The sequence below is a fragment of the Pelmatolapia mariae genome, linkage group LG3_W, assembly GCF_036321145.2.
Source record: "Pelmatolapia mariae isolate MD_Pm_ZW linkage group LG3_W, Pm_UMD_F_2, whole genome shotgun sequence".
In the NCBI taxonomy this organism is placed as follows: Eukaryota; Metazoa; Chordata; class Actinopteri; order Cichliformes; family Cichlidae; genus Pelmatolapia; species Pelmatolapia mariae.
Window position 1 is genome coordinate 33,607,261 of NC_086229.1, and position 72,089 is coordinate 33,679,349.

The 72,089-nt window shown below is 41.1% G+C and overlaps 1 protein-coding gene across 1 annotated transcript; it reads left to right on the forward strand.

Moving 5' to 3' along the window:
• The first annotated feature begins 926 nt into the window (after window positions 1-926).
• On the forward strand, window positions 927-33,636 carry LOC134622187 (alpha-2-macroglobulin-like). The gene is made up of 36 exons (XM_063467990.1): window positions 927-1,006; window positions 1,086-1,266; window positions 1,365-1,518; window positions 3,470-3,522; window positions 3,614-3,634; window positions 4,183-4,348; window positions 4,424-4,508; window positions 4,607-4,754; window positions 9,688-9,805; window positions 9,899-10,008; window positions 10,105-10,272; window positions 10,510-10,737; window positions 12,035-12,098; window positions 12,193-12,338; window positions 12,665-12,814; window positions 13,540-13,683; window positions 13,790-13,904; window positions 14,002-14,125; window positions 14,446-14,671; window positions 15,193-15,319; window positions 16,274-16,395; window positions 16,493-16,544; window positions 16,811-16,894; window positions 19,938-20,114; window positions 20,365-20,440; window positions 21,341-21,497; window positions 22,021-22,095; window positions 25,787-25,949; window positions 26,024-26,211; window positions 26,698-26,910; window positions 27,406-27,530; window positions 27,641-27,731; window positions 33,033-33,101; window positions 33,182-33,287; window positions 33,428-33,472; window positions 33,585-33,636. The coding sequence occupies exons 1-35, from the start codon at window positions 927-929 to the stop codon at window positions 33,463-33,465; spliced, it is 4,344 nt and encodes a 1,447-aa protein (XP_063324060.1). The 3' UTR covers window positions 33,466-33,472; window positions 33,585-33,636.
• Window positions 33,637-72,089: the final 38,453 nt, after the last annotated feature.

Sequence of the window (72,089 nt, forward strand, 5' to 3'; positions counted from 1 at the left end):
GTGAGCTCATATCATAAATACATGTATCATAATAAATATCTAATAATATCATAACAGCAGCAGATATTCAGTATATCAGTACAGACTTCAGTCCTTCATGGGTTCAGTGCTGTTAACTGTTTTTTCTGTTATTTTCTGGATTTGTTAATAAGGATGAACACATCTGTATGTGTGTTTAAACATGCCCCACTGCAGCACATTAGTAAGACACAACAAACAAAAATCCTTTTCCCGTAAAGGCAAATCAAACAGGACAAATAGAATAACATGGGGTAACACTGCTGCGTGCGGAGGGTCAGGGATAATGACTCATTCTCAGCAGTTTTATGTCTCAGTTTAAAAATGAGAAAACATATCCATCCACAGCAGCAGTGTGACTGTCACTGCAGTTATTTCAGTGGGCTGAAGTTTGATCTGTGGTCTTTACTAAAGTGCAACAAATAGCTGTTTAACATGTTTCATTTTGAATTCAGACAGAAACATTGTTATATTTGTCTTTTAAGCAAATATAGCAGTCTGTGACATCACTGATGAATCCATCAGTTGTGTTTGAGCCTGTTATCACTACACAAACGTTTTTTTAGTCTTTCCTGAAAAATAACGTCACAAGCATGGTAGTCAGACATCCCACGCTGGGTAAAGGTCAGTGTTGGTGGCTACACTTACTCTAAATCCCAGTGATTTTAGAGAATATCAGTGGTTACACACTACAGTGGGATAGCCCAGCACTGACGGTAGGAAAATGCACATTATTAAGTAAAAGAGGCACATTAGGATTGGGATTTTGTAAATGTGTAAGTGATTGACTTTGTGGAGATCAGAGTACATGAGTGCGTTTCAAACACGTGGTTGTTACAGTGTATGTGGGTGGGGACGATCAGCCTATATTTAGCAGAAGTTGACACTGAGAATTTTCACAACCAGTCATGGACCGTCTCTGGATCCTGAGCTGCACTCTGTGTGTCCTCCTGAGCTGGATGCATGTGGATCAAGCAGTGGCTGAACCGTGAGTTTGTCTTCAGCGTGTTTTTGTCTGTGTGAGTTGTTCACTGCAGTAACTGCTGTATGTGCGATGCTGTATGCAGCCAGTACCTGGTGGCCATTCCTGCAGTTATTGAAGCTGGAGCTGAGGCCAAATTCTGTGCAACTCTCCGACAGCCCAGTGGGACTCTGGTCATGACTGTCACTTTGAAGTCCCGAGAGAAGAACACGACCTTATTCACACATACCTCAAATGAGCCCTTTCAAACCTGTGTTCAGTTTAAGGTCCACAACCAGCACTTTCACACACAAAGTGTGTTTGTTAGTTTTTATTGTAAGCATTATTGGCTTTAATGACTATTTACAATATCCCACTGTTTCAGGCTCCTTTGGTACAAAAGGAGGTGCAAATTTTTCAGGTGGAGGTACGAGGAGACACATTTTACTCCAAACAAGTCAGAAAAGTGATGATCCAAGCGTATGATCCCTTCACATTCATCCAAACAGACAAACCCATCTACCTCCCTGGACAAAAAGGTAACAATGTGTTGTTATGTTATTCATAACATGTAGTTCATCCCCTATCAAATCATCATGAGCCAGCTGCTCCACCATCTCCAATTTGCATAAAAAGTTTTATGGTCCAAAATTTGGACACACATACAGTGATTGATGTGAAATGTTTGCTTTATATAGCAAATGTTTTTCAAGATATTTAATATAACATTTAATACAGTCCATCGACCGAGATGTTTGTTCGCACTTTGAAACCCGACTCCATCTTTGAACATAATTACCGTATTTTCCAGACTATAAGGCGCACTTAAAATCCTTTATTTTTCTCAAAAATCGACATTGTGCCTTATGTATGAATTCTGGTTGTGTTTACTGACCACGAACAGATTTTACGTGGTACACAGCGCTCAAAAATCTGTCAAAATTTTTTTTTAGTACGCCTTTGGTAAGGTACGAAGCCGCACTGCTTGATGGATTCTCGGAGCATTATGGCTACAAGAGTCAGAAGCCTCACGGACTCAGCGTAATCTGGGTCCTAAACGCCGTCTGCTTCAGGTCCTAAAGTCAAACGAACACTGCGGCATCACTGAGAGTTAAAAACTGTCTAAATTCTTTCCTCTTTAATAAAATGATCAGTGTTGCTGCTTTACCAGGTGTAACAATATCCAGGCATCCATGAAAACAGAATTTATTAAATTTAACAGAGTTAGAAGTTAGCAGGAAGTTAGCTCGCTGGTTTTTGCTAGCTACCTAAACATGATATAGCATGTTCTGACTGAGAGATTTCTGGATAAAAATAAAATGTACAGCTCTGCTATCACTTCCAACATAAATGAAGACAGAAAACTAAACAGCAGTGATGTGTGTAGGGTTACTGAAGTTGGGCTAGCTGGTATATAATGATGTGCTATGTGATCGCTAGCGACACAACTATGTTAGCATAACATAAACACAGTGAAGCTGGAGGATGAACGCTAACTTTTTTCCGCTCAATAAAAGTTTCCGATGGTTTTTGACAAATGCAATCACATGGAAAAATGCTTTAAATGGACCAAACTTCAGTCAGGAGAACAACTGAGATAATCCATCCACAATACCAGGTTAGTCATTATTATAAGATAAGATAACGTTTATTAGTCCCACACGTCGGAAATTGGTTTTGTTACAGCAGAAAGTGGACAGTGCAAAGTTACATAGCAAAAATTATAAGGCGTTTAATGCGCCCTAGAATTGTGCACATCGTCAGTGTGCCTTATAGTCCGAAAAATATGGTATTTTTAAAAAAAACAAAATGAAAAAAAATCCCACAAGTTTCATATTTGAGCTCACACTAATGATGAACTTCACATTGCAAAAGACAGCTACTGACAGCGAATGGTATGCAGTTATTTCACAGTAATGAGAAATAAAACATGCAGAATACTCAGAGTGCACAACTTCCCCCAAAGGGCAAAGGCCATATTATATTTTCCATTTTGAGACCTGTTGCTGTGATGGAGAATTAGACAGTAATTCAGCTTAACTTTGTAAACGGGGACAGATAGCACAAAATGAATCATGTCTGAGTAATACCTCTTAGTTTATTTCAGAGTCAAATTCTTTTTATGTGACAGTTTAACGGTTTTAATTTTTAAAACTTCATAATAAAATAAATATGTTTAAACATGGCTTTGGAATTCAAAGTAAAAAAAAATGTGAGGGAAGAATATGGAGGGCTTTGGGTGCCAAAATGTATTAAGCACATAATTAGATAATAAATTAAATGTGTCATTAATTAAAATATAAATTAGCAATATCAGTTCAATTTCAATAAATTAGATATATATGATTAATACATGTCAGTCCATTATCTGAGATCTGTCTTGGCTTTCTGTGTAGGGTGACCAATCAGATCTGTTTTTGATAAGTTGCAGTGACTTTGTTTTAAAGTATAAAGAGAGAAACAGAGGTAACCTCTCCATTTTTCTCAAAGTGAATTTCAGAGTCGTTACGATGGATAATAAAATGCGACCTGCCAATCAGCTGGTGAGTTTTTGAACAATATTATTAATAATGCTGTTTGGAATTTTGGGAACAGTTTCTTAACTCCACCTGTCTTTCTCCCCTTTTCTTTCAGTATGATGTCATTGAACTTCAGGTAAGAGGGCGTGTCTAGAAAAGGCTTTTACTTCTCTTGTAAATGCATCAACACAACACTGAACATATGCAGTCAGACAGACTTGAAGGTTTCCTGCTCACTGCTTGCATACACACTGCTTCTGCAGTATTACTCCAAGTTACTGACAGTGCAAGGTTTAAAAATTGGACAAATTGGGTTGCATGTATGTAATACACAGCGTGCAGGGGCCTATTCTGTCACTTGATGCCCAACATGTAAAAATAAAATGACAGGGATTAAATCAAAATAATAATTTTGATTTAATTAATCCACAAACACAGCCAGAGCTTCCCTGTCATTACAGCTTAGGTTTCTTAATGTCACTTAATTTTTAAACATTTATAAACAGTGCTTCACATCTAGAAGGGGACAAAGCTGGCTACAAATGAGGACAGGACATTTTTAAGTCCCTCTAAATTTATATTGTCCAGTTTTAGCTCTAATGTTGTTGAAAAAGAAAATATAGAATCTAGTTGGTACTGTATTTACACCTGTGTAGTAGCTGTCACTGTCATTTGATTTAACAGGATCCAAATAGTAACAGGATTGGACAGTGGCTAAATGAAACATCCAATAGCAGAATACTGCAGCTTTCTTACTCCTTGGACACTGAGGCCCGTGAGGGACCGTACCAGATCATTGTGTCAATGGGTGAGACGAAAATATCTCACAACTTCAAAGTGGAGAAGTATGGTAAGTCAGTCTTATTTATTTTTAAATTCTTTGTTGTAATGGAGTGAAAATGCTGACATTCATATTTTCCCCCAGTTTTACCCAAATTTGATGTGACAGTAAATATATCTGAAGAAGTGAGTATTGGGCAGGAAGACATTGAAGCTGAAGTGTGTGCAAAGTAAGGAAAAGTTCTTTCTGGACAAATTATGTGTTGTTGAAAATCTGGAGTTTGGAGAGCAAATGACTCATAATGTTTAATTATTTTTCTTTGAACAGGTACACGTATGGACAGCCTGTACCAGGACGTGTTACAGTTAATGTGTGCAGACCTATTGATAGGTACTTTTCCCGTGGTGTATCGGTGCACAGTGAGGATGATTTGGCGCTATTGCAGATTGCGCCCTGCCACACAGAGACAAAGCAGGTACAGTTATGGCTTTATTTCTCTCTAACCTTTTTTCCCTGATACTTTGGGTACATTCAGGCCCCTGCATTAGCATTACAGCATACAGGTTGCCTGCTCTACCCAGCTAAACTGGCGCCGTATGTTCTCTTCACTTTTTTTCCCTACATTTTATCATCCCGTACTTGTTTCATCCACGAATTGGAATTTTTAGTGATGTCTCATCCTTCTTGGATGGTTATTGTTGTGCCTAAAAGGCTGCATAGGTTGTGTTGGTGTTTCTAATATCTGCTAGATGATTAGCATTACTGGTAAGGCTAAGGCAAGTGGTGTGTCGCATTATGTCTGTCACACAAAAGAACTTCAAAATACTCTGATCAGACAGTGACACCTAAACAAGCTGAATGAATATACACACATCCAAAGATTCAGCTCCTGTTTTAAGTTTGAACAATTTAGACTGATTTACTGAGTTACTGCTCAGTGTTGGGAAGGTTAAAATGTATTCCACTACAGATTACAGAATACATGCCTCAAAATGTATTTTGTAATGTATTCCGTTACGTTACTCAATGAGAGCAACGTATTCTGAATACTTTGGATTACTTAATAACCTATCATTCTTTTTACTACTACACGAATGAACTTTTTCTGTGTGTTTTATTACTATTACTGAAGGCTACTCGCCATACCAATACCAACTAGATTTTTAAATCTTAATATAAAACGAGTAACAGTAGCTGGACATTAGGTAAGGCTGCACTTTTTGCAGCGAGCTCATATAGAAAACTATCCCGCGCTTTTATAAAACAGGTCCGACAGTAGTGGACCTCTGGCTAATACGTCGGGTTAGTGTCAGGTTCTTAGCTGAAAACTAGCTTTACTTTGTTGTCTGGGTCAACTTTGCTTGCGAGAGACAGAGAGAAGCGTTGAAAGGCTGCTCCAACAGAACTTATTGTTTTGGAGGAAAACACGAACACAGAGTACAGTCGAGTCTCAATACAGTGGCTTGCTAAAGTATTCGGCCCCCTTGGACTTTTCTACATTTTGTTGCATTACAGCCACAAACATGAATCAACTTTATTGGAATTCCACGTGAAAGACCAATACAAAGTGGTGTACATGTGAGAAGTGGAACGAAAATCATACATGATTCCAAACATTTGTTACAAATAAATAACTGCAAAGTGGGGTGTGCGTAATTATTCTGCCCCCTTTGGTCTGAGTGCAGTCAGTTGCCCATAGACATTGCCTGATGAGTGCTAATGACTAAATAGAGTGCACCTGTGTGTAATCTAATGTCAGTACAAATACAGCTGCTCTGTGACGGCCTCAGAGGTTGTCTAAGAGAATATTGGGAGCAACAACATCATGAAGTCCAAAGAACACACCAGACAGGTCAGGGATAAAGTTATTGAGAAATTTAAAGCAGGCTTAGGCTACAAAAAGATTTCCCAAGCCTTGAACATCCCACGGAGCACTGTTCAAGCGATCAGTCAGAAATGGAAGGAGTATGGCACAACTGTAAACCTTTTTTTTTTTTTGTCCCATTTGGTTCTTTAGCCGTCAGAATTGTTGTCTGAAGACCAACAAGGATACCAAATGGATTTATTTTGCCAAATGGATCATCATGGCATTGCCGTATTGGTCCATTTGATCAACCTTTATTGTTATTATTTATTTTATTTGCAGTTGTTACAGATGGGACAGACATGACTGGGGGATAGGATAGGGAGAAAGAAAGAGAGGAAGGAAAAGAAAAACAGAAGGGAAAAGAGAAAGTGAGAAAGGGCACTTACAAAGACAAAGAAAAAAGAATCTCCTGGATCACCTGTTGAGAGAAAAAGAAGAGAAAACAAGCAAAAAAAAAAACCAAAGCAACATACTAAACACAACACCATCACGTTAATCTAGCTGTAAACCTACCAAGACAAGGCCGTCCACCTAAACTCACAGGCCGAACAAGGAGAGCGCTGATCAGAAATGCAGCCAAGAGGCCCATGGTGACTCTGGACGAGCTGCAGAGATCTACAGCTCAGGTGGGGAAATCTGTCCATAGGACAACTATTAGTTGTGCACTGCACAAAGTTGGCCTTTATGGAGGAGTGGCAGGAAGAAAGCCATTGTTAACAGAAAACCATAAGATGTCCCGTTTGCAGTTTGCCACAAGCCATGTGGGGGACACAGCAAACATGTGGAAGAAGGTGCTCTGGTCAGATGAGACCAAAATGGAACTTTTTGGCCAAAATGCAAAACGCTATGAATGGCGGAAAACTAACACTGCACAACACTCTGAACACACCATCCCCACTGTCAAATATGGTGGTGGCAGCATCATGCTCTGGGGGTGCTTCTCTTCACCAGGGACAGGGAAGCTGGTCAGAGTTGATGGGAAGATGGATGGAGCCAAATACAGGGAAATCTTGGAAGAAAACCTCTTGGAGTCTGCAAAAGACTTGAGACTGGGGCGGAGGTTCACCTTCCAGCAGGACAACGACCCTAAACATAAAGCCAGGGCAACAATGGAATGGTTTAAAACAAAACATATCCATGTGTTAGAATGGCCCAGTCAAAGTCCAGATCTAAATCCAATCGAGAATCTGTGGCAAGATCTGAAAACTGCTGTTCACAAACGCTGTCCATCTAATCTGACTGAGCTGGAGCTGTTTTGCAAAGAAGAATGGGCAAGGATTTCAGTCTGTAGATGTCCAAAGCTGGTAGAGACATACCCTAAAAGACTGGCAGCTGGAATTGCAGCAAAAGGTGGTTCTACAAAGTATTGACTCAGGGGCTGAATAATTACGCACACCCCACTTTTCAGTTATTAATTGTAAAAACTGTTTGGAATCATGTATGATTTTTGTTCCACTTCTCACGTGTACACCACTTTGTATTGGTCTTTCACGTGGAATTCCAATAAAATTGATTCATGTTTGTGGCTGTAATGTGACAAAATGTGGAAAAGTTCAAGGGGGCCGAATACTTTTGCGAGCCACTGTAGCTTACTTACAGCTGGGCTCGTCAGGCACTCTTTTTGGCTGCAGTGGTTATTATTATATTTACATGCTTCCATCTCCCGTTTCTGGTCGGTAACAACTCGTACTTTTCGGCTCTCCTTTTTCTCCCTCTCTCACTCTCACAGACACACAAATGGGTATGGCAGTCCATTCTCCCCACTGACTACACTGGCCATGAGGCTACATTCCTCAGGGCTATGCCTGTAACACTCTGCCTATTGCCTTCACATTAAATAGTTTTTTGAATATTAATTTTAAAAAATATTTCTTCACTCAAAGCCGTAAGAAGGGGTGACATGGCCTAACATATGAAGCAGGAAAAGGCCGCCATGTAATCCATTTATTTCAACAAAGTTACTGTATTCTGAATACCAACTTTTTAAGCTTTAACTTGACAGAATGACATGACATGTATTCCGTTACTCCCCAACACTGTTACTGGTACAGTACAGTGTTGTTTTGTCTGTTTGCGTTATGAACATAGTATTTTAGTAGTTTCCAGGCCACATTATGGCATCATAATACAGTGCAAAGATATTGAGCCACCCCTAGTTTGTTTATATGTTGCAGGTACTGAAACACGCAAACACAAATGGAAATGCAGCTTGAACTCTCTCAGGCAAGCTTTGATGAGTTGGTGTTTGTTTTAGATTCAAAGAAGGAAATGGGAGTAAAAGATGTGTTTTTGCAACAGGCTGCTCGACAATAGGATAAAGTTCAAACTGGTTCTTTGCTAAGTTGTCTGTTATGTATAGAAACAATAATCCCTTGAGGCAGGTGTCCTTGTTGTGCTTTGATGGTTCATAGGTCAACATCAAGTGCCTGATCCAAATAAAGGAATGAAAAAACGTTCTCTAAGAATGATCAGGTACGGGGACTGAACTGGAAATGACTGTAAAAGCTGCCAAAGTCTCAACACAAACTGCTCAAGCCCTTTTTAAAAAATACCAAGAAAGTTTGGTTAGTTGGAAGCCAACAAACAAACACACAAAAAGGTGGTTGGGTGAAGAGTTTTTCACAGTACTCTATAACATATATATGGTAGTACTGAGATTTTAAGGATGTAAATGAGATGCTGTTGTGAAATTTAAACGACACAGTGGTTTTGTAAGGTGATACCATCATACTGCTTTACAGGCCCAGTTCCAAAGGATGTTTGGGATGTTGTGGAGTACAGAGCAGTTTTTGTCGTTTTAAATGAGCTTTTGCCCAGAAAAGAATGCAGCGTTTCCAGTTCGCATTCACATTTGACTTCTTCTTTGCGCGATGGAGCTTTAACCTGCGTTTGTGGGTGGCACGGTGAACTTTGTGCACAGATATTGATTTGTGGAAGTGTTCCTGAGGCCATGCAGTGATCTGAGTGGCAGAATGACGACAGTTTTTCATGCATTGCTGCCCGAGGGCCTGGAGACTGCAGCCATCTGATAGTGGATTTCAGCCTTATCCTTTGCATGTTTTGATGACATTATGCACTGCAGATGATGAGATATTCCCCGTCTTGATAATTTTTCATTAATGAAATTATTATGTTATTGTTCTATAATTTGTAGACACAGTCTTTTGCAGATTTGTAAACCTCCACCCATCTGTATTTCTGAGAAACTCTGCCTCTATGATGATCTTTTTATACACGTTTATCTAAATGATCTGTTGCCAGGTAACATAATCAGTTGCAAAATGTTCCCTCAGCTGTGTTAGTTTAATACAACTGACCCCTCCAGACTTTTGTCCCCCCACTATACATTTTTGAAGCATATTGCTTTCATCAAATTCAAAATAAGCTCATATTTTTCATGATTCTTTAAAATCTCATAGCCTGAACTTTTAATATATTTTATAGATTCGACTGTGAATGAGATTTGATTATAATTTTGGTTTATTCTAGTAAGATTGTATCGCACACAGTAGTCATTTTCTTTCTTTATTGTTCTTTACAGGCAGACAAGACTGGCTGTGCAACGTTTTCCTTCAACATGTCAATTTTTACTAAAATGGACCAAAAGGTGCTTCAACATGTTCTGGATATCAGAGCCAAAGTGGAAGAAAAGGGAACAGGCAAGGTTTTTTATTCCTTTAAAATGACATATTAATATATATTTAACCAAAAAGGCATTCACAGTATTATAACATGAAAGTTTTTACATTCAGGTATTTCACTCCCTCAAGAGAAGAGAATCAGGATTTCTTATGTCCTTGGAAAAGTGTCTTTCATTAACATGCCCAAGGTTTGGGAACGGGGATCTAATGTGGAAGGAAAAGTGAGCCTAACATGTTGTTTTCTGCTTAGTTTATGGTACAAAGCACATTTAAATTGTTTGTATTGTCCATTGATAGAGCATTGTGTGTTTCAACAGGTCAGAGTAGTGTACCACAATAATACACCAGTTTGTGACGCACCGGTCTACCTGTTCACGGGACAAATGTGGCGAGCACGCTCACTACAAAATCTGACAACTGACAGCAACGGTGTGGCCTCATTTTCTTTCAGCACTGATAACTTTGACCAGGATATCCAACTCCATGTGAGCTGACACACTGAAACAATGTGTAATTTAATGCAGCCATCACAGCAGCCTGAAGCCACAACTGGTTTCTGATAGGCTGCAAATGTCCAAATACCTCCCACAGTAATAAGCTGCAATCCTGAAACAGTTTATGACTCATCTTCCTCCACCTTTGCCTTGCATATAAAAACGGTCTCATTGTCCAATGTTATTTTTAGATCAGTTTTTAAATTTTTGTTTCTTATCCCCAACTAGGCAAGCCTGACACCAACACTGGGCTACCCAAGATATAGAACTGCATACTATGACAGGGGATTTCACACATTATCCATGTCCCAGCCGTCTTCTCCTGATATTAAAACAATCAGCTCTCTAGAGGTACAGACGAACGATAAAGCAGTGCCCTGTGATGCAGAAGAAGACATATCAGTAAACTACACTATAGTGGGAGAGTCTCCAGGGTCTGTGGATGTCATTTATCTGGTGAGTTATCTCTGGGTTTACTACAAAGTTGAACATGACCAGACTTTTTGTGTGTTTGCTAAAAACCTACTGTTGTAAAACCCATCATGACTGAAGAAGACACTCTCAGTCCATCGTGAGAATATAGGAGCCTCAGCATAAATACTGATCCAGCCCAAACTATATGCTTTAGCAAAAAGGACATTTGAAGACTAATCTTAAAAGTAGAAATAGTGTTTGTCTCCTGAATCCAAACTGGAAGCTGGTTCCACAGACTTCCTGTGTGGTCCCTTTGCTTTGTCCCTTATCATTTTCTGTCTACGTAGTAATTAGCCTCAGTGTTTAGTCCTTTGTTCATGATATCCTTAGTTTTCTCTCTGCTAAGTATTTAAATTCTTAGGCCGTCTTAGTTTTAGTCATCTGGGTTCTGCTCTCAGTTAAAGTTGTTTGTATTCTAGCCCTCATTATAGTTATTATGCTTTGGAAATATATCAACTTTTAAACACTTTTACCTGAAAACAGGGGGAAAGAATCACGAGAGTGATTGTGACTTGCATCTGTCATGCACTCGTTTATTGCAGTGAGGAGAACAAGCCCCCAGTGGAGAATAGAGACACTACTAATCGATCCCAGAAAAGGCTTACTAGCCGATCAGTGATGTATAGATTGCAGTTCTCTTAAGTAACATGAAAGCCATTAATATAACACGAAAAATAATAACCTCTTAACCATTTTCTTACCATATTTACATTATTTTTGTCCTTATATCAACTGATATGAATTAGTATTAACTAAACAGTTTTATATGCAGTAATCCTTCAACCTGTCACACATTGCACAAACATCACATAGGGACTACAGGTCAGAAGAGGTAGAACAATGGAAATACACAATACAAGAGGAGAGACGAGGAGAAAAAAAGACCCACCCAGACTGAGCCGTTAAAGGGAGATCGGTTTGAGAACAGAAAAAACACCTCAGCACATGAATGTTCAAATCTCACAACATAAAAGACATCAGAGGCATTATTAAGAAGAAAATCTTGATCCTAATGTTCTTTCTAACTTCAGGCCAATTTCTAAACTCTCTTTTATGTCCAAAATTTTGGAAAAAGTTGTTTTCCTGTATATATCGTACTTACTACTGTTTGTTTTAATGTACCTTTTACATTTTACATTTATATTTATTATTGTATTTTTGCACCAAGGGAGTGGCACTCCAATTTTGATGTACCCTGTACAATGACAATAAAGGCTATTCTATTCTATTCTATTCTATTCTATTCTATTCTTGTTTTTAAATGATTTCTGTCTTCCAGGTGTTGTCCAGAGGAGCTGTCACCATGCAAGGACAAAAACAGGTTGAAGTGCAAGATAGATCGGGTAAAATTCCCATATTTCCACAAATGCCACAGCCAAGCATTGACGTTGGTCTGTTTTGTTGATCTGTGGATGTATGTTTGGACCTGTGTTTCAGTGAATGAGGGCCAGGTGTCCTTTAAAGTCAGAGTGTCTCCTGAGATGGCTCCAGAGTTCCAGGTTGTGGCTTATGCCGTCCTGCCAAGTGAGGATGTAATTGCCCACAGTGCTGACTTCTCTACTGACAAATGCTTCAGCAACAAGGTGAGTGTAATTCTAGGGGTGTGCTGTGTGCTTGGTGTCATTTGTCTGCAGCCATGCTCTGGTGTTCAAATCGTTCCACAGCTGTTTCTACTCTACCTGAGGACTCAAATTGCTCCTTTATACCACCTCATTTGCACGCTCACACCCATTTATATAAGCACCTATCTAACACTGACACAGTGTTCATACAGTGTCCAATGTAGTGTGCAGCCATCCCATAGGACTCATGGTTTGTCACTCACCACAGTGAAGCAGCACATTTAGCCAGCAGTGAGTGGGGAGTTATCACAGTCACTAAACTTGTGCAAGTGTTTTGTGTGTGTCAGGTGTCAGTGGAGTTTTCACCGTCTTCAGCCGTCCCAGGTGAAGAGACCAACATGGAGGTGACGGCCCTGCCACGTTCTCTGTGTGGTGTGAGCGCCATCGACAAGAGCGTTCTCATCAAGGAGCCTGGGAAGACTCTGGATGCAGATAAGGTAACTGCTGATATTAACACCAGTGAGATGGACACATCCCTTATTTCCAGAGCCCGTAGTGTCGTGAGTTACCAACAGCTCACGCCTTCGCTCTGGTACTGATAAGTACTCTTTGGGCAGTCGTACATTCAACTGTTTTAAACAGTCAAATGCTGAGTTTGTCTTGAAGCATACTGGTATAGAAATAATACAAGGTTACATATGCATGTGTCTGTGATGACAGTCTTGTAAGTGTATCACCTGCCAGTCAGTGTCTACTTTATTGAAAAGACTTTAACTTTACATCAAAACTCCTCAAATACATTAGTGTTTGTTGATGTTGAACATGCAGCAAAACCTGGAAAAAGTGAGACTTAAAGGAGGTAAAGGAGCTACAGAGACAGCTTCAAATGGAGAAGACTTACTGTAGCCATATAAAGTCACAAAGAACGAACAGTTTATAAAGAAATTGTACAACTTTCTTAACATCCCTCAACTACAACACCTCATATCTGTGGAGGCTTGCTGCTAACTTGATCATTTTTATTTATTTATTTTTAAGAACCCTTCTTAGGTAAACTAGCAGTTCAGTTGAAACTAATCGGTTCTAGTATTTACACCAGTACTTCATTTAAGAGTTTAACAAATATGTGGACCAAATGTGACATTGATCATGATAGATCAGTCAAAACTTCAAAGGACTAAAAATGTTTGGAGGTTTTGCTGAACTGCACTTTTCTTTTCAGATATTTGACTTGTTCCCACTCAAGAAATCGTCAGGTATCCCATATGAGGTTGAAGATGCTACAGAATGCCTTAATGTGAGACCAAAAAGATATGTTTTGCCATACCCCAGTCAAGGGCAAAATGATGCTTATGCAGTTTTCCAGGTAAAATACATGTATACCTGTGAGTCCGTCAAACATAATGTAAATGCAATAGATTTTGTTGTTGCACCAGTTTTTGCTGATCTTTGTGTGCTGCTGAAATATCTAGAAAGTCGGACTGAAGATGGCAACAAACTTGTTTATTCGATTGCCTTCATGCGTCAAGTTCAAAGGAAAAGTCTACCATGATGGCTCAACCGAAAATTATCACGTCTACGACTACGGTGAATCATTTACTTGTTTGCATTTTGTTTTTGATACAAATTTTCTTTGTATTTACCAAAAAGAAAACCGGTAATTATTTTCCTTTTTTTTCTTTAGATGTGGTTTCGAATCTTATTGGTACTTCTGGTCCTGGTCTGGGATCAGTTCCTGAAGCTGCCCCAATAGAGACAGTTCGCTCTTTCTTCCCTGAGACTTGGATCTGGGATCTGGTGGAAGTTGGGTAAGTATCTCTTGTGAAGAGATCAGATGCATATTACATTTTAAAAAAGTTTATACGATCACATTTAGAAACCCATGTGAACTTTCTGCTGTGTCTTTGCACACATGAAAAACAAAAATAGAATAATTGTCAGTTTTTTCTTAAGCATGTTTTGATGCTTCAGGCTGATGTTTTGTCATATTTAAAGTTGTGCTTTATTTTTGGGTATTATTATTTAACTTTCTTTAGCAATGCGGAGCTCTTTTACTTTGTCAATTCAACATATACAAGAAATCCACACTGCAGTTATAGAATATGTTTGTGTGTATCTGCTACTTCAGAGACGATGGAAAAAGGGGCGTGTCCCTGACTGTCCCAGACACCATCACCACCTGGGAGACGGAGGCTTTCTGTTTGTCCTCTCAGGGTTTTGGTTTGGCTCCTCGTAAAGAAATGAAAGTCTTCCAACCTTTCTTCCTTGAACTCACCATGCCCTACTCCATCATCCGGGGGGAGCACTTTGAACTGAAGGCGACTGTCTTTAACTACCTGACCAGCTGCATCATGGTAATGAATGTTTAAAGTGTTTAAATACATTTCTGTTCATAGCCAAGGAAAACCATACTGAAAAAATTACTGTCTAAGCAAAAATTATATCATAGTTATTAAAATACAACAGAAAATATTTTTTTCTTTGGCAATATAACCATGCAGGATGCAGGCCGTTCTTGAAGGGCCCCTGCTCACCAACACCTACAAGCTCACCTGCAAATACTGACAACAGGATCGCCCAATCAAATGTCTTTACACTACCAACCCTCCTCTAGCTTTCTTTGTGCGCTCATGCACCTTGTAGAACAGAGTTTAGTGTGGAAGCTGTAAGAAAACAGATGGAGGGAAACGATTAGGAAGGGAGTGATTAAAGTATCCAAGTAAAATGAAGGTCTACTTTGATCATGAGTTCATAACATCAGGCTTGTGCATTCGTTTAGATGCTTAAAAATGTGTTCACATTTGAACTCAGGTTTAAATGTAGCCATGAGATTGTTGAGCTAGTTTAAAATATATTGTCTGTGTTCCTCGTACAGGTTACTGTCACTCCTGGGCCGTCCTCAGATTACACCCTCACGCCTCTCTCTGGTGACCTGTACACATCCTGTTTGTGTGCCAACGAGCGTAAGACCCTCAGCTGGACCATGATCCCAACAGCCTTAGGTGAGAATCAGGCTTTGGTCCTCCACACTGCCAGGAAACCGCTGTGTGGCAGACTGAGTACGACCCAAGTGCAGGACCCAGAGCAGGAAGTGAACTCTCAGGAAGTGACTTAAAAGCAGCTTCAAGAAAAAAGAATCCACATAAGATGGCTAAATAGAATAAATGGAGATTAAAACAATAAAGAGCAATTATAAAAAAACACTATGTGGGAACTACTGCTGAAATATAAGTTATAATAAAATTAGACAATCTGAGACCCAATAAGCTATATTCATGGAATTTAGAATGCTGTATGTGCATTAGACAACAGTGAGTGTGCAGTGTAGAGCTAGGACATGTAGACAGTCAAATCCAGCTGCAAATCGAGGTAAACCAAGAATATAACCCCTGTGTTTAGAAGGCTAAACGTGGGGGTTGTAGGGAGTGGGGCAGAACGTCTATACCTCCAGTCTGAGGGGAGCAGCTGCCTCCATCCTCATGCTTTACTTAATGCAGCTGTCTTAGCCAATTATAAGTCATTTTGAAACCTTCCTTTCAATTCTCATTAATTATTTACATTATGCATGCTTCCCTTGGACAGTATGATTAGAAAAGACTGTTTGCAGTTGCATTACCATGTAAATAATTTCTTCTTAATCTTAATTAGATCTTATGATTTGCAGTACTTTGGCCTCCAGCAGGACTCAGCAGCAACCCTGACATCATTTTGGACTGTTTTTTTTTCAGCTCATGGTTTTCATGCCTGATGCAGTAAAATTTCCAATTATAATTTATCTTACCTTCGATTTAGATCCAACATTAAATCTAGAGATCTAGATTTAGATCTAGTGTGATCACAGTTAACTGTCTCCTTTTGTCCCAACACATTTCCTTCTAGTTTCTACAAAATCTGTAAAATAACCTCAGGAATTTTAATGGAGAGATAAAGAAGGTGACCTGTGCTGCTGTTTTTAGGGGCTGTGAATGTGACTGTGTCTGCTGAGGCCGTAGCGTCCCATGTGTCATGTGATAATGAGGTTGTGAGCGTACCAGACAGAGGTCGCATCGACGTGGTCACCAAATCTCTCATAGTGAAGGTCAGTGTCATAAATACAAGACCAGAAAAACATTTTTACTCATAAAATTTAAATTGTTACTCTTTTTAAAGATAATTTTGCACGTCCTCTTCCTCAGGCTGAGGGAACTGAGATGACAAAGACGTACAACTGGCTTCTTTGTCCAAAAGGTCAGTGTGATGTCCATCAGCAACACCAGTTACATAATGTAAATAAACAAATGACCTAAATGCTCAAAGTTAGCAGTGGAGTGCATTGTGTAAATAAAATGTTATTTTTAAAGTAATAATGTTAATAAAAATGTGCCAAATTTTCACCTGTTACTTTCACAGAATGTAACGATATGTGCTGAAGATCAGGCCACCTGGTGACTTTGAACAGTAACTCTGTTGCAGTCGTGACTTCCTGATTGGACTTTTGTTGTGTCTGTACACAGGAAGCCCGCTGACAGAGGAAGCAGAGATACATCTGCCTGAGAATGTGATAGAAGGATCTGCCCGCACTTCTGTATCAGTCCTGGGTAAACCTCATGATTTCATCTCAATTTTGATTCAGCCAAATAAAAATATGGCAAGTTAAAGCTTTGTTAAAAAGGTAAATTACTAAAACAACAGAAAATAAAAGGGACCTCATCTTCAAGTAAAAGTAAAAACCGTATTCAGCTTTTATAAGATGATTTCATTTATAAATAGAAAAAAGTGACCCACATCTTCCTGGCCTTATGTGAAAAATAAATGGACCCCAAAAACAAAAGGCTGGTTTTGCCATTCTTTGCAGGAAGAACTGCAGTCTAGCTTTTGTCATAAGTGTCTTTTGAAACGCTGTGGAGGAGTTTTGGCCCAGTCACACCAGAGGGTTTTCCAGCGTAATCGTTCTGGTCATGCAGAATCATGTCAGTAGGATTTAAGTCCAGATTTTGACTCGGCCACTTTCTGGCGTTCTGGATCATTTTCCATCATAACCCTCTGGGGTCGACGGACGCGCCGGCACGTCAAAATCACATGACCAATTTAAGACGACACAGCTACAAGATAGTGATGGGAATTCCGGCTCTTTTTGGAGAACCGGCTCTTTCGGCTCGGCTCACTAAAAAGAGCCGGGTCTTTCAGCTCTCAACCGGCTCTTCAGGTTGTTTTGTTGCTTTATTTTATTTATTATCTACAGCAACATAAAATTATGCACAAAAGAAATTACTAATGTAAAAAAAACGTGAATTTATTTATATGTTTATATATAAATATATACGGTGGCCCCTAGAGACAAAGCACGTAAAGTCCAAAACACGCACAAACTCCGAAGCACTTGCAAACTCAAAAACACATTGCTAGCATTAACTGACCTTCCAGAGCTACCTAGATCACTTAGATTTCACAATTGAAAACATATGTGTGTTGTTTGTGTATTTATACACAATCACTCATATATATTCCAATAATTCAAAAAAATGTTCATTTACCTGTTACTACCACACACCACATCTGGTCGTTGGTACTTCCTGGCTTGTGTAGCCACTAGGTAACAAAAGCTCAACACTGCGCCGAGCATCCTGGACCACTTCTGTTGTGATTTGTAAGTGTTTTGGAGTTTGTACGTATTTTGTCTGTAGGGGCCACCGTAAACATACTTTTATTTATTCGCTCCACATAAAATGTAATAAATAAATCATATAATACAAAAAAACTATTTACATTTCAATTTATAACTATTTAAATTTTCAGCTTTTTCCTTTTAAACAAATTTAAAGTGAAAGAACACAAAACACTGCAAAACACATGTCAGCCAATCAAAAAATGATATGGCAACATGTGGCACTTGGTTGTTTAGGGAGAAGGGGAAGTTTTAGTAGTGACGGAAAGCGGGCGAGCGAGAGAAAGAGAGAGAGCGAATTTTCATATGTGAGACATTAGTGACGTTTAGCGTGTTTGGAGGCTATAGTTAGTGTGTTGTGTAGTTATTGTTTTGTATTGTGTGTCAGTTATAGTGCTGAATGTCACATTTGCTCCAAAAAAGCGGTTTAAGCCTGTGCTGTTCTCCTCTGTCTTATACTGAACACAAACGATTTTTTTGGACTGGCACAAATAATTTGTGTGCCTTCTTATTTGATGCAGCACACCTGATTGTTCTGTAAATAGATTTAAATGGTTATATAAAAAACGCCTGATGCCTTTTCTGTATTTCTAGGTAAATAGTACCATATAATTTTGTTGTTTGCAAAACCTGTGCATAATTTTTAGAAATGCACAACTCATATTTGCATTTCAAGTTATGAAAATGATTTGTTAAACATGTTTGTGGGTTTTACAGTAAAAGATATAACTTTTTTCTACTTTTTTCTGAATTTAGATCAATTGTTCTAATATAGTATGCCAAAATGAAAAAATAACTCAAATTTCAGATATTTGAAGTTGTGCTGAAAGTAACGATACCAAACAAGGCAAGATAAACAGTTTTTAAAGGTGAGATATAGAGGTAAAATCAAAAGTAGTCAAAACGGCCAATTATACCCTGACCCCAGAGGGTTAATTGCCCAAGTTTGAGATTCAAGGCTCAAACTGATAGCTGGACATTCTCCTGGTAGAGAGTTCTTCCCTCCAGGTCGTGGCGTGCTACTGAAACAGCAGAGGCATGATTTAACACTGGCCACCAGCTGCCTTAACCAGACTCCTCCGTCGCTAACCACCTGAACCCAATGCCCCACCCCTCCCCTGCAGCTGAGCCACAGACACCCCTACGCCTCATAGCCCCAGAGCTTCACACTGCTACCACCACAGTTAGTATGATGTTCTTTCTATGATGCGTCACTTTTAAGCCAAATGCAACAAAACTCAAAACTTTTTCTCCTCAGTCCACATAATATTCTTCCAAATATCTTGTGGAGCATGGAGATGTTTTTTGGCAAATGTGAGATGAGCTTTTGTGTTCTTTTTGGTCAGCAGTGGTTTTGTCCATGAATGCTGTTTTTGCCCCGTCTCCTTTGTATTGTTGAATCGTTAACTCTGACCTTTACAGAGGAAGGCAAGGCCTTCAGTTCTGGGTGTTGTTGGGATTCGTTGGACTTTTTCAGTGAGTCGTCGATGTGCTAATGGAGTAATTTTGGCCACATCTTTTCTAGTTTCCTCAGTTTGTGGATAATGGGTTCCAACATGCTGCACTGGCGCTCCAAAGCTGTAGAAATTGTTTTTAACCCTGTCCAAACTGATAGATCTCAAGAGTTCTCGCCTATTTTTGAATTTCTTTTGGTCATGGCAATGACGTGTTTCTTTTTGACATCTTTTAGCCTGCTTCCATTTGTCAAACAGATGGTACTTGAGTGATTTCTTGATCCAGCAGGTCTGGCCTTAATCAGGTCTGGGTCTGGTTGGTGAAATGAAACTCAGTCTTCTCAGAAATATTTGGTTAATCACAGTCAATCTACGATTTTCAGTTTGGATGTCTTTTCGCTCAGCAAATGAAATCATCGTTTAAAATTGCATATTGAAATTATTCAGGTTATCTTTGCCCAATAATACAAAGTTGTTTCACGCTAGTTTTGTTAGTTTTAGTGAATCAGTGTTTTTGATCAGGTGACATCCTCGGCCGGGCTCTGAAGAACCTGGATGGATTGCTGCAGATGCCGTATGGATGTGGGGAGCAGAACATGGCTCTCCTGGCCCCCAACATCTACATCCTCCACTACCTGAAAGGCACACAGCAGCTCACCACAGCCATCATGGAAAAAGCTACTAACTTCCTCACCAGTGGCAAGTTTTCATTGTTTCCTCTAAGAAGGAAATCATTTGAATCACTTCAACACACACGGTTCAAGAAACAAGCCGACATGAGGCAGAACATTAGCCACAGTTTTTGGTCAAATGTGTCATTTTCCTCATCTGTCAGCAAGAGTCGTAGAATTTCCCAAATCTTGATGTACACATGCAGATCCATAAACAAATGGAGTCCAATCATCACCATAGCAACAATGTCTCGATCATTGTGTCCCTGTTGTTACAGGATACCAAAGACAGCTCAACTACAAAAGTGCTGATGGTGCTTACACCACATTTGGAACAGGACCAGGAAACACTTGGTGAGAACATCACTGATCAAACATGTCATAAACCAGAGAGGTTACACTAGTTTTTAAATATCCCACCAAACAGAAGACGTTTCTTGAAGTTTGACTACCATTAATAACATAAACATGTCTGCCTCTAATACTTAAAATAATTCTACATTTAATCCTTTGAATAAGCTAAAAACTTTTGGTTAATACTGTGTAATTTAGTAGGTAGGAAGGAGCATTAGAGCCACATAATCAATAAATGTTATTGATCATTATTAGAATAAAGTCAAATTTTAAAGATTAAAGTTGTAATTCTACTTAAAAAAAAGTCTAAATACTATTTCAGTAATAAAGTCTTAATACTGTTTTGTGAAAAAAGTCAAATTCAAATCTAAGAAAACAGTTAAAATGATTACAGTTGTTGTTTCAAACAACTGCTATACCCTGTAGAAAATGCCTTGTGTAGATGTAGTGAAATAAATCAGTCTTCCTGTGATGCAGCATAGATCCTCTTTATTCCACGAGCGTGTAACCATTGGTATCCTTGCATCTGCACATTAGCAGTGTTTCCTTTTATACAAATCTAACCACATGCAGATTTCTGCACCACTTTCTGGTTTTCAGTGTACTTATACTTACTGCCACACGGTTTTATTTGCTACAAGTGACATCAGTTCCTTCCTTGTTACTAAAACTGAGTCTGAAGTACGATTTCACTAATTCAGAGGGTAAAGCAACCGTGGCAGTTTGTCCTGAAATAACTCGCCCACATTTTGGCTTTTTTCTCAAAATACATTTTCAAATTAAATTTTGAAATTTCAACTTTGTTTTCAAAATGATCAGTATTTCTTTCTCTTAATGTGACCTCACAGTCAAACATTTCCATCGTTGTAAGACGTGTAAGTGTTGTTTTCTTTTTGTCAGGCTGACTGCGTTTGTGGTAAGAAGTTTTGCCAAAGCTCAGTCTTTCGTCTATATTGATCCCAGAAAGATCGAAGAGTCTAAGTCCTGGCTGCAACATAAACAACAAGAAAATGGCTGTTTTGAAAAGTCTGGGAAACTCTTCCACAATGGAATGAAGGTAACCTGCAGTTCTTTGCTGTTAGACTGTGGAAACAGCCTCCAGTGTGGATACACTGTAATAGCTCACACCAGTACATTCTATTATAATATTTAAGAAATCATTCCCATACATCTTGCTCCATTCACACCAGCACTGCCTTCTATGTAGCATTCACACACATATATATACAAAATACAAAGTATGCACCAGAGACCAACTTGGGATCTTGCCAACAAATATTTTGCATGCAGGCTGGAGCAGCTGGGAATCAAACCATCAGCCTTCCGATTAGTAGATGATTACACAAACTGTTTATATAGTTGGGGAAACCCGAGGTGAAGAAACATCCATCTCACTGGAAATACAATGTCCAGATGAACAAAATCAACTTCCTGTTCAACTCTTTAGCTGGATGTTTGAACATGCATTAAGACATTCATGATACTAAAACCACATGCAGCTAAAAATCATTTTCATGACTTCATTTCCCTGAATGTTGGTGCATTGATGATAAAGTGTCTATGATGTCTTCTGTTGACAGGGTGGTGTATCTGATGAAGTGACTCTCAGTGCGTACGTTACAGCTGCCTTCTTGGAAATGAATACATCCCAACATGTGAGTAGACTCAAAGAATATCAAGGTATTTAACAAAAAAAGGAGTAGAGTTTGTGCTGCTGAGCCATGGAGTTAGGTTCAACCAGCAGTCCCTACACATAAGCAGGTCTCACTACCATCCAACATCACCAGATGACACAGCTCACGTTTGCTATTTCTATTGGCATTCTTATATGGAGCATGCATCAAGTTACCGTTACCGTCATGCTCCACATCTTCCTGAGCTCTTCTCTGAACCCTTAGTATTTCTCGAGCTTCTGTTGTCGTTCGGAAACGCTACATCAATCATGGCGTTTCTGTATAGTATGTCGGCAACTTGGTTATGGCTTTCCATGTATGCCTTGCCTGCTAGCATCTTGCACCCGGCTGGTATGCTTGTTGTTCCTGTGCTGCCATGATTAGTGCCTCTGTGCTGTCTTTCAGTCCAGCTTTGTCCAGCCACTGGTAGGATTTCTGGGTATCATCTACTTCCTCTATCTGCCGGTGGTAAATACCGTGCAGGGGCCTGTCCTTCCATGATGGTTCCTTGCCTTCCTCCTCTTTCTTGAGTTTCTGCTGCCTGAGGTATTCACTGAGCACTCGGTCAGTTGGGGCCATCTTCCTCGTACTTGTGGATATTCGTTGTTCATTATGGAATGTGATGCTGACACTCACCAGTCCCCAGCCTCCTTTTGCCAGCTTATTATCCCAGCAGGGTACCTGATGACGGGCAGGGCATAGGTTTTGATAGGCCGGATCCTGTGACACCTCAGGATTTGCCTGACCCTCTGCAGGTACTTGGTGGTTGCAGCTTTCCCAGCAGCCTCTTTGGGGTTCCTATTTGCCTGTTAGATCCCCAAGTACTTGTAGCTGTCCTCTATGTCTGCAATATTGCCTTCTGGTAGTTCAATTCCCTCAGTTCTGACTCTTTGTTATCATTACTACATTTCTCCGGTCCAAATGACATTCCAATGTCGCTGCTGTATATCCGGGTGGTGTGGATCAGTGAATGTCTCGTTCACTCTTGGCATACAGCTTGATGTCATCCATGTACAGGAGATGGCTGACAACATTAACAATAACTCATTCTGTAGTCAGTATCCATAGGGACAGAGCGTCTCCTTGGTAGATGGTGATTGTGCTATGGGCTTGAAGTTGGCCTCTAGTGTTGTATGCCACATCCCCATTGGGTTTTTCATGAAGGCTCCTAGAGTCCTGTTGATCTTGTACAGGTCTAGGCATTCCAGGATCCAGCTGTGGGGCATTGATTCATAGGCCTTCTTGTAATCAATCCAGGCAGTCTCGGCTGATTGTTACAAGTAGCTGGTGTTTTGCACCTCTTGTATTCTTGCCAATGAGTGGGGCACAGGAACATGTGTCTGTTCATCTTAGCCGCTATGATGCCTGACAGGAGCTTCCATGTGGTACTGAGGCATGTTATTGGTTGGTAGTTGGATGGGACCGATCCCTTCAAGACTGTCCATCCTAGTTGGATGGGACCGATCCCTTCAGGACTGTCTGCCCTACAGTTAGCCATTCTGGATGTCTCTCGTCAACTAACAGCTGGCTCATTTGTGCTGCCAGACGCTCGTGGAGTGCAGTCAGCTTCTTCCACTAGTAGGTGTGAGCCACACTAGTGTATGGCAAGGTGCTGGCAAAGGCTGTTAGTCATTGCTTGGCAGTTTCCATGGACAGCTTGCTATACTTCTTCTTGGGCACCGTCTTTGTCACACCTTTCTGCAGCTCCGATAGTTGGATAACCTCCCTCCTTGATCTTAGCCTCTAGTCTCCTTCTCCTTGTGGCTGTTCAACCTGTAGCCAAGCATCTCTCTGATCACTGCTGCTGTTGTGTAGATCAGCTTGTTAGTCTCGATAATTGTGGCTGTATGTATCGCATTTACATCATCTAGCAGATCTTCACATCTTGGTAACCAAATCAAATCAAATCACTTTTATTGTCACGTCACATGTGCAGGTACACTGGTACAGTACATGCAGTCCAGCTATGGGGGATCCAGATTTCAAGTTTTGCCATTATCTTATCTTTCAGGTCAGTTCCTCTCACACTATAGCACTTGGGTACCCGAGTACAAATCTCGGGTGGAGGTGATGACATTTCCCCACGGACCTGTCGTCCTGGCTCCCCGTTGCCGTAGCATTTGTGTTGTACCTCGTAAATCTCTAACTGTGAAAGCAATACCCTTCTTTCAAATGTTGGAACACTGAGCTATTAGTTGTTTCGCCATTAATGTGGATGCTAGGTATCGAAGATTCCATAGGTCCCTCATCCTATTCATTTAACTCTTTCTGCCAGGGTTAGTTGTATAGTAGCATTCCAACAACGCCCTATTTTCATCTCTTGCCCACCAATGACTTCTTGTTCCAATAGTTGATCCGGGCGACATCCGAGCCGGTATGCATATATACATACATACACAAAAGTGTATAAACCAACAATAAAATATACAATCTAATACATATATTACATATACCCCAAAAAGATGATTCTGTTCATCTGCATGTTTTCAGTGGGAGAAACGTTTCGTCACTCAGCCAAGTGACTTCTTCAGTTCTTCATTTCCCCAATCTTACAAACAGTACATTTGCATAATGACTGAAACCAGCCCACTGAGGGAACAATGGGCTGGGAGGTCAGTTCCTTAATCATAATTATGCAAATTTTCATGACCATTGATCAACAACCACTGACCAAAACCCACTGATCAAAGACCACTGATCAATGTCCATGAGTACCATTCACAGAGAGTTGGGGAATGGCTGCAATCACAGCATTGTAAGCATTGTAGGCCCCCTCCTCGATTCAGAGATGGTCTTTTCTTTTTCACGTAAATGGCCTCCTTGACCCCACACTCAAACCAGCGTTCCTCCCTGTCCAGGATGTGTACATCCTCATCATTGAAAGAGTGTCCACTGGCCTGTAGGTGTAAATAGACTGCAGAGTCCTGGTCTGACGAGGTAGCTCTTCTGTGTTGTGCCATCCTCTTAGCCAGAGGTTGTTCGATTTCCCCGATGTATAGATCCTGGTAATCCTCCTGGATCTTAACAGCGTACACTATGTTACTCTGTTTGTGTCAGGGTGGACCAGTTTTTGCCGCAGTGTGTTTTGGGGTTTAAAAGCCACAGAGACGTAGTGTTTAGAAAAAGAAATGCTTCTCAGCTGTTCTGATACTTCTGACACGTACGGGATCACTACAGGTTTTCACTTAGGCAGCAGTTGTCCTTCTCTCCTGGATCAGCTGGAGCTTAGGTTTACGGTACACATCAGCTTTTAAATGTCCCCCAGTACTGATGGAAATCTCACAGTCTAAGGCTGACCTGACACTTTCCATATCCTCCCCAGTGAACGTGATGTGTCGTTCCACCGAGTTAATGTGAATTGTGGAACGTCCTGAGATTTGATTTCCACCCAGGTGTCATCCACATACCTGAACTCTCACCAGGAAGAACTTGTATCACCACCCAACCTGTACAGTGTCTTTTCAATATGTTCTTTATGTTGTAAATACTACTAGAAGATTGATCTGTACTTTCCTCTGATTGCTGTGCTTTCCCACATCTGCCACTTTCTATTATCACGCTGATGTTTTGAGTGACTAAATCAGGAAAACTGCCTCCTATTCTTCTCTTACTGGGTTTAATGTAAGAAGATTTCTGTTTTTCCATTGAAGTTCTTTGTTTTGATCATTTAAAGGATCCTGTGATGAAGAAGAGCCTGGCTTGTCTCAAGCAGTCTCTCAGTGACCTGAGCAACACCTACACTACAGCTCTGCTGGCCTATGTGTTCACTCTGGCAGGAGACGTGGAGACCCGAGCTCACCTTCTGCAGCACTTAGACACAGTTGCAGTGAGGGAAGGTCAGTCATCCTTTAGCAGGACATCATTCAGGCTTTATTAGCATCACTGTGACTGTTATTGTGTGTGTTTGTAGGAGGTTTCCTCTACTGGTCTCAGACAGCAGCAGAAACATCAGCCTCCCTGTCAGTGGAGATCAGTTCTTATGTGCTGTTGGCCAAACTCAGCGCCTCCCCGACTGCTGAGGATCTGGGATATGTCTCTGGTATTATCAGGTGGCTGACTGGGCAGCAGAACTATTACGGAGGCTTCTCCTCCACTCAGGTACTACACCACCCGAACAGCATGAAGCTCATCTTTGAGTTAATATAGTCTTAGACAGAATCAGAGACAGAAGAAATAATACTGAAGCTTTCATTTTTCTATCAGATATGTAAAACAGATTTGTTTTAGCCAGGCAGGGATGTTTTTATTCTTTAGTTAGAATATGACATTTAAGTTTTGTCTAAAAATTTATTGTGTTAACAGAATAGCAATGTCACCTCAGACTTCTGCACACTAACTACACGTAACAGCCTGTAAATAACAGATCACCTGCAAGTTTATACCTGTAATTTCTATACTTTGATGATTCTCAGTTAAAGATATTTTAACCTGTTTAACGTTTATTTAACCAGGAAGTGAAATTTAGAAAACTTGAGATTAAGGATCTCTTTTGTGAGAGTTTTAACTTAATGTCTATTCCACTTAAGCCCATGTAATATGGAGACATATGCTGTGTGTGTTAACCACAATGCATCCATCCTGTAGGACACGGTGGTGGCTCTTCAGGCTCTGGCTCTCTACTCCACTCTGGTGTTCAGTCCTGAAGGTTGGAGCACAGTGACAGTTCAGGCTCCCAGCAGTCAGCTGACATTTGATGTAAATCAGAGCAACAAACTGCTCTACCAGGAGGAGGCGCTGCAGGACGTGTCAGGAAAATACAGCCTGGAGGTGAAGGGCACTGCATGTGCTTCAGTGCAGGTCAGTGACAGCATCATGTGACAAGCTCCTGGTTGATGTCAGAGAAAGGCTTTCTTCTTTTTCTTTTTACTTATAAAACTTTAGAGAGCATTAGCATTTCCACATGTAATAAAGCTAATCTTGCACATTATTTTCATACACAATAAAGACATTAGACCTGGCAGTAATAACTGTAGAGAGTACAATGCTATTTCAAACTAAATTAGAGAACTGAGCAAAAATAAATGAACTTTCTGTCTGTATCAGAATCAGGGAAACTATTTATACCAGAGGGAAATTGAGTTGTCATAGCAGCAAATATACAACAAACATGAAGCACTCGTATAAAATGAGTGTAGATATAACAGAGATACTCATATTAAGATGAATATAGACATATAGGTATGAATATAAAAGTATGTGTGCAAATATGTGTCATGGTGTAGAGCAGTGACAGCAGGGTGCATTGAGGTGTGATTAGTTCTGTTCCACACGTGACCCAAGTGTGTTTCCCAGATTTCTGCCACCTACAACATCCCAACACCTGCTGATGTCACCACTCTCAGTGTGAAAGTCCAACTAGAGGTCGACACCACCAGTGAATCTGCTAGACCCAAATTCACTGTGCAAATACAATCGCTGTAAGTATGTGACAGGTTAGAGGAGTGCTCTTTAGCCGTGTGGAGGAACTGCTGGTAGATGAAAAGCAAGTGTGCACACAGGTCAGTATAATCACACTGTTCAAACACAGGTACAGTGGAAAGGAGAAAACTACAAACATGGTGATCCTGGACATCAAAATGCTCTCTGGATTTTCCCCAGACCCCGAGTCTTTGAAGAGTGTGAGTAATTAGACAGATTCTACCAACACGTGTGTCTCATGTGATAATTGTGATGTGTCATGGTCCTGGGCCACGTTGGCCCAGTATTCTTAGTTTTCATGTGTTTTTGTACTTTTGTTCTTTCATTATGCCATGGTTCCTAGGTTCTGCCAAAATGTTCCTTATTTGATTACCCCCTGTGTGCCCTTCTGTGTATCTGTGAGCCCTCGTCTCTCCTTGTGTTTTATTCCATGTTTTCCCCAGCCCGTTATGTCTGTGCTCTCTCTCCTCCTGTCTGAACCTCTGTACTTCCTGTTTTACTTTGTCAGTCTCCCGTCAGTGTTGCGTTTACTCCTGCCTCGTCTTGTTATGATTATCAGTGTCACCTGTGTTCCTCGTGTGCTCCCACTCCCCTCGTTAACCCTCTGTGTATTTAGGTCTGCGTCTCCCTCAGTTCTGTGTCGCGTTCTCCCTCTTGGCTGTGTTTTCCCTATGTGTCTCTAGTTATCCATGTCCCAGTTTAGATTTGTTATATTTTTCGTGCTAGCCTGCAATAAAGCAGTGTTTTGAGTTCACTTTTGGTCTTGGTGAGTTTTGCGTTTGGGTCCTTCTCCTGCCTCCACACAGCCGGTTCATGACAGTAGAACGCGACCAGAAAATGGACCCAGCAGCTCACAATCCCTCCGCTGAGCTCCGCGAGGATTTAATTTACACGGTGGAGTATCACTGTCAGGAGTGGGCAGCGCTGCCAGGGGCAGAATATCGGGAGACCGTAGCCATCCGTCTACAGAGGATGGTGTCCGGACTCCCATGGCTGTTCGGCGCGCTACATCCCCACATCCAGGACTTCCTCGTCTCCACCATACGCATCCGCCCGGAGCTGCCGCTCCAGTATGAAGAGCCGGAGGACGTTCAGCCCGGTCCGCTGGAGGATTCGCGGCCTGGCTCGTCTCCTCCCCCTTCTCGGCGAAAACGGCGTTCACGCCGCCGTCGCTCCCGTACAGCCAAGCAGGCTGCACCCGTGGGAGAGAGTGACTGTGCTTCACACACTCAGCCCAAGTTTTCTGATCCCGGACTTCACGACTTATGCACTACTGTGAGTAACTCTGTTTTGCCCGCCATTGTGTTACCTGAATCGGATAACTCCGCCACTTTGTGTTTGAACTCTAGAGACACGGTACAGCGAGGCACCTCCGTGTCAGATAATTCACCAGTTGCTCTCACTAGTAATCTTTGTGTTTCTGAGCCCTCAGAGTTTTGTAATGCTCGCAGTGTTTCCTCTGAGTTAGCCAATATGAATGTTTCACCTGTGAAGTTAGCTGAACCTAAGACTGTTATTCCACACCAGACTCACCTACATACTGCTACCAGCGTTGTAGTCCCGCAGAACTGTTTTACTCGGCCTGTACATTCTGTGGTTTTCCAGTCTGAGCTCAGCCACACACCACCACCACCACCACCATCAGCTCTAGATGCAACAGTGCATGCTGTGGAGCACAAACCATCCGAGACTGAGTGTTCCCTAGGTGATGCTCCTTCCAGTGACTGTCTCATGTTCCAGCCCGTTTTGTCTTTAGACATTTCTGATATTTCTCAGCCAACTTCTCAACCAGCCACTGCTCTCTCAGCTCCTCCAGGAGTTACTGTGAATGAGGCCTGTGTTGTTGAGCAAGCCAATTTAACGTGTACTCCTAGTGTTCTGCCTGAGCCAGGTGACACAGAGGCTATTAGCCATTCCTCTGCTATGAACAGTTTAATCTTTAGACCAGCTCTTGTATCTGTGACTCCCAGTGTTCCTCCATCGATTTCTCAGGCTGTGGTTTTTTCTGTACCAGAACTTGACAGTGCTAACTCGGACGCTACCTGTGTAACCTCACCTTCTCCCGTGCCTGCTAAGCCTGACTCTGTTTGTGTTTTTCCTTGTGGACTCCTTAAAACTGTGCATTCAATGCCTGCTAAAGTTAAGAGCCGTAAGGTTTTGTCTGCTATACATTCACTGGCAAAAGAATTTGGTTTGAGCACTGCAGAGCTGGTTGCACAGGTTAACTTTTCTGTTCCCCGGTCGTGTCAGTTTAACTCTGTGCGCCATGCTTTTCGGCCAAGTTTCATGGACTCTGTGTGTACTACGTCTCAGGCTACATCCTGTACAACTGTGTGTAGTGTTATCTCACATCCAGGTTACCCAAACACTGCTTGTGTGAATTCTCCAGTACCTGTGAATGTTTCTGAACTCACTCTTTTGAAGACTGCTAACGATAAGATGGACAGCTTAAGAACAGCAGAGTTGCTGAAATCAGCCTGCCATAAGTGTCTGATTGCTAGTGCAGTGTTCAGCACCATTAACCTCATTTACCCAGTGACTGTAACTGTTCCTGTGCGTCGCTCTCCACCTCCAGTTCCTGTACCCAGGGCAGCTCGGGCCCAGCTTTCCCTTGCACCTGTATCAGTTCCTCGGGTGAGGGTGGCTGAGGTCCAGCTGGTCCCTGCTTCTGTCCCCAGCCTGGCAGAGGCTCCGCTCATCCCGGCACCCGTACCTGCTCCTCGGGTGGGGTTGATGGACACCCAGCCATTGCCTGCACCTGTTCCGGTTCCCCGGGTGAGGTCAGCTGTGACCCTGCCGACTCCTGCACCCGTCTCAGTTCCTCGGGTGGGAGTAGCAGAGGTCCAGCTATTTCCTGCACCTACACCGGCACCCAGGGTAAAGGCAGCCAGAGCCCAGCTCGTCCCTGCACCCGTCTCTGTTTCTCGGGTGGGGATGACTGGTGTTCGGCCAGGCCCAGTACCCGTTCCTGTTCCCCAGAGGAGAACAGCCAAAAGTCAGTTATCAGCTCAATCATTATCCGCTCTGTCATTAACTCTGTCACCAGCTCAGTTAGTAGCTCTGCAACCCGTTCAGTTACTGCCATCCTCTGCTAGAAGCTCTTGTGAGCCCACTCAGCCAGCTGAGGACTGCGTGGTGCTGACACTTCTTGGACAGACTGTTTGCACTGCACAGCCCCAGCCGTTGCATCCCAAGCCGACTGCGTGCCCTGTGCAGCTACAGTTAGCGTCCGCTGAGCCAGAGGTCTCCGCACCTGCTGGCTCTGCATCTCTTCTCGCTGGCGGTTCAGGAGAACCGCTCCAGCCATCCCTCGTCTCCGCTGGCGGCTCAGGTCAGCCCGGCCAGCACTTCCTCGTCTCCGCTGGCGGCTCAGGTCAGCCCGGCCAGCACTTCCTCGTCTCCGCTGGCGGCTCAGGTCAGCCCGGCCAGCACTTCCTCGTCTCCGCTGGCGGCTCAGGTCAGCCCGGCCAGCACTTCCTCGTCTCCGCTGGCGGCTCAGGTCAGCCCGGCCAGCACCTCCTCGTCTCCGCTGGGGGTTCAGGAGAACCTCTCCGGCCACTTCTCGTCTCCGCTGGCGGCTCAGGTCAGCCCGGCCAGCACCTCCTCGTCTCCGCTGGGGGTTCAGGAGAACCTCTCCGGCCACTTCTCGTCTCCGCTGGCGGCTCTGGTCAGCCCGGCCAGCACCTCCTCGTCTCCGCTGGCGGCTCTGGTCAGCCCGGCCAGCACCTCCTCGTCTCCGCTGGCGGCTCAGGTCAGCCCGGCCAGCACCTCCTCGTCTCCGCTGGCGGCTCAGGTCAGCCCGGCCAGCACCTCCTCGTCTCCGCTGGCGGCTCAGGTCAGCCCGGCCAGCACCTCCTCGTCTCCGCTGGAGGGTCCAAGTCGCCTTCGCCCGCGCCTGTTCCGGCCTCCGCATCTGCTTCGCCCGCGCCTGTTCCGGCCTCCGCATCTGCTTCGCCCGCGCCTGGTCCGGCCTCCGCATCTGCTTCGCCCGCGCCTGGTCCGGCCTCTACATCGGCTCCAGCTTCGCCGTCGCCTGGTCCAGCCGCGGCCTCTGCTTCAGCTCCGCCTGGTCCAGCCGCGGCCTCTGCTTCAGCTCCGCCTACGCCGTCGCCCGTGGCTGCCACGCCATCGTCTGGTCCGGTTCCATCGTCTGGTCCGGTTCCATCGTCGCCCGTGGCTGCCACGCCACCGTCTGGTCCGGTTCCATCGTCTGGTCCGGTTCCATCGTCGCCCGTGGCTGCCACGCCACCGTCTGGTCCGGTTCCATCGTCGCCCGTGGCTGCCACGCCACCATCTGGTCCTGTGCCCACCAAGCCTCGACCAGTACGCCCGATGCTTGAGAGCCGCCGCCGTCTTCCACGCGGCCGGCCTCCGGACCCGCTCTGCTGCCGCCGCCGTCTTCCACGCGGCCGGCCTCCGGACCCGCTCTGCTGCCGCCGCCGTCTTCCACGCGGCCGGCCTCCGGACCCGCTCTGCTGCCGCCGCCGTCTTCCACGCGGCCGGCCTCCGGACCCGCTCTGCTGCCGCCGCCGTCTTCCACGCGGCCGGCCTCCGGACCCGCTCTGCTGCCGCCGCCGTCTTCCACGCGGCCGGCCTCCGGACCCGTTCTGCTACCACTGCCACTTTTCACGTGGCCGGCCTCCGGAACAGCCGAACTGTGAACTCTTCTGCCGTCGCCTCCTGGGTTGACCTTCTGCCCTTTTTGGACTTTGCTTCCCTGTTTTGACCTGTTTTGTGTATTTGTGGACTCAGTTTTGGTCCCCTGCTCCTTGTTTTGTTTGGTTTTCGTTCCCTCCGTCCTGGTCCCCCGCCTCCCGCCCTGGGTGGGTTGTTTTGTTTTTTCTTGTCTTTTGGTTCTTGGGTTTGGGCTGTCGGGAGCCAGCCCTTGAGGGGGGGGTGATGTCATGGTCCTGGGCCACGTTGGCCCAGTATTCTTAGTTTTCATGTGTTTTTGTACTTTTGTTCTTTCATTATGCCATGGTTCCTAGGTTCTGCCAAAATGTTCCTTATTTGATTACCCCCTGTGTGCCCTTCTGTGTATCTGTGAGCCCTCGTCTCTCCTTGTGTTTTATTCCATGTTTTCCCCAGCCCGTTATGTCTGTGCTCTCTCTCCTCCTGTCTGAACCTCTGTACTTCCTGTTTTACTTTGTCAGTCTCCCGTCAGTGTTGCGTTTACTCCTGCCTCGTCTTGTTATGATTATCAGTGTCACCTGTGTTCCTCGTGTGCTCCCACTCCCCTCGTTAACCCTCTGTGTATTTAGGTCTGCGTCTCCCTCAGTTCTGTGTCGCGTTCTCCCTCTTGGCTGTGTTTTCCCTATGTGTCTCTAGTTATCCATGTCCCAGTTTAGATTTGTTATATTTTTCGTGCTAGCCTGCAATAAAGCAGTGTTTTGAGTTCACTTTTGGTCTTGGTGAGTTTTGCGTTTGGGTCCTTCTCCTGCCTCCACACAGCCGGTTCATGACATGATGATAATAATAAAAATGATGTCATCTCCTCACAGCTCAAACGTGGCTCCCTGGTGAGTCGTGTTGAACAAAAGGAGGATCATGTTCTGGTGTACTTAGAGGAGGTAAGTGAAAGTCACTGTGGGGACACCAGATGATGATCTTTGGTACAAACTGTGTCTGCGATTGTTTCTGTCTCGTCCAGTTATCAAAGGACACACCCATCAACCACAGCTTAGACATCATCCAGGAGCTCCCAGTGGACAACCTGAAGCCAGCCGTGGTCAAGATCTATGACTACTACCAACCAGGTCCAAGTCTAGCTAAGCTTTACTCCAACAGCTTCACTTCAGAGGATCCATCAGACTGAACAGTTCATACAAGCTGATGTTTCCATCAGTGGGACACAGAGAAATGACACTTTCATGTTTTTCTACCATGTTTCTGTCAGGTGACCAGGCTGAGACCCAATACATGTTTGTGTCGTGAGCTGCAGGTAAGAAGCTGTAATAACACACAAGTACACCTTTCACACACGTTCATGTTCACAGCATCAATGAAAAGGACCAACTTTGAACTTTTACTAACTTTTATTCTTCGTCTCACAGTTTGAAGAAGGTGTGGCTGGTCCTGAGGTTTCAACCTGCATTTGAATAAAGATACTTTTTCTGCTCACATGTGTGTGTGCGTGTGTGTTAACAGCTCCAGTATTATTAATGCTTCTTTAATAACATGCTTTATTTTTAAATAATAGGCAGAATGGAAAATATAGTGCTGTGAATGCACCCCTGAGACTGGCCTTATGCCACATTTCTGTCTTTGTGCAGGTTTAGGCAAAAACAAAATGGTGCAAGTGGGCAAAACATTAAAAAAAGCAAAACGTGCTCTTGGGAGACGTTCAGTGTCTGTGGAATCCAACAAAGCAGCGGCTCTTTGGCTTGTGTACTTCATGTACTTCATGTACTTCATGTACTTGTGTGTTTGTGACAGTGGAACAACATCACAGCTGTTTCCTCCCCAAAGACTGGACACCTTTAACAGTGTACAGGATACAGCAGCCAACCATAAATGTTAACTGTACATGAAACTGTAAAAGTACACAATGTCATTCAAATAACATCTAATGGTACATGTACATTTATACACAAGTAAATGTCTGTTCCTAACAGGCTGTGTTAACAAATTAGTCTCTGTCTGTAAAACATTTCAATCATTTTACAGTTTTATTAAACTGTGTGCATGTTTCATACTTCACTGTGTTACATAGAAAAATACAAAGATCAGTTTGAGAGAGCTTGTTGGAACAAATGTGTCATACGTCACACGCAGCGCACACTACTGATGTGTCGGTCGCGAACGAAACGGCTCTTATAGCCGGCTCTATGAAGTGAACGAGGCAAGCCATGTTTTTTTTTCTCTCTCTCGCCCTCTCTCTCTCTCTCGCACTTTTTTCCCGCTTCACTCCGCACGCGACCCTTGTGCTTTGCGCTGGGAAGAAGGGGGAGGGGCGGTAGTTACACTCGCACAGGAACAGAGCGGGAGGGAGAGAGAGAGAAAGAGAGCCAGGAACAACAACGTCACATTAGAAAGGTATAGTAATCATCCACAACTATTTTCAGTCGCTGATGATAAAGGATTCAGAAAGTTTATTCATGCAGGTCCATTTGACAGGGAATGCATCTTCTTTTTGTTTTCATATTTTATTTTATATTTAATTGTGTTGTGGTTTGCAGTGTTTTGGGTTGTTTCACTTTAAATTTGTTTAAAAGGAACAAGCTGAAAATTTAGATAGTTAAAAGTTGAAATGTGAATAGTTGGTTTTTGTATTATATCATTTATTTATTACATTTTATGTGGAGTGAATAAATAAAAGTATATTTACGGTGACCCTTAGAGACAAAGCAGCACGTACAAACTCCAAAACACGTAAAAACTCAGAAGCACGTACAAAACACAACAGAAGTGCTCCAGGATGCTAGGCACAGTGTTGAGCTTTTGTTACCTAGAGGCTACACAAGCCAGGAAGTACCAACGACCGGTGTGTGGTATTAAGAGATAAATTAACTCTTTTTTTATTATTTGAATATATATGAGTGCTTGTGTATAAATACACAAACAAAAGACATATGCTTTCAATTGTGTAATTTAAGTGATCTAGGTAGCTCTGTTTTGGTTTTCCCATCATCACTTACCCCACGCAATAAACAAGGACATGTACAAACAGTGATAGATATACAATGGGTGATCAACTTTATCAGTTTCATATTCTTCCAAAAGCAGTTTTCGAAACATCTTTATGAACTGACTAATGCTTGAACATTGCTGTATGTCCACAGTAAAACTGTTCCACAGTAACACAAAAGGTTTTAACCTTTGTCCGTGCTTTAAGAGTCTTCAGATTTAATTTTCCCCTTAATTCATAGTCCCCTTCTATGTCAAAAAAACATCCTCTGTACATTTCCTGGTAAAATATTTTATCTGGCTTTGTACATAATTTTTGCAGTTTTATATTTTATAAGATGCATAAACTTCAGAATTTTGTAATTTCAAGAACATGATGTTAGTGTGGTCTCTAAATCCTGTTTTAGTAATCATCCTGATTGCTTTTTTCTGAATTTTACATAATGGTTGAAGTGAAGTTTTGTATGTATTTCCCCAGATTTCCACACAGTATTCCAAATATGGCAATATAAGTGAACAGTAAAGTACCCGGAGTGATTTGGAAGACAAAAAATGTTTAGCTTCACTCAGTACAGAGATGCTTCTTGACAGTTTAGCTTGTATATGCTTTATGTGAGGTTTCCAGCAGATTTTGTTATAATAACTTGCTCTACTTCAACATTATTTATTAACAATTTTTCTCCAGCATCTTTTTTTACAATTTCCAAATAACATAAATGTAGTTTTTTTTCAAATTTAGTGATAACGTGTTTCTGTCAAACCATGTTTTCAGTTTAATCGTTCAATCAAACTGTAATATATCAGATGTTTTACATATATCATTGATGTGCAGGATAAACAGCTTTGGTCCCAATACTGACCCCTGTGGAACTCCACAAACAATGTCCAGGCACTCTGATTGATATTCACCAATCTTCACAAATTGTTGCCTGTCTCTCAAATAACTCCTTACCCAGTCTAGCACCACTCCTCTAATGCCATAGTACTCCAGTTTATCAAGTAATATTTCATGATTAATTGTGTCAAAAGCTTTTTTAGGTCAATGAAAACACCAACTGTGCATTGTCTTTGATCTATATTGTTGGTCATATTTTCAATTAGTTCCATTAATGCCATAGATGTTGATCTATTTGGTCTGAAAACATACTGACTGTCCATTATTATTTTATGTTTATTTTAAATCTGTCAAGTCTATAAATGAAAACTTTTTCCAGTATTTTTGAAAATTGTGAAAGTAGGTAGGTAGGAAAGGTAGACCTTACAGTAATACATATAGTAATACATACAGAGAAAAACAATCAACAATCAAATGATTATCAAATCATTCAGAACTATAGGAATCAGTTCTGTTTCAGACACATCAGGACCTCACAGGGACTGACTGATACAGGCAGTCAGACTTAAAAGACACAGACACCTCTGGGATGTTTTAAACAAACTTTTATTAAACACAGGTCCTTCCTTTAATACATATATATGGATCCTTTAAAGTCATTAACATGTTTGCAGAAGAATGAAAACAGCTAAAACTAATACTTAAAGTAGAACCTTTCTCCACCATGATCAATACTGACTAATGGGGATTCAGGAATAACTGATGAAGCCTCAGCAGGCTCTGAAAGAGGAGCAGAGTGAAGTATGAAGGACGTCCATCAGACTGAGTGTGTCCTCAGCTTCCTGTTCAGAGACAAACATCACTGATGTCAGCTGTTCACCTGTAATCTTTATTTAGATACACCTGTGTGTAAATGTTACCTGCTCTCACTGATGAGTAAACAGCATATGGATCAGCTGACTGCTCTGAAACAAACATACACACACACAGGATTAGAGTATCGCACACCTGTATGTGTGTTTCACATGTTTATATCTTCCAGGTTAGCTCAGTGGTGCTCCTCGCTCCACCTACAGGCCTCTGCAGGAATTATGGTGTACAACACACACATACACACACACCTCTGAGTCAGTGCTGATTATTATGTATCCCAAAGTAAAAGCCAGAGAAGTGCAACCAAGGTGGCCATCAAACAGGTCGCTGTAACTTTCTAATAACTCTAACAGTTTTTCTGTCTCTTAGCTTCTGCAGCCTTGTCATGGACAGAGAGCTGCTGAGTGTCATTGTTCCACACTCAAAATCAGCTTCCACAAAGCCATTTTCTCAGAGTTCATCATGACATGGTGGGTTATCATCCATAATTACAGTTCTTGTTAGGACATGTATTGTTAGTGAAGTGCGACTCATAAAGTCCATCCCAAGAACCAAGGAGGATGACAGGTCCTGCACTATCACGAACCGCTGATAGACACGCTTGCCCATGAATCCAATGGTTAACCAGGTTATTCTTAATGGACTGCAGTTAGTGCCACTGGCCAGTCTTATGGGTGGAGAATCCCACAGATTCTTTAATGACTCATTTTGGTTTTTTTTTCAGGTAACAGGTCTGCATTTTCTGCTGAAAGAGATGCATCTTTATCTAGTGTGGCATCCAGAGCTGCCCCATTGAAGTTTACTTTAACTCTGAGAGGGGTGTTCAATGGTGATTGCGAAGCTCCATCTTCAACGTGATTGAGCACAGGTGGCACACTTGGGTTTGACATAGGCAATGAGAGCTGAGTTATTGGCTGGGGGGAGGGTTGCCCCTGTGAAACACTCTCACCCCCTGAGGTTTCCCTGCCTCCTGCCAGCTGGTCTCGTCTCACTGACAACGTCAGTTTCATCTGGATCTGCAGGCTGAGCAACTGGATGGTGATCAGGAGGCAGCGTTTGGGGAAGCTCCGGAGCCGACCTGGGAGAGTGTCGAGCTCCCTGAAAATCAGTGGAACAGTTAGCGTACGTGCGAGATGTAACACCAGGCATGGCACATTTAAAACAACTCTCTCAGCTCCGTTTTTCAGCTGAAATTGGGAAGGCTGTGAAAGGCTGGTGCCGAGAACAAAATGCAGCTCATGGGCACGCAACAATAGGTCAATTACTGACCTTACAGGCATCCTGCACACCACTACTCTGTACTTCTCCACTGCATGTTTACAGATGAGTTTTGCTCCTGTTCAGATGGTAGGCTCCTCAGTCTCCTGAATTCACTGAGCATATGGGCAACAAACTTTGGCAGAGTTTCTTTGGGATGCTGGAAACGGTCCATGATGCCTTTCAAAATGTGCTCCTGGTTGTCAGCAGGCAAAAACATAGTTCTGAAAAGTTCACAAAACTTAGCCCAAGTCGATACATGAGGACTGAGCACACTAAACCACTTCCTTGGTTCCTTAGCTAGGAAGTGTGGTAGTTCTTTGAGGATTTGGGCGTCTGTTAAGTCCAAGGAGGTTTTATAAGCATTAACTGACTGTAGCCATTCTTCTGGGTGAAGACTGCCATCATTAGCGAACACAGTGGGCTCTAATTTAGCTTGGTGCAGTGCTGCAGCAAGGACTCTGGTTGTGTTAATTAGCTCCAGAGAATCTGACTGGGATTGGGACAGGGTGCTGGCGGGCTGCGTGGGGCCAGGTGCTGAGATAGATTGCTCCGTTTCCCTGGTCGGTAGGCCTGGCACATATGGAGTAGAGGAGGCCCGAGGAAAAGGGTGAGTAATCTGGGCAGCTGGTACTTTTGGGACTGGTCCTTTTTGTTGAGTCCACTGCTCCAAAATATTCCTCTGGAGGTCCAAAGATTCATGAAGGCACTGCTGAAGCATATCAACCTCTGCTTGTAGACTTTGCACTTTATGCCCAAGGTCAGCAGTACTATGTCTGGCAGTAAGTCGGTTTGAGTAAGCATAATACACACTTATCAAGACCCAAATCTATATAAGGTAACAGCTGTGCTGAAATCAAATTTAGTTCTGATCACACAAAAATATCCAAAGCATTTGAATTCTTAATTTTAGCAGGAAATGTTTCATCTCACTTTGAAACACGGAGGTAGAAGAAGTAAACACCCCAAACCAAAAATGTTTAGCTGCAAAATACATCTAAACTTATGAATAACTATGTATGAGTAGCACCTTTTCTGGTCAAATTCACTTAAAACAGCTTCCTAATGAGAACTGTTAAGCCAGTGAGAATCAATAATGAATTAGTTTGAAATATACACTATAATAATGATCCGGTGATCCACCCGACGTCCACGTCTAGGCCAGCCTAGTCTGTTTCCGTGAAGTATGGCAGACATCCACTTTGTCGCTATGTACCTTTTAATGTATCAATCATCAGCTGCTCGAAGATACTGCACACTGAGGTCCAAGAGAAGATGTACATTTTGTAATGTTGGGTTGTGTTCAGTGGTTGAGAGGAGGTGGCAGAAACCTTAGCAGGATAGTAGGAAGAACACACAATCACACTGGTACTGGGAATTCCACAGCGTATCCTTTAATGCACATTCTCTTCAACAACCGTACAAGGCCCAGTTGCTGCTGCTTATCAAACATGACACACAGTGTTCATGCAAAAGTTTCTGGAGAGGTAAAACATATAAAGTCCCTCTCTCTTCATGCACTTGTGTGCAAGCACATTGTTCCTATAATCACAGAGAGGGCAGTGGCGCATACTAATGACATCATAAACCCTTGACTTAGGTTGCATTAAAGAGACACCACACCACTGTGACTGTTACACATGATTGAGAATTATACCAGGGAGTCAAGTACTTCTGATTTGAGGCACTATTTTTCAAAGTATCCAGAGTCGTACGTAGTGAGGAGGTAAAATTATTAACAAGATAATCGACCGCTGTTGGAGTAGCGTTCAGATAGCTGCTCTGCTCTATGTTGGTACAGGGCATTGGAGATGATAACAGTGGGTGGATTATATTCTTAAACTTAGTTACAGCGCTTTCAGAAAGACATCTACTTTGATAAAGTCTACTCCCCACTGCTGTGTAATCAATTATTGTAAATGTAAATGTTATCAGGAAATGATCAGACAGCAGAGGGTTTTCAGGAAACACTGTAAAATGTTCAGTTTCTATGCCATATGTTAAAACAAGATCTAGAGTGTGATTAAAGTGGTGGGTGGGTTCTTTTACATTTTGAGAGAAGCCAATTGAGTCTAATAACAGATTAAATGCAATTTTGAGGCTGTCATTTTTAGCATCTACATGGATGTTAAAATCACCCACAATAATTATTTTATCTGAGCTGAGCACTAAATCAGATAAAAAGTCTGAGAAATCAGAGAGAAACTCTGTGTAAGGCCCAGGTGGACGATAGATGATAACAAGTAAGACTGGTTTCTGAGTTTTACAGCTGGGGTGGACAAGGCTAAGCATCAGGCTTTCAAATGAATTAAAACTCTGTCTGGGTCTTTCGTTAATTAATAGGCTGGTGTGAAAAATTGCTGCCACACCGCCCCCTCGGCCTGTGCTTCGAGGTTTCTGGTAGTTAGAATGACTCGGGGGTGTTGATTCATTTAAACTAACATAATCATCCTGCTGCAACCAGGTTTCTGTAAGGCAGAGTAAATCGATTTGTTGATCAATTATTAAGTCATGTACTAACAGAGACTTGGAGGAGAGAGACCTAATATTTAATAATCCACATTTCACTGTTTTACTCTTTGGTTCAGATGTGGATACTGTATTGTTCTTTCTTTTTGATTTTTTATGTTTAAGTCGTTTTTTGCTGGTTTTTGGTTTGTTTTTAGTCTGTTTGAGAGCTGACACAGTCTCTATGCGGATGGGGTTTTGGGGGCATAACAGGAGGAAAGGAGCTGCAGAGAACAGGGGAGGGGACCAGAGGAAACTACAGAGTCTGACACTGTTTGACAAAGTTACACACGATTCAATATTGATTTTAGTGACCTCCGATTGACGTAACTGTCATTACTGCCGACGTGAATTATGATCTTACTGTATTTACGTTTACCCTTAGCCAGCAGTTTTAAATTTTCCTGAATGTCGCCTGCTCTGGCCCCTGGAAGACAATTGACTATGGTTGCTGGTGTCTCAAACTTCACGTGTCAGAACAGAATCACCAATTGCCAGAGTTTGACCCCCGGCGGGTGTGTCGCAGAGTGGTGAAAAATGGTTAGACACATGAACAGGTTGGTGGTGTACCTGGAGCTTCTGTTTAAGACTATGACATGAGTTACGCAAAAACACCACTGTGTGTTAGAAATGGAACAGGAAGTGATACTCTACCGCAGAGAGAGCGAACACCAAATTAAAGCACCACCCAAAGGTCACCTCAGAAAACAACAATGCAATCCAATGCAATTTGCATACACGCCCAACAGAGGAGTGGAAGATGTGCTTTTGACTCTACTAAATCTGATTCTCAAACATCTAGAGAGCAAAGGGACATTTGCAAGACTTCTTTTAATACAATACAGCCCCATATTTTAATTCAAAGACTTTTAGAACAGTTTGAAATCAGGAACAACCTGGTTAGCTGGATTTTAGATTTTTTTAACTGACAGGTGACAAAGAGTGAGAATAAATGGGGTTCTGTCTGACCCAGTGCTCTCCTCCACAGGTTCTCTCCAGGGGTGTCTTAACACCCTTATTATTATTCAGAAAATAGAGCAAGTGCAATCATATAAATAACTTGGGACCATAATCAATGAAAAACTGAACTTTGATGAAAATTGCAAATTGGTCTGTGTGGCGGAGGTGTGGTCCCGGGCGCGGCTGCAGGGGAAGAGTGGCGCAGTGAGCTCAATGGGGCGGTGCTGGAGAGGCAGGTGAGAACAGCTGATGGCGTTTGGACTGATGACATTTTTCCTGCCTTTTTAGTGAGACGGGAGAGGAGCGGAGGAGAGGCCGGGACTCAGCTGAGACCGGAGCTGTCAGACTGTGTGCTGTCACAACAAACCCGAATCTATAAATAAACGTGGCCGCTGGCGCAAAGTACTCTGCGTGTGTGTACGTGTGTGGAGTGTATTTCACAGTCTCTAAAAAGGCTCTCCAGCACCTTTACTGTCTCAGGAAACCTGTTCATTTCCACATTGACTGCAAAATTTGAACTTTATTTCATCATTCTTTGATTCTGTGGCTTTATCACTTCTTACAATTGGTTCCTATCCTCTACGGGGTGAATTTTAGCTTCTTTCGTCAGGACGGAGGTTTCTAGTTCCAAGATGCAGGACAAAGCGTTATAAAAACAGCTTTGTCCCTGTTGCTGTCAATGAACTCAATAAATAATTGTTTTGATTTGATTCATTTTGTTTAATTACTGAATATGTGTTTATCAGGTTTTACTATGTCTGTGTTTGTAAAGCAATACCAGATGCTATCATTTTTCTGTTACACAAATTTACCTACAGGTATAAATAAAGTAACCTTAACCCTCACCCAACCGGTTGCAGCAGATGGCCCCGCCCCTCCCTGAGCCTGGTTCTGCCAGAGGTTTCTTCCTGTTAGAAGGGAGTTTTTCCTTCCCACTGTCGCCAAAGTGCTTGTTCATAGGGGGTCGTATAATTGTTGGGTTTTTCTTTGTATGTGTTATTGTTGTCTGCCTTACAATATAAAGTGCCTTGAGGTGACTGTTGTTGTGATTTGGCGCTGCATAAATAAAACTGAATTGAATTGAGTGAGTGCCATGCTGTGCCAGTGTAGTGGTTACTATGGTTACCTGTTCTCTTGCCAGCTTTTTTCTTGCTTTTGATGACCACCTGACCATAGGCAACATCCTCAGGACCTGAAGACAGAGAGATGGATGGAGTGACTGCAGACAGAGTTCAATCACAGCTGACTGACTAATACATCTACAACAGGCTGCTCTGTGACGATTTTCAGTCCTCCAGGTCATGATTTGTTTTTAACTTTTACAATTTCCCTTTTGTTTTTTAAAGAGTTGAATTCTTTGATCAGGCTCAATTTACTTTTTGCAGTTGTTCAATATCTCCTTGAAAATCCTTCAGCTAATCCAAAAATTAATTCTGGGTCTTGTGTATACAGAGGATCGGATATCGGTGAACTGCGAAAGGAGCCTAAGAAGAATATGACTAGCAGCTTACTTAAGAAGACAATTGTATGTCTACGTGTGTTTGTACATGTGCATGTGTTTGTGAAAAACCCTCCATAACTGGCGGCTTTGCTCATTCATGAAGCACCCACCCCCGTCTCCCCCTAGTGTGTATGTTTTAATTAGGTTTTAATGTTTCATCTTTTTTTTATCAAGTATGTATTCTGGTATTCGGTCTGAATTCATACAAAGTGGAATTAATTACATGTCGGATCCATTAGGCATATTACTATTTGACCTACTTGTTTTTCAGACTGTGATCTGAATGGTAAATTTAAGCGTTAGGAGCAGCTTTGTTGGATTTTTAACTTTGAACAGAGGGCGGGGCTTACGACACCAACTGTCAGCCATCTATAATCCAGTTTTGACATTCCTTTACCAGAGTCCTTAATGCCCACTCACATCTTGGGTCATCAATTGACCTCAGTAAATCACATGATAGGGTGGGGCAATTTCTCACAGTCAGTTCACACAAAACCTTGGCTGACTGTACCGACGCTTGTTCTCACCCCTTGGCTCATTTGATTAGACAGAGGATCTAAATTAAATTTAAAGCGCCTTGAGGCAACTTTTGTTGTGATTTGGCGCTATATAAATAAAATTGAATTGAATTGAATTAATCAAATCTGGGACTCTCCACCAGTGTTGGTCAAGTAACTTGAAAAAAGTAATCAGTAACTAATTACTGATTACGTCCCCCAAAAAGTAATCCCGTTACTTTACTAATTACTTATTTTCAAAAAGTAATTAGTTACTTAGTTACTTTTTAAAAACACGATTTACACCTGAATAGGTGATAAAGCGATAGATCTTTCAGCCCAATTCTAGTTTTTCTGAATAATCCATCATACAAAATGTAATCAAATGAAAAAGTCTCTTTTTAAAACTTTAAACTTTAAATCTTTTAACTTTATGCATCAAGCAAAAATTTAATTATATGCAACATTCTCTGACTGGAAGAAATTTGTTTAACATTTAAACCTATTTTCTGCACATTCCAGCATATAAAATAAAATTGTTTTTTGTGTTTACACTCACTCTTTCAAATAGATGCAAGTAAAACACAGCAGAAAATAAATAAAATCAAAGACTCAGCGGTCCTGTTGCTCTATTTTCACCTGTAAAGCAGGCATATGTTTGCCCTGGTGCAGGTGTGCCGCAGCGGACAGTGGAAGAATCCGCAAGTTTCTATGTGAATTTCCCATTACAGTCGTAGCGCACTCGGCGCTTGCTTGGAAGTTTGGGGGGGGGGGGGGGGGGGGGGTTTGCTGTAAAAACAAGTTTTCTTCCGGTGCAGTGAGCAGCAGACGCTAATGTTTATGTCACCTTTTATGGAATCAAACTCAAAGTAAGGTCAGTACTTTCACGCTTTAAACGCTGCACGCTCATACCCTCTCCCGCACTCGATATATTATCCATTGTTGATCTGCACACAGCTGTTGCCACGAACGTCGCACTCACTTACGTCATTGTCATGAGACATTCTCGCAAAAAAAATCCCGGTTTTAGTAACCCAGTAACTCAGCGTGCTTACGGAAAAGTAACAGTAATCTAATTACCTTATTTGCAATAGTAATCCCTTACTTTACTCGTTACTTGAAAAAAGTAATTGGATTACAGTAACGCATTACTGACCATCTCTACTCTCCACCAATTGTTCTTAGAACTGAAGAAGCTTCTCAGATTAAATGTCTCCATGTAAATTAAAGGGTTGCTTTCTTTCTAAATTCCTTAGATTACCATGACCTGGGTGACTGACAACCTACACAGACATCTTGGTAAAAATAGAGTGTGAAACTTTTCTTAAATCAGCTTTTCACTTGTTTTCACAGTGTAGTCTTTTTCTCAAGTAAATATCCATTTATCAATAAACATTTGTTTATTACCACCACCTTTTGGGTTTGTGAGCTACTCTCCTTCTTTTCTTTAACATGGCAATTATCTGTATTATCATTTCTGTAAAAAATGCTGTTTTTATGGGGATTATATGACACATCTTTTGTGGTCACTATGATCCATGGTAATTAACAAAGATGAAGGAAAAAGAGGACGCTTGAACCCAGGTTATGTCTATTTTCATAATAAGTGACAGCACAGACATCTGTTAATGAGAGAACAATTTTTTTCATCATGAAGATTGTGATGTGAAGCACCTGCAGAACACTAAAGTTTCACTTCAATAATTCTCCTGGGAGAAAGATGTGTTCACACATGTTTTTTAACAGAAACATTTTAAAGCATGCTTAATCATTCAGGTAAGAAAATCCCAAACGGTTGATTCTGTTCATCTGAACGTTTTCAGTGGGAGAAAAGTTTCATCACTCATCCAAGTGACTTCTTCAGTCTCAGCTGACTGCAGGTTTCCCCAATCTTATAAACAGTACATTTGCATAATGACTGAAACTAGCACCACTGAATGAACAATGGACTGTGAGCTCAGTTTAGGATCATTAATATGCAAATTGTGAATGGCAATCATGGTCACTGATTGTGACAGAGAGTTGGGGAATGGCTGCAATCACAGCATTGTAAGATGGTGAATGTACTCTCAGTGGCAAGGGAACAGTATGAGGACAGCACAAGAGCACATGGGAGAAGGATGCAACACATAATGGCAATGCCCATTGGCCAGATAAGATAAGATAAGATAAGTTGGCCTTTATTAGTCCCACAGGTGGGAAATTTGTTTTGTTACAGCAAAAGTGCAAAGTTATGTAGCAGAAATTAGAAAACACTGGAATGCAATAAAATACAATAAAATAAAATAAATAAAATAAAATACTATATACAATAGAATAAAATAGAATAGAATAATATATACAATAGAATAAAATAGAAATACAAATAGTATATACAACTGAGTAGGAAAATACAAACACACAACTTCGTCAGAAGAAGAATTGCACATATAGCAGTCTTATTGCACATGTGTGGGTTTGTGTGTTTGATCAGCTGCAAAAGTCTTTATTGTAGAATCTAATAAGATAGAATGTCGGACCATTGCTACACGCCATACAAGCAGGGCTACAAAGCTGTTTCACACCCAGCTTTTGGAAATTCTGACCACAACGCCATCTTACTCATTCTTCAGTATAACAAAACATACGTAGGGCTGAGGTAGTCAGGTGAAATGCTAGTCTGTCTAATCAGAAGCTACGCTACAGGACGCGCCCAATGACATAGACTGGGACATGTTCCGGGCACAGTCGACATCAACAAGTTTACGGAAGTAGCAGTAAGCTTCGTGAACATGCTAGCGGATGGGGTCATCCCCACTGCGAGAGTCGTGCTGTGCAGTGAACGCCAGGACTGCCACCTTCAACGCCAATCTCGCCATGGACTATGCACAATCATGGATTATAAAGTCAGGGACACTGCGCCAATCAACGCTGACTCTGCATTCACCAATGAGCTGAATGCGTTTTACGCCTGTTTCAAGGTTAGTCAGGCGGCTAATGCTAACTACTGCCTGACAACTGAGGACTGTGACATAATCAGTGAGGGACCAGCGATCAGCATCGTGGAGCACGACGTCTGAGCGGCGCTGAGGAGAGTGAGCACAAGGAAAGCACTGGTCATCTGCTGCGTTGCTGTGCTGACCAGCTAGCAGGTGTGCTCACTTCCTTTTTCAATGAGTCCCTGGTCCCCACATGCTTCAAGAGATCCACCATTATCCCTCTGCCCAAGCCTTCATGCCTGAAGGACTACCGTCCAGTTGCACAGACTTTGGTGATTATGAAGGTGTTCAAGAGGCTGTTGAAGAACATCATCTCCTCCCATCCCAAACACCACAGATCCGCTCCAGTTCACCTACTGACCCAATAGATCCACTGAGGATGCTATCGCCCACGTACTGCACACCACGCTCAGCCGTGGACAAGAAACAGGGTAACTATGCAAGCTGTTTGTTGATTACAGTTCCGCGTTCAACACAATAGTGCCCAGTAGACTGTTCACAAAGCTCAGGGATCTAGGACTCAACAGCAGTCTGTTTGCAGAAACTTGTAAATAACTCATTAAAAGAATAAAGTTACGTTACGTTGAAACCAAGCACACCATTGTTTTTCTTTTGACATTACCAATAAATTTGAAGTGTCACATGGCCCTCTTCCTATTGAAAGAACAAAAGTTGTATTCAAGATGGCCGACTTCTAAATGGCCACCATGGTCACCACCCATCTTGAGGAGTTTGCCCCCTCACATATACTAATGTGCCACAAACAGGACTTTAATATCACCAACCATTCCCATGTTATTACGGTGTATCCATATAAATGGCCCACCCTGTACTTGTATAACTATGCACATGACAAATAAAGAATAAAGAATAAATAAAGAATCTTGAATCTTGGAGCATTTTTAATGACATTATTGATTTTGCTTGGATATTACTGGGTATAAGACCCACTGATGTGTCATTATATTTGTGTGAATTAATGCATACTCTTGGTGCATTTACTGGAAATGTAGATTATTTAATCTCAGAGTTTCAAAAGATTTCTAAACAATGATACTGTAGCAGTTATGGCGCCTTTCTATCAACAGGTTGCAGTATTAGACTGAAGGTTTAACCTGTTGTTGTTGTTTTTTTTATTATTATCATCTTTTAGGCACATAAGATATAATCAATTGCCGTAACAAAAACAATGTAACAAAAGAAAACATAAACAGTGAATATGGATATGTACACAAATGTAGGCATATTAACAGGATGTAATGCTAAATTAAACACTGCATATTTAAAGACAGAGGGAAAGAAAAACAATAAAAAGAAGGGGATGTATATTTTATCTCCTATTAGCAAATTTTAAGATTTATATATAATTAAAATTATTTAAAAAATAATATTTGGGGGATTATTTTATAATACTATTTTTTGTGTGAAAGATTTGGCTGTACATAAAACAATGTTGTTTTTTCATCATTCTTATGTGGTGAAATCAAACTAAATGTTATATCGTCTCTAGAGAAAGCATCAGAGATTGATGAGATCTTTGGTTTAATCCATTTGTGAGCACCAGCCTTTTGGTAAAAGTACTGAAATTCTGTATTTAAATAGAAGTGCAGATACTATTGTTAAAAAATACTCCAGTAAAAGTTGAAGTACTGATTACATTTGTAAAAGTAACAAAGTACACACTTTGAAATGTACTCAACGTGAGAAAAAGTAGTTCTTTGGAGGATGTTTATACTCTTTGTTCCAAAATAACTGAACCTTTTGCTGTATTAATAAAATAATAATTAAATTATATTAGTACATTTTAATTCTGATAAAGATACTCAGCTTGAATTAGTTGGGTAGAAAATAAGCAGGAAAAAAAGCTGAAAATAAAAAAAAATAAAAATATATCCCTATAAAAATATTCCCTGTTGGCTACATTGTAAATGTGCCTCTAAATGGAAAAATGTGTACAGTCAGAAGTTAAAGTGGATTCGGCAGGAGAGCTATTGAGAGCTGCACTAGATTTTCTTAGTGTAAAGACTGTAACCAGCTGATCTAAACCCATCACAGTGCAGCACACTAACCAGTTTATCCTGCACTAACCTGCAGAGGATTTTCACACAGCCTTTATATAACACAGTTAGTCTGCCTCAGTTTGATTTCATAGTATGAATAAACATAATGTGACATGTAAAGATTTAAAAAACTCTTCTTCCTCTCCTGTCCTCTTGCTTACCTTTCTCCATCTCTGAGTGAAGTTAGCTCTCTTTCTTTTCTCTCGCTGTGAAATAAGCAGCTGGACCTTTAACTGCAACACACTGTGAGACAAACTGCACACAAACAGTTTGTGTGTTTGTTGATGTTTGTTGAGCTGATAGAAATACTGAATTTCAAATGACCTGACACGTACAAATGTTACTGCCTTTATGCTCGCTCCTGTTGAGTAGAACTAGCTGGACGCTGAAGTTATAGACACTTGCAGTCGTTTCAGTGTTTTGTGAAAACAAAACCCAACAACAACAAGAAAACAGTGGCCCACTTCAGAAATAAAGAAATGCTGCATTTCAAATTAGCTGACACTTAAAAATATTCTCACTGCTAGGCTAGGTATAGGCTGAAGTACCATGACCGCAACTTTTGGACCTCCTGCAGTTGTTGCGGTGTTGTGGCAAAACCCTCCAAACAAACAAACAAAAAAACCTCTGTCTGAATTTTAACCCGTGACTTTGATACATCTCATTTTATGCAGCACCCTCTGATGACTCCTGTTTTCTGTTCTGCTCCAGTGCTCTTTGTAGAAAACGGGAAACATGGAAAACATTACAAAAAACCTTACAACTGGGAACATGGAGCCTGAGACACAGAACATTGGGGAGGGAACACAGATGAATCACCAGAAATGATACACAGACGATCCAACGAAGAACAGAGGTAAAGACACACAACATACCAAGTCCAAAACAAAATGTCTTTACTTTAGCTGCACCCGGTTTAGGTTTTGTTAAGCCCCTTTCTGTTTTTCCTTTTGTAGAGTTTTTGTGTAGTGGCCAATAAAGACTTGTTTTCAGTTTAAACCTTCTAATTCATCCGTTTGTCTGTGCTTGGGTCCTCACTCTCATCTCTACATCACCTCCGTGAATCGCTACATTATCATGGTGTAGGGGTTTGTGTGTCTCAGGGATCCTAGGGGCTATGTTGTCCGGGGGCTTTGGCCACCATGATAGGGTCTCTCATGGCAAATTGGTCCTGGGTGAGGGACCAGACAAAGAGTGAGGCCCACCGAGGGTGCCCGATGTCAAGTGTCTGGTGGCCAGGCTTTAGTCTGTGGGGCCCGGTTGGGCACAACCCAAAAAAAGGGGCATGAGCCCATTCTCCTGTAGGCCCACCACCCGCACGAGGTGCTTGAGTGGTTGGATACAATGTGGGTCGGGCGGTGGCCATGAGCGAAGAGTCCCCGCTAGATATAGTTGGGCTCACAGAAATGCATGGCTTGTACTCTGGAACCAGTCTCCCTATTCTATATCAGTCTGGATTTGGTCTTGGTAAGAGGTGATGGGTTGGGGTGGGATTCCTAGTATCCCCTCGGCTTGCTGCCTGCACGTTGGGTTTTCGCCTGGTGGATGAGAGGGTTTGATCCCTGCACTTTTGAGTCAGGGATCAGGTCCTGAATGTCAGTCTTCTACACTGTAAAATCTAATTAGTTCCCAGAACTCAAAAAAATTATGGAAACTCGTTGCCTCAAAAAAATTGAGTAAAGCTTAGCTAAAAATGACTAAGTTAGGATAACTTATTTATTTTGAGTATTCTGTACAAGCTCATTTGTTCCCAGAACTCAAAAAAATTGGATCAAGTTTACGTAAGATGACCAAGTTAGGGCAACTTACTCATTTTGAGTACACTGTACAGCCTTTTTTTAGTTCCCAGAACTCAAAAAAATTATGGAAACTCGTTGCCTCAAAAAAACTAAGTAAAGCTTACTTAAGATGACTGTTAGGACAACTTATTCATTGCAAGTCTGCAGTATTAAGAATAACTTGATATTTCTGACTGTACAATACTAATTGTTTACCTACTAACAAACATTTCAAGTTCAACTAAATGAAAAAACAATTTGTGGTAACCTGAATATGATTAAAAATAATTAACAACACTTTTTGTAATGATGTTAAAATCAGCCCAACTTTTATTTTCAAACACAACAAAGTACAACAGCCAACATACTGGACACTGTTCTGCTGAACAACAAACAATTATATTGCCATCACTGTTATAATCTTACAATGAAACAAAGTCTCAGATGTAATTATTCTGAAAATAAGTTTAGGCCTACCACAAGTTTGTTTTGTACTTACATTACTTATATAATCAAAATAAAATATTTGTTGTTCTGTCACAAGTGCAGTCTCTAATTTAAACAACACATTTGTTTTCCATTCCAACACAGGAGCTGGAATGTTGTAATATTTTAAGGATGGCTTGTTTCCAGTCCAGGCATTACTGCCTGAATGACTGTCATGGATCGAGGTGATCCAAATGTAAGTGCAGAAGAAAGTCTTTAACTTCCCTTAAGTACAGTGGCAGTGGATGTGGGTTGGAGATGCAATGAGCTTGAACCTGCAGGCGACCATCTTCACTGACCACACCATCTGTGACGGAGGACTCATCTCTCCTGGTGTCCTGCAAGCAAACAATCATATTTTAACTTAATTGCTTTCTTAAAACATTTTTTTCTGCTTCTGGTATAAAACAGACTCCAATTTAGACAATCTCAGGCTCCCTCCCCACCGGAGAGGTGACATTCAATGTCCCAAATTGTCAGTCTGGATAGCTGTGACCACCACGCAACATACAATAATGTCATCAAAGCATCATTTTAAAAAGGGCTATGCAAACATGGGCAATAACTTTCATTCTAATGATGTGCAAAATGATTTTGGGCACAAAACAAATTTTGCTGTTAGAAAACTTGCAGACTTCACTATATACAGTGTAGACCCTCTAAACTAAGTTTGGGGGATGTGATCTTTCAAGAAATACAGACCAAACTGTTGTTGTTTGTTTACTTACACAGCATGTCTTGTAGAATTAACTGGAGTCACAGCAACAGCATAGTGCAGTCATATCTCAAGTCTAATAACAGAAGAAAGGAAAAGATCAGTAAAGAAACAACTTCCCCAAACCAAAGCACAAACAAAACAATAAGTAAAACAGGCTGATCTAAAGTATGATTAAAGTTCAGCCTGATTAATATAAATGTCACTGACAGTTGCTAATATATTGGAAAACCAAAACACTTACCACTGAGTTGATGTCTTTCTGTCCAACAGCAGGAGTGTTGGTCCCGATCGGCCTCAAAGACAGTACGAAGCAAGCAGAGGGAGAAAAAACAGAACATTGATTTGATCCTTAATGGCTGTGCAATCATTTTAACATAGAGTTTGCTTATGTTGTTAAATAAAGGCTAGATTTGGCATTAATAGATGCCACAGATGTTCAAAAGCTGCCACAAAGCATGAAAAAAATGGACGTCTCTGAAAACGTCGGAGCATTTTTGCAAATATGTGATGTCTTGATAAATCGAGCAGATATTTGAACTTTACACAGCTACATTCTCGCCTGAAAATATCTTAAAAGTTTATTTTGTGACCCAGAAAAAGTAATAAGTTTTTTAGCCGCGCTCCTCTGACAAACATAGCCGACAAATGCGATCCTCCTTTTCCCCAGACTACCCTTTCTGGGTCACAAAATAACCTTTCAAGATATTTTCAGGCGAGAATGTAGCTGTGTAATGCTCAAATATCTACTTAATTTATCAAAATATCACATATTTGCAAAAGTGCTTCCACGTTTTCGGAGAGCTCTGTTATCCACCCCCCACACCCACCCCACCCCTAACGGCTGCACCTCCCGAAGAATTTTGTCTGGGCTCTTTTCTCACTTATTTATTTCAAACAATCAACAGAAAATTTCACCGACATAGTTTTATGTAAGGTTTTTAAGGCTGTGGTGTTAATTTTTAAGTAACATGAGCCCAGCGGCAGCAGCAACGCTAGGCTAACACTAACTAGCTAGCAAGATTATAAACCTTGTGCTAAACTAAGAGAAGCCACAAAATCAGTTTGAATAAGAGTAAACATTTACTCACCAAGTCAGTAAAGATCCACAGCAATGACAACAATAATATCTCCAGGTTTGCTCAATATATTCCATAAAAAATGCTGGCGCCATGAACATGACTGATCCGGGAGGGAGGAGGACGGTAGTCACGTGGCATTTTCAAAACACATCTTTCATCCTTCCGCACTGAGAAGCAAAACTTCCAGCTTACTTAGGTTTTCTAAGTTAAGACAACTCAAATAAATGGAGTTTATCAGCGTTTTTGCATAAAAAGTACTGGTAACTTATTTAAATCGAGTTCTAATAACAAATTGATAAAAAATGAGTTCAGCCTATTTAATATTTTTAATTAAACACAATATTACATTTTACAGTGTAGGTGTGTATATAGGTGCACTATAGAACTTGAAGATTTCCAAGGAGGTTAATTTGTCATTTGCAATTTCTTTATTGTTAACTATTAGGGATGTTGTTTTTTGTTGTCTTCTTTTCTCAAGACTACAGAACTATGATGATTTTTTTTCACCATCCTCTATCCATTTAGCTCTAGATCTAATTAATCCTCCCCGAGCTTTCTGAATAATATAATTCATCTAGTTGAAGTTGAAGGTTTACTAGTTTTTGTTTGTCAGTATCAGTAGGGTAGGGAAATGTTTTATTAGACAGTAGATTTAACTGCCTAATGATATCAAGTTCATCTAATTCAAGATCTGGCATATTTTATATTGGCATGTATATATATATATTATTATATTCGTGAATTGGCATATTTTATATTTTAAGAACTCCCATTTCTTAATTGGTGTTGTTATTTCTTCAGAGTTAATAATTTCATGAACTAGCGCCTACAATTTTTAAAAGTAATTCTTACTTTTTACTAGACTGGAGTTAAATTTCCAATATTTGCTTGAATGCAAAGAGTTTTTAAAGTATGTTGCTCGATCGTGGGTCAAGAGTTGTGTGTTCGTCTTGAAATCAGAAGGTTGCCGGTTCAAGCCCGGCTCAGACAGTCTCGGTTGTTGTGTCCTTCAGCAAGACACTTCACCTACCGCCTACTGGTGATGGTCAGAGGGGCCGATGGCGTGATATGGCAGCCTTGCTGTGCGAATGTGAGAGTGAATGAATAGTGGAATTGTACAGCGCTTTGAGGGCCCCGAAAAGCACTATATAAATGCAATCCATTAATGAAGAGTTTTATTGTATTATATGTGAACCTCCCTTTAAAATTTTAGTATTAATTAAAATTTGTCTTTAACAATCTATGTTATCTGTTGACCCTTTAGGGCCGAGCGGAACGGCCACGCTTCGATCTGTCATGAACAAAAATTAAATTTTTGTTCATGACAGTGCAGATTTCTGACATTTAGTGTAATTTAAGCTGTAACAATGTGATTGATTTCTAACAAAAACAGTGTGAAACTTAAGTTAGACTTGTGTTTGTAAATGAACCGCCCCATGTTGTGTAGCTTTCTGGATTTTATACTTATTGGGCTACATATTTATTTATACAGGCTGTACAGTACATAAGATCAAAACTCACGTGTTATGTAACTAAAGTGTGTAATTATGTGGGCTACAGACAATAATTAAGTTATAGACTATATTTATATGAAAAGCGTGTGTACTTACTGCATTTGAATCATTTTAACCATACGTAACCACCTGCATATGTGTTTGGGGAAAAAAGGCTTCGATTTTGCCACCCCATTTGATTTCTTTGCCACCCTCATGCCACCCTAAGACAATTTCTCTAGATCCGCCCCTGGATATACTTTGACCATGCTACTATAAAAACACTGTGTCAACACAAATAAAAATGTAGCTAAAAATATTGCTGCAGGCAAAAAATTCACATGGACTGATCTCACAGAGGCTGAACTCTACTATTACATTGGCATAAAACTCTACATGGGGGTTCTAAAGCTGCCTAAAATGAGAGATTTCTGGCACGTAACTTCGATTTTTCATGTGCAATATCCCTCTGAGGTCATGACCAGAGACCAGTTCCTCACTATCACTTGGAATATTCATATGAGTGACCCTGCGAAACACACTCTCAATGACAGAAATAAAGGAACCACAGGGGACGTAGCCTGTGCAGGACTGCCTGCATAGACTACGTCAGGTGGATCAGAGAGTGGATCGGGTGGATCAGAGAGGGCCCTCTCATTTTTTATCAAGTGGATGGACACAAGGGACGTGAGTGTGTGCTCAGCTCTGCACAGTGCCTTCTCAGGGGACACTGTGAAAAGGATGTGCAAGGCTGAAGGACAACACAGAGCAGTTGAGGTGCCAGTGCCATCAGCTGTAAAGGACTACAACCGCTTTATGGGAGGAGTTGACCTGTCAGACCAGCTGATTGGCTCCTATTCTTCGTGGACAAAGAGCAGGAAGTGGTATGTGACAGTGCTGCACCACTTTGTACACATTTCTGTCACAAACAACTATTTGGTCAGCAAGGAGCTCTGTGGCAGACTGGAGCAGCAGCCAATGACGCACCAGGATTTCCAGGAGCAGTTGATTGCTGAACTCTGTGGGGTGTCCTCACAATCAGGAACGAAGAGCTACCAACACATCCTAGTTGCCATTGTTGAAGGGGCATCTGGTCAAAACAAAGCCACAAAGGGGCTCCGGAAGTACAGGCTGTGTGGGAAGTGCACAGCCTTCAAGTGTGAGGTGACATGCAAAGTGGCTCTGTGCGTCACTGTGGACAGGAACTGTCACAGGGCCTATCACACCTCCACTACTGCTGCTGAGGAATGATATTTGACTGTTTTTCTCTCTCTAAAAGTAATGTGACACTTAGAACTTTTACTGCACTATTGTAAACTACCTTTTTTTTTAATTATTGTCATGTTGCCAAATTGTGTAAAATATGAATTTATTTATTTTTGGTTATGCTCCACCAGGGCTACTGAACAACAATATTTGACTGTGCCTTTCTGTATATAAATTCCTGTAACACTTTTAGGTTTGATTGCAATATTATAAATAGTTCATTTTGATGTTGTATTTTTATTGTCATGTTGTTAAATTGTGCCTGATATGCATTTGATTGATTTTCGTTTTTTACTACTGGTCATAAAAATGATTGTATCTCAAAAATGAATTCATGAAAAAACTCCAAATACATTTTATGTAGTTTGAAAGGACTTTGTGCAACTTTTTTTCATTTACAATTTTGAGTAATGTAGCTTTGATATTTTTGTATCAAAAAAAATGTGAAAAACAAACGTTTTTCAATTTTGTTTGTGGTTAATTGCACTTTTTTTTTTTTTTTTTAGCAATTTCTATAGTTACTATGGATTTGTTACACACATATTATTAAAATTTGGGATATAAGGGTTGTATTGATGTATAGTAAGTTGAAACACTCCAAAAAAATGGCACTACAGTATGTAAAAATGTAAAGATAAGGTCTGGTGGGCTTGTTCTATGGTAGGTCTTAAAGGGTTAATGCCATTTTTAAAAAGACAAGTGTAACTACAAAAAGGAAAGTTGGGAGCGAGGTCCGCCACTTCCAGGACAAGTGGAAATTGTTGAATTTTTTCACTGAAATACAAAACAACTATGTCTGCCTAATTTGCCAAGAGACTGTGGCTGTTTTCAAGGAATTCAATATTAAGAGGTACTACCAAACGAAACTACGACAAGCTAACTGGGAAGGAATGTGATGATAATCTGAATCAACTGGAAGCTGTTTTAATGGCACAGCAGTGCTTTTTCACAACAGCCCGTGAGTCAAATGAAAATACCACAAAGGCAAGCTACGAGGTGTGAAGGCTGATTGCCAAGCACTGCAAACCTTTTTCTGAGTGTGAATTCATTAAAGACTTAGTGATGAAAATGGTGGAGAAAATTTGTCCTGAGAAGAAGCAAGAGTTTTCCAATGTTTGCCTGACTCCACTGTAGTGTGAAGACGTTTCATCTGATATTAAGAGACACAGCACGGGATGCACCTGACAGTTACAGATTCTTTCTTTAGAGTAGACAATGAAATGAACGTGAGTGGCACCTGCCATGCCAATTCTTGGCAAAAAAGGGACAATCAAACACAGTCTATTTAAGAGGCATGGAGAAATGATTTGCAAATGGATATCTCTGAGTGGTGAGTGGTATAAATCATGCTCCTTGGCCCAGAGTCAGATAATCAATGTACAATCTAAACTACTTCAATATAAATGCTTAACAAGACAGTATATTACCCCCTCAAAATTGCATCATTTTAACCCAAACATCCCAGACACCTGTATCAAATGTGGAGTGGATAGGGGATCTTTGTTTCATATGGGAGTGCCCACATGTGAAAGTCTTTCGGGAAAAGGTAAAAAAAATTGTTAAGCTAAATCATTGCTGAAGTGATTCCACTTGATCCCAAACTATGTAATTTAAATGTATACCCAAACAATTTTGTACCTGCTGCAAACATTAGAGCTCTGTTAACAATCGAACTTTTGGAAGCCAAGCGATGTATTGCTAAGTGCTGGAAAGATCAAAACAATATGTGGATTATCTCAGTGGACTGACGTCTATACTAACTCTGGAGAAAAGAACTTATGCATTAAGAAACAGTTTTGGGAGAACTGCAACATACACACTGTGGACTTGACGGCTGTTGATATGTTGATATGTCTGTCTGCCCCCCCCACACACACAATTGTACGGATTCATATGCTGCACAATGTTTTGTACTTTTGAATAACTTAATTGCTCATGTTATTTTCCTGCTCACATGCTTTGAATTTACATGTTAATATTTTCTTCATTTTATGTGTTCTTCAAATATCTTATCTTGGTAAAAATGTTTAATAATAAATAATTAATAATTAAAAATAAAATGTATTTGTGTGTGAAGAAATGAAAAAAAAAATCCTTCATTTGCACACAGATTCTCACGTCCCCAAATCTGGCCCTCTTTGCGAAAAGTTTGGACACCCCTACTTTAAGCGCACTGCTGACACAGTCTCCACAGACAAAAACTTGGTGCTGCGCACACACACACAAAAAACTCCAACCTGAATTGAAGTTAAAATGAATACATACCATTGAGTTTTTTTTTTCTGACACATGCACAGCGGGCCATCACTATTAGTCGTTAGTTTCTGGTTGATACCGTCTTAGTTTGTAGTTTGTCTTTTGTTTGTTTCTTTGTACCTGATTTTGAGTTTGGTAAATCAGAAATAAAGCTGCTACTTTAAGTTAAGTGACTCTGAGTCCTGCGTTGGAGTCCTACCCATGCCTGCCACACAGCCAGCCATCTACAGAAACATCTGATTTTGAGGTGGCATGAAGTATTCAAATCCATTTAAAGATAGAACGCATCATAGTAAAACTAGTCCTATGTAAATAAAATACTATTGAATAAAGTTATCTAAGAGGGTAACTTAGATCATTTCCAAAAAGTTGATTCTGTTCATCTGCACGTAGCGTTTTGTGGGAGAAACGTTTCGTCACTCATCCAAGTGACTTCCTCAGTCTCAGCTGACTGCAGGTTTCAATCTTATAAACAGTACATTTGCATAATGACTGGAACAAGCCCACTGAAGGAACAATGGGCTGGGAGGTCAGTTCCTTAATCATAATTATGCAAATTCTCATCACCATTGATCAAAGAACACTGATCAATGTCCATGAGTACCATTCACAGAGAGTTGGGGAATGGCTGCAATCACAGCATTGTAAGATGGTGACAGATGAACCCTTAGGGCCCCTCCTCGATTCAGAGATGGTCTTTCCTTATATAATATTGAGTGTTGAGTGATTAGATTGTCTGCATGTTTCTGTGTTTAATGCTCACAGTTTTGCTGAGGTGGAAATTCAGCCATTTGATTCATGTTACAGCAGCTCATGAGTGAATGAACGTGTTCAATAAAAGTACTTTTAGAAGTAAATTTTTCCAAACACTTACATTTACTTAAATTTACTTGCGTAGGGTCAGGGGTTGCCACTTCAACATCCAGTCAAGGGCTGTATCCCAATTCAGAGTCTTCAGCCTCAAAGGCTGCATTTTAAGGCCGATTACATCACAGCGACACAACGAAGGCTGTCCCAATTCAAAGGCTGCTCGAAATGCGGCCCTCAAATGCGTCCTTCATTTCCTTGAATTTTAAGGATGTGGCGGTGTAGACTTTGTGGCACAACATATCCCAGAATGCATAGCGCGGCGTTGGGTGTGGATAATTTTGCCGAAAAAAAAATGGCGGAAAAGGGGCCGCCGAAGAATAAACTGTCAAAAGTAAGTACTGAATATTATGTCACTTATTTATGTGCAAATGTTAAATAACGAAGAACATTAAATCATTACTGTTGGCCACATGTCGGCAAAGTTTTGTGACATTAGCAGGGCTCTAGACTAACTATTTGACATGGGCGCACCGGTACGCCTAACTTAAAAGATTTAGGCGTACCGGCACAAAAGTTAGGCGTACCGGCACAAAAGTTAGGCGCACTCAAATTTTTCAACCGCTTCGCTTAACACCGCAGTTTTACATGTGCACCTTCTTTGGGGGGAGGTCCATACAGACAATATTCATTTCTAAATTATTAACTAACAATGTTGTGCTTAAAGTGCTTTGTCAATATTGTAGAAAATGTTAAACTTAATCATCATCTTGGCCTCCTCTGACGACCTGTTTGCTGTTGCATGCTGCTGAAAGGCAGTGGGGAGAGGGGACACTTGGGCAGTGCATTTATTGCAGCATGAAGTGTGTTTTCTGGATACACTGCTGCTTTTTCAGCATTCAAAGATTGATGGCACTGTGTCAGAGCTGGCTATGAATTTCAGACTGATCAGTCCTTAACTTAACACAAAAGTTATCAATAGTTCTTTTCATCTTTTCTTATTACCCACAGCTACATCCACTTCTGTCGGGCCTAGGCTGCTCACTAGGGCTGGGTATCATCACTGATTTCTATAATCCATTCGATTCCAGTTCTCAAAGTCCTGATTCGATTCAGTTTAGCCTCAGACAGTCAGAAATATTATAATTCTGATCATTTATCAGTACTGACACTTGTGAGACTTCATCAGAATTGTGAACATCACAGCAGATGCCTTTGTGTAAAAGTAACTGAGAATAAAACACAGAAAAACATGAAGGAGATTTTCCTGGTCTGGCGTTTTATAGCAGATAACCTTAAAAATATTCTGCAATATTCTGCAATTTTGCATAATTTTAAGAAGTTTAAATTTCTTCAGTATTGAACAGCAGAAATTAGGCTTTCTTGTCGGACGTCATTTACATGAAAAAAGAAAAAGACAGCGCTGTAAACAACGGTAGACTGGTGGGTAATAAGCAAATGAATAATCCAGAAAACAGAGATTTGAGACGGGAAACTGTTCTTGAAGTACACACAGGGAGCTGTGTAGGAAGTGTAATTTTTATCGTGGTGGAAGCAAAACAGCAAAAGTCAGAGGGAATTCATGACGACATTGATCAAATGTGAAGCGCAGTTTGCTGCTTCTTTTTGGCTCGGCGAATTTTGGTTGGAGAGACAAAACCTGCAGCTCAGAATCAGCGCAAAAAACCGTAAACACAGCGCGGACCCGACGCATCAGAATCGCTAAGCTCCGACAGCGTGTCCGTCTGCGGGCCGTGCGGTGAGAAAGCCGAGAAAGACAAAGCTGATTCTGATGCGTCGGGTCGCTCTGTGTTTACGTCTTTGTGTGGAATCCGTTAATGAATTGATATCGCCTTATTAAAGCTACTCACCTCCCTCTTCTACCTGCACTTTCCACTGGACCACGGCCAATCAGAGAGGTCCCGCCCCTGACTGTCTCTGATTGGTTTAGTCCACGATAGGGGCATAATGTGTGTCTGCTGTTGACAACATGGAGAGTTGCAGAGATTTTTTTTTGTTACCCAAACAGGTGCGACCAAATGTTGGTAACATTTGGTCACACCAGTGCGACCAAATGTTTTTTTTAGTCGCACCACGGAAAAATTTGGTCGCATTTGCGACCATATTGGTCGCAGTCTAGAGCCCTGCATTAGTGACGTTTGTCCTAACTTGGTTTTAAAGCCTTTACTTTAAAATATACGCCGTTCAGTAGTTGACCTTAATCTTACAGAGAATGTGATGATTTCATGGATATTTAAAGTAAGCACTGAGAGAAATTTAGTAATGCCAACATATTAAAAGAACAATATTTATCTCTTATATATAATACATTTATATATACAGTGTCAAAGGAACCTGTCTTTGAGTGAAGATTTAAGGTGACAGGAAATATAACTTCTTCTTTGGCTCTAGGAGGAGGCGGATGCACTTTTTCTCCTCTCCCTTATCTTCCCTGCTTATGTCCTTGTCTAATCTCGTGTTTTTTTTGTATTTTCCCTGGAACACTCTCTCACAGTCTGTTCTCTAAAACCTAAAGGAGGAATTATGGATTGGATCAACTGGTCTCTGAATGCAATTGACACCCCTTTCTCAATGAGAAGTTTGGGCTTGGGTGAGCCTGACTGCTGAAGATATCTACCTATTCGGAACCATGGTAACATGGTTCTTGCTGATTGGAGCTGGCTTGGCCCTGACTTATCGAAGAATTAAGAAAGCGGAACCGGCTGTTCAAACCCCCACAAGGCTGCCCGCTGGAATTGGAACGATGGGAGAGGCGGGAGTTTCTCAAAATGGGCTCACTGAGTCAGGATAAGATCTTGGAGAGGCTACGGCTGCTGTGAATACTCAGAATAAGGTCTCTGACTGCAGACTGGATACATCTCGGAAGGGCTAGCCAGGAATAACATCTCTGGGCGCAAAATTGGATGACATCTCGGGGAGGCACACTGCCGTGAGTTCTCAAAAATTGTCTCCTTGAGCACAAGAAGTGACAACATCACAGAACGCAAGTATGGCGAAGCTCGCGGCTCTCCAACGGGAGATTGAGAGACCAGTGTTAGAACTGCTTTGGAATTCATATGAGCTGTTCACACTAAAGTAAAAAAATAACATCACTTATGCAGATACCCCTTTGGCGCCAGCTGCAAGGCCGGAGCTGAACAAAACACCCTGATAACGACTGTGTTTAGTCTGTTCCTTCCCATTCCAATGCAAGGCCACCTGGGTTGGCTGGAAGACTGTTTACTTAGCCTGGCAGGGTGAAGGACACTGTCTCAGCTGAACTCTGGACACGCACACACATACATATACTGATACTAATAAGCACTCCCCGACGCATCACCCTCTCTACCCCGGATCCAACGCCACCTCCAACGCTTACCTCCCCTCTGATGTGGACATCGGGTCAGTTGGAGGCGCAGTCGAAAGACTGCAGCGGTCCCAGATCAGATGTACACACTGGAACTCTTTCCCATGTTGCTTGTCTGTGTTTATTGTGCTATGGTGTGTTGATATCTGTGCATTCCTGTATTATCCTTTTGTGTTACATATTTTGATGTTTTTTTTCCTCACTACCTAGCCTGACCTGTCTCCCCAATGTGATGTTTGTGTATTGTATGTACGGTCGGCAAGGTCTGTCATCTCGGTTGTGGGCAAAAGACCTGCAACTGACAAATAAAGGCTATCTCATCATCTCATCTCATCATATAAATAAATTACGTAATAGCTAATACTGATTGAAATAATAACTTTAATATTGGCCATATTAAATTTACATTACCAAAGTGAGATGACTTTAGTCTCATGAACAACATCAGCTAATTGCTATTTACTAACTAATCCTAAAATGACTGTTCAGTACAGAAATGAAGCCCAACAATAATGTTTTAAAGTCCCGTGGTCTCAGCCTCACATACTTATCAAATCAAAGCTCATGAAGAAACAAATGAACAAAAGATTTCCTCCTTTATTTCTGTCAAATATGTATGAAATGTTTCCAACTGTTAGTGTCATAGTTGCTAGGCAACCTGGGCAGCGTGACGGAGGGTAGACTGTTCCATTTCACAAGCCTCGCACTTCCGGCCTTAGCGGTCTTTGAGTACGCGGTCCTTGTGGACCGTTAAGGCTGCGTACTTTAAGGCTGCAGACCCTGAATTGGGATACAGCCAATTTCTATACTAACAGGGATACATGGAAAAGTTTCAGGACACTGCCCCTCGAGGAATGGAGTTTGAGTTCACAATAACAGAATATTAGAATAGTAATAATGTTAATAATAATCATAATAGAACAATAGAAACAACAAACAATTAAGAGAATATAACACACTTGGAAATCTAAGTGTCCAAAATCACCACAAGGACCATGAAACTTCATCATCATCATCATCATCACCGGTTTGAGTCCTCACATCAGAGTAGACAGCTTGTGGATCAGCAGCATGTTTGTCTGGAACACAATACTCTGTGGTGAATATGATATACTCTATTTTAATATAATATGCTTCTTAGAATCAGCTAGGGCACTTTTGCTTGCTCTACGGTACATCCTAAAGACTTGAACGGTATTTAAAATGGAAAAAAAGAATGAAAATGAAAAATGTTGAACTGAGATAGACAGATTTATAACACATTGGATATACCTGAAATGCCTCCTCTTCTGAATATATATCTAATTAATTTTAGAGAATGTTTTACAAATGTGATCCTACTGTTACTCTTGAACATTTCATACTACATTGTGACATCTTCCACACTGATAAAACAAACTGATTCTGTGGAATAATATAGCTTTAAGTATCAAAAATGACCCAAATACGTTTTATTTTGAAAGGTTACAGAAAAATTTGACGCATCACTGACCAACATTTCTTAATTATATATTCAAACCCATCATGGCTACATGTCTGGACCATTATAGCCCCCCAACTGAGGTGGCCCAGTAAGTTAATCTATTTAGGGTCAGAAGGTCAGCACAGTAATAAGATTATATCTGTTCATATCAGGTGACTGGGAGCTATCATACCTTTAAGTTTCCAGCAGAGGAGCAGAACCAAACCCAGAACCAGAACCAGGAGAACCACAAAGGCCAGACCTGCTACAACTGGGACCAGGAGAGAGGAAGGAGGAGGAGGACAGTGAGGAGGTGGAGGATGGATGATTGTCGGAGGATCTGCAGGAGAGGTGATGAAGATGGTTCAGTCAGTTTATTATCAGGTCACAATGTTGCATAATTTTTTAAAAAGGAAGTGATGTCAGTTTTCTGACCTCTGACCCTCAGAGAGCTCTGAGGGGAGTCTCCACCCTCATCAGTAGAACATGAGTAGAGACCTTCATCAGCCTGCGTGATGTTAGTGATGATGTGCTCTGGTTTAGTTTTATTTTCAGCTTGACGCCCATTAATGTAGAAATAAGCTTTGACTGTGGCACCATTCCTCTGCCTGCAGAGCAGAATGACATCACTTCCTGTCCTCACAGGACGTGCAGGGATCTCCAGTATAACATTTTTTTCTGACAAGCAGAGACAAACAGAGTTAATGAGAGCAGAGTCACACAGAGACAGAGACACAGCTGGAACATCTCACCTTTAGTCTCTGATTGGACACTGAAGGAGACTCTGTCACTCCGCTGTCCAGAGGAGTCTTCACACCAGAAGGTTTCACTGGGAGCAGAAACATCCACAAAACACGAGGAACCAAACTTCATCCAGAACCCTGAACCAGCTGCTCCACAGTCCTCAGTGAGTCCTCTTCTGGTCCTCTTCACTGTCCATCCATCAGCTGTCTGTCCATCATCAACACAACTCAGAGACACTGAAGAAGATCCATTGAAGAACTGCTGAAGGTTTGGACTGACAGACAGAGACACTGGAGGACACACACACACACACACACACACACACACACACACACACACACACACACACACACAGAGTAAATGTATTTGTGTTCTTGTTGGAGTCTCACTGATTGTTTTCACTTCCATCAACTCACCTGCAGAAACAGTCAGTGCAGACAGCAGCAGCACACACACACCTGCAACAGGAGGACAGAGGTCACTAAAGGTCAGAGGCTCCTCCACCACCTTGTGTACCTGCACAGGTGAGTGAATGTGACCAAACAGACAGGCAGACATCTGTGACAGTCACACTGAGGGAACTGCAGACATTATAAAACAACATGAAAGTTAGTTATGAGGGAGGTGAGTGTGAGCAGAGACAGAACGGAAATGCTGTAGGTGATGTTAGACGCCAGAGTCTTGGAGGACAAAAGTGAAATGTAGCTCAGAATTAAACATGTTTTAACACTTAAATTACACCAAAACCAGCTCTGACCAGCTTCCCTGTTCCTGCAGAAGAAAAACATCCCCACAGCATGATGTTGCCACCACCATGTTTCACAGTGGGGATGGTACGTTCAGGGTGGTGAGCAGTGTTATTTTTCCACCACACGTAGCACTTTTCATGCAGGCCAAAAAGTTTTACTTTGGTCTGGTCTGACCAGAGCACCTTCTTCCACATGTTTGCTGTGTCCCTACATGGCTCCTGCAAACTGCAAATGGGACTTTTTATGTCCTTCGGTCAACATTATCTGTCTTCTTGCCACTCTTCCATATAAGCCAGATTTGTGGAGTACACACTTACAGTTGTCCTGTGGACAGATTCTCCCACCAGAGCTGTGGATTTCTGCAGCTCCTCCACAGTGACCGTGGGCCTCTTGGAGGCTTCTCTGACCAGAGCTCTTCTTGCTCAGTCTGTCAGTTTAGGTGGACGGTCATGTCTTGATAGGTTTACAGTTGTAGTAAACCTTTTTCATTTTTGGATGATGGATTGAACAGCGCTCCTTGAGATGTTCAAAGCTTGGGATATTATTTTATAACCTATCTCTGCTTTAAATGTATCTACAACTTTATCACTGACCTGCCTGGGGAGTTCCTTGGATTTCATGAAGCTGTTTGTACACTAATGTTCTGTAACAAACTACTGAGGCTGTCACAGAGCAGCTGTATTTATAATGAGACTAAATTACACACAGGTTAACTCTATTATCTACCGTAATTGTCGGGCTATAAGCTGCTACTTCTTGCACAAGCTTTGAACCCTGCGGCTTTTAGTCAGGTGCGGCTTTTCTATGGATTGTCCATGATTTTTGTGATATCGTAAGACGATTTGTTTTGTTTGTTCCGCTGTTGTACGGCACTACGTTGCTTGGCGGAAGGGCATGTGACCAGACACACAGTATCGGGGTTCAAGAGTGGTATGTTGGTCACATGTCCATCCGCCAGGCAACGTAGTGCCGTACGAAGTAGCGCGAAAAACAAACTTCAAAGTAGTGCTACGCGTTCAGTGGGAGGCGTGGATGACGAGCGGCGATAAACTTGCGAAAAGCAAGTTATGCTCAACTCCACCAGTGGATTCTGACAGCGTGGAAAAGTGTGAAAACATCCATGATCACCAACGGATTTCGAAGGGCTGGACTGCTGCATGATGGAGAGGAGGACACCGCCACGGCCCTTCTGAGGGTGTTCGACTCCGACACTGACAACGAGGATTTGTTTGGTTTTGAAAGTGACAATGAAGGAAAGAAGCGGAGAGTGGATGACGAAGCCATCCTGAGCCTGTTCGTATCTGACACTGGAGAAGAGGACTTTGGTGGTTTTAGTGCGCAGGAAGATGGTGGTGAATGACTGACTTTTCTTCTTGTTAAAGCCGTGTCACTGCACCTGAGCCTAAAAGGTAGGCTGAATCTATTTTTCTGGTGTGCTGTAGGTTATTGTTATGTACTACATTTGTTACTCATTTATGAAGCACAGTACATGTTTCGTACTTGTAATTACCGGTACTTGTACATATACCTAAAGAGTTGTGCAAATATGTACCCCTAATTAGTTTTTCAAAATATTAATAAAAGGGATGTGTCTCCAAACAGCCATCTCTTTCCTGACAATTCCCTTTGTGCATATTCTCTTACATATGACAAGTCAACATTGAAACACCTGTGGCTTTTAGTCAGGTGGGGCTAATGTATGGACAAAACAGGATTTTCCCCTGATTTTAGCTTGTGCTGCTAATATTCAGGTGCGCTTTGTAGTCCGGGAAATACGGTAATCAGAATCGTGTTTATTTTATTCATTACGTGACTTCTGAAGGCAAATGATTGCACTTGATATTATTTAGGAGTATCAGAGTACAGGGGGATGAATACTAATGCAAGCCACACTTTTCATATTATTTGCTTAAATTTTGAAAATCATGTTTAATTTTCGTACCACTTCACAATTATGTCTTATTTTCTGTTTGGCTATTAAAGAAAATCTAAATAAAAAACATTTAATTTTGTGGTTGTAAGGTGACAAAATGTGTAAAAGTTCAATGGGTACGAATACTTAAAGCATGTAGGTGCTAAATGATTCAGGTATTTTTTTATTATTATTTCATGAACCCCTTAAAAACATTCATTTGTAGATGAGGTCATTACCTTCAGTAGCAGCTAGTATAAAAAAGAAAAGTGGATTTTGTTAGAAGGTTTAATAAACATCTCAGTTCCAAAAAAATCTGAATTTTTTTGGTTATTTTTTGATGGGTATTACAGGGTTAAAGACATAAAGACCTGTATGATCTCTAACTTTCTGCTTCTTAATTCAGATAAAACTGAGGTTATTGTACTCGGCCCTGAAAATCTTAGAAATATGGTATCTAACCAGAGTCTTACTCTGGATGGCATTACCTTGGCCTCCAGTAATGCTGTGAGGAACCTTGGAGTCATTTTTGACCAGGACATGTCCTTCAACGCACATATTAAACAAATATGTAAGACTGCTTTCTTCCATTTGCGCAACATCTCTAAAATTAGAAATATCCTGTCTCAGAGTGATGCTGAAAAACTAGTTCATGCATTTATTACTTCCAGGCTGGACTACTGTAATTCACTATTATCAGGATGTCCTAAAAACTCACTGAAAAGCCTTCAGTTAATCCAAAATGCTGCAGCAAGAGTACTGACAGGTACTAGAAAGAGAGAGCAGATTTCTCCTGTTTTGGCTTCTTTGGCTTCCTGTTAAATTCAGAAGTGATTTCAAAATCCTGCTCCTCACATACAAGGTCTTAAATAATCAGGCCCCATCTTATCTTAATGACCTTGTAGTACCATATCACCCTATTAGAGCACTTCGCTCTCACTCTACAGGCCTACTTGCTGTTCCTAGAGTATTTAAAAGTAGAACGGCTCAATCCAGTTTAATGACAATTTAGATCAAATTTCATCTCCAGCTTTGTGAGTCAGGAAGAGCTTCCTGTTATTTCTTTGTTCAGTGCAGTGAATCTCTATTAAATGGATAATAAATGAAAGAGCGCAGCAGCTCTGAGTTTGACTCACCGAGGAGCAGAGAGACACATGGAGTCTTCATTATGTCTGGATGACGACTGAACATCAGTCTGTGAAGCACGGAGACGCCTTCAGCTTCATCACTTCCTCTTTAAGACATGCAGAGTCTCACTGGCTGAACTCAAGTCGCCACACTGAGGGGTTGGTGAGGGCGGGGCTTACTTTACTGAGCCACAGCCTTTAGTTTTCATTTACAAAGCTAAAAATCATCACGTTACTTTATCACCTGTCCCACCACCTGAAACAGGTGCTCATTACATTTCCATTCATCCATTTCCTCAACCTTTTAATCCAATTCAGAGTGGGCTGAAGCCTGTCACAGCTGTCATCTAATGAGAGATGGGTGCACCTAGAGAGGTTGGCAGCCCACCTTTACAAACTAAGCTTCACTCGTGTGTTTCTTTGCAGCTATCAGGCATAAATTGCCTTCACCAAAGTCTTTATATCACTAATTTACTGCGATGGCATTGGCTTGGGTTAAAGATCAAACACTATTTCCTTGCTAACAGTGAAGATAAATCCTCCAGCACTGAACTCTCAGTCAGACATCATAAAGTGTTTAGACACTTCTATTTATGATCAGCAGTATGAGCTCCATCCTAAGGTGTAGTTCTAGACTAATAACATACTTTGGTCTACTTATATTTCATATCCAGATAAATATTTTTTATGTCATTTATGACACATTTTTGTCTTCATCCATTAAAAGAGCAGCTGCTAAAAAGCCGTAACACCACAAACTCACCACCTGTAATTCAACTTTGTTTTGTGTTTTGACTATCAAAGACACAGAAAGACATCTAAAGCATGCAATAAGTGACCCTGCTTTGTGACTGAAATCACTATTTTATCTGAGTCTGAACTGAGTAAGAGGCTCAGTTTTGATTGTGACAAAATGATTTAAAGTGGTAAGAAGAAGAAAACAGGAACAAGGAAGCACCACAACAAAAATAGACAACAGTTACTGAGAAAGGAAACAACACAGAGCTGAGTGATGGTGTTAGATGGTGTTACTAACTGCGTTTGTTCACACTTCTACATTTGTTCTTTTTTTTTTTTTTGCCTGTCCTGTCTGGCACTGTCTAACAGTCAGAAATTTTGTTTGAAGGCCAAGAAAAATGCACAACATTTTGATTTTCCGAAGTTGACCCTTTTCTACACTGATCCACTTGATTGTTACAGTTTATTAGATTTTTATTAGGAATTTGTATTATTATTTATTTATATATTATTGTTATTTATTATTTTTTATTTTAAGTTACCACAATCAGAACAGACAAGACAAGCGGACGGAAGAAAGAAAGATGGAAACAATGCATGACAGGCCAACAAAGACAGTGTGTGTCTGTGAGTACCTGTGTGCACACCTGTGTGCGTGCGCACGCTTGTATTCAAAAGGTTTCTCCATATAACTGTTTAAGAGTTATATGGAAACATACTCTATATCCCCAGGTCCAGGTACCATCACCCTCAAAGGGGCAATCCACCCCCAGATCCAGGAGATGTTTCACTTTGCTCTGGGGTGAAGAGAAGCAGACCTCCCAGGGTCCTGCAGCAGCAGGGAGGCCCAGCATCTTTGTACGTGCTATGGAGTTTTTATGTGTTTTGGAGTTTTTACGTGTTTTGGAGTTTTTACGTGTTTTGGAGTTTTTACGTGTTTTGGAGTTTTTACGTGTTTTGGAGTTTGTATGTGCTTTGTCTCTAGGGGGCATTTATTTATTCACTCCACATAAAATGTAATAACTAAATCATATAATACAAAAACCAACTATTTACATTTCAGCTTTTAACTATTTAAATTTTCAGCTTTTTCCTTTTAAACAAATTTAAAGTGAAACAACACAAAACACTGCAAACCACAGCACAATTAAATATAAATTAAAATATGAAAACAAAAAGAAGATGCAAATTCTCTGTCATATGGATCTGCATGAATAAACTTTCTGCATCCTTTATCATCTGCAACTGAAAATAGTTGTGGATGATTACTATACCTTTCTAATGTGACGTTATTGTCCCTACCCCCTAACCCTAACTTTAAAAGTAGACCTATTTAGTCCAAATATTTGGTGGTGCAAACGCTGTGGTGTCAGCTTTTTATGACCATACAGTATAAGCAGACCATATGTTCAAGTGCATAGATTAAAAGGTGGTCTAAAGTGTCATTTTTGTGATAACTACTTAAATTACAGAATTTTAATTTTTCACATTTTGAATTGACAAGAGTGATACAGACCTATGAGGCAGGTACTACATCACATTCACTTTACCAGATGGACAGCATGACTGGCTAACGGGCGTATCAGGTGCGTGTTCCACTTTCTTTTAATTTAATCCAGATCCCTTTGAAGCACAGCCATGAATATAAAGCGCACCAAGCACATGTGTTTATAACTACCATTAAAGAGGTGTGTTTCCATCTCACTCAAAAGGTCCGTTCAAAGACATAAAAACATACCGTTAGTTCACAAAGCACCAGCCTTCAAAGCCTTGCTGTTTCTTAAGTTTATGAAATAGTTTCTTGAGTTTATGTAAAGTGCGTGCATTTTGGATACTTTAGTTACGTTATATTTTCTTAGACTACAAATGACCATTTAATAGCACCTTTTGCATATTAAAGTGTTTCTTTTTGCCTGAGACTTTTATTCATCTTACTTTCTTCCTTGACTATTACAGTTTATTTTTTCTAGCTTATGCTGGCTACACATTGAAGCTATAAAGGAAAGGTGGTGTGATACACAGCAAGGCTTCTGCATCACTGACTATATTTTACAGCCACAGTTTTATCTGGTTAATATAGTGGTTCCTGGCAACAATTTAAAACCTACCGCTGTTTTCTGAAGTACGACTAGCTTGCAATTCTTTGGTTTGTTGTTGAAGATCCATACATATGACTGGCAGTTCCTGCAAAAAAATCCTGATGAGATGACCATAAGGCACAATGCATTCCTGCCATCATCCCATTTTCAGTGCCGCAGTCTGGTAGCACTGGTACGACTCCAAACTCTGAAGCACACTGAACGTAGTGTTGAGCTATGACTTCTGGGTTGCTGTTAGTTGCTCTGCAAACCAACCATAATACCTTCCGCGAATTGCCATCAATACAACCACTGACAGCCAAACCATATGGCTTTAATTTGTCATATCCATCAACATGCCAAGTGTGGTTTGGTCCAGGTGAATCGTAAACTCTTCGTACATTGAGCGTTTTTTGACTCCAGATGGGTCGAGCTCTGCCATCATCACCATGACATCATGCTTTTTCACAGAAAGAGGGTGTTTCTGACGCAGCGTCTGCCACATTGAACGCTATCCATAATGTTCACGAGGTCCCTTCAGCTCTTCTATTATTGCAGCACGAATCAAGGCCTGAAGTGAGTAATGTTTTTTGTGGGACACTGATAAACTTTTTAATCTATATTTAGTGTGGTCAGACTAATCTTCTGTTTGGGAGTAACCGTCTCTGAAATATTTCTGAATGAGGTCTTCGTTTGAATTCTTTTCTTGAATTGATCCTGATAAACAAAAAAGAAATAAGATGGGAAATGTTACAATAGATCATCAGACAAGAAATGTGCAGTTTTAAATAACAATGACATTTTAAAGCCAATGTATTTTCTCATTATTAAACTAAATTAATATGCTGCTTCTTTGGGCCTCAGTAAATTCAAGAAAAATAACATCTACAACTATAATCCTAACCTGGACAACTAAGAATCTTCACAGATATATACATTACTAGTTTAAATGATTGGAAAATAACATGTATGCAATTTATATAACATAAAATAATATAGTAAATTAGGACTGCATTCAACTGTAAATAAACTGTAAACAGCCAAATGGCAGCTTATAGACTGGTTGAGACAGCCTTTATTTTAACATTATTTGTGAAATACATAATGCTGTCGACAAACGCCAAAAACTCAATATTTTTGCCACATGAACCGCAGAACTTGATAACTTCTCCTACATTATGGCCACAGTATGAACAAAACATTTTTCCATGAAAAAAACAGCTTTTTTGTTTTACAATGGACTGTTAAAACGGGAAAGAGCGGCCCTAAGCTTAGGTGTATATACACAGACGGATTTCCAACACCTGTACTAAACAGCTACGTTGCTAGCATTAACTGAACTTCCAAAACAGAGCTACCTAGACCACTTAATTACACAATTGAAAGCATATGTGTATTGTTTG

Coding starts and splice junctions, on each gene's coding strand:
- LOC134622187 (XM_063467990.1), top strand. CDS start 927: ATGGACCGTCTCTGGATCCTGAGCTGCACTCTGTGTGTCCTCCTGAGC. Junction 14,126..14,445: donor TGGGATCTGGTGGAAGTTGG/GTAAGTATCTCT, acceptor CTGCTACTTCAG/AGACGATGGAAAAAGGGGCG. Junction 22,096..25,786: donor AAATGAATACATCCCAACAT/GTGAGTAGACTC, acceptor GATCATTTAAAG/GATCCTGTGATGAAGAAGAG.